This window comes from Equus caballus, chromosome 1 (assembly GCF_041296265.1).
Source record: "Equus caballus isolate H_3958 breed thoroughbred chromosome 1, TB-T2T, whole genome shotgun sequence".
NCBI classification, from domain to species: Eukaryota; Metazoa; Chordata; class Mammalia; order Perissodactyla; family Equidae; genus Equus; species Equus caballus.
In genome coordinates, this window is record NC_091684.1 from 100,216,803 (window position 1) to 100,288,891 (window position 72,089).

At 44.9% G+C, this 72,089-nt stretch overlaps 1 long non-coding RNA gene across 2 annotated transcripts; it reads right to left on the reverse strand.

Annotated features, from left to right (window-relative positions):
* Positions 1–26,109: 26,109 nt before the first annotated feature.
* LOC111775021 (uncharacterized) lies at positions 26,110–59,257 on the reverse strand. Of its 2 annotated transcripts, none has more exons than XR_011438227.1 (8): positions 59,150–59,257; positions 51,199–51,393; positions 50,963–51,030; positions 42,259–42,393; positions 40,703–40,886; positions 39,400–39,566; positions 32,590–32,689; positions 26,110–28,066 (listed from the first exon to the last, which is right to left on the reverse strand). It is a non-coding gene; the product is annotated as an uncharacterized lncRNA (long non-coding RNA). The 2 variants fall into 2 exon arrangements; XR_002810455.2 differs by lacking the exon at positions 26,110–28,066 and adding an exon at positions 31,372–31,812.
* Between the last annotated feature and the right edge of the window lie 12,832 nt (positions 59,258–72,089).

The window sequence follows — 72,089 nt, forward strand, 5'->3', positions numbered from 1 at the left end:
CATCCACCAGATCAACCTATTTTGAACATTCCTTTGTGTTTATCCATTATTACGGTACACAAGAAAATGTCAGACATTCCAAATTACATTTCTAAAATTACACAGAGCACTCGTACTGCATTTGTTTTCTTCCGGCATTTTTCAGCGTGACTCAAAATCTCATGCTTCTCGTTAACATTTTTCTAGTTAATGTCATTGAAGATTTCCTTGGAAATAGTTTCCTAGAGCCCACAGATGTTTTACTCCCGGCCTTCAACCTCCAGGATTAATTTCAGACGTTAACCTTTCTTTGTAGAATGAGTAATGCGGTATCTGGCACAACACTCATGATAACTAGTAGATCAAATATTTCCTAAACAATAAATAAGAAATAATATTTTGAGGAAAGAGAGCTCGGTGCAATTAAATTGCAAACCTTATATATGCTCCTAGACCACATCCTAGGCCTTTTTTCCATCCTCTTTGTTACCAAACCTGAAGTGAGTTCGCTCACCCGTTGCGCAGCAAGCCAATCTCTGACACCGGGTGTGGTGGAAGAAAGTAGGAACCTTATTTTTGCACAGCGCTGAGCAAGGAGAGAGGGCAACTAACGCTCAAATCCCAATCTCCCCGAAAAGCTAAAAGGAAGGGTTTTTATTTGGGGCTTTAGGTAGGGGAGGGGGAGCATATGGCCTTGCTGGTCGGAGCTTTCCCACCAGCCTGTCTTTGGCCTTGAGACACTTGCAGAGAGGAGGGAGCTCGTGACCTTGCTGCTCAGCAGCTTTCCCACCAGCTCATATCTCTTTGTGGGGAGGAGATGGTCCAGGTGCTTGTCCTTGACGGTGTCTGTCTCCATGGAGGATAGCGGATTCTGGAGGCAGGAAGCCAGAGAGTAAGCAGGGAATGAGTGTTTTGGTTTTAACCCCATATGTGCTAGGTTTAATGTGGGGAAACTGATACCGGGGTCGGTATCAACTTCAACTATTCAGAGTCTCACATGCTGCTGAAAGTTAATACATGTCCATTGATGATTGATGACCCTGAGCACACTCGACTCAGAGCCTAACACCCTCAGATATTTACTGAGCGGCCAACAGCAGGCAAATTTTCATCTCATTGCTCAGCTGGGTCCCCTGCCTCTGGGCTCTCCCTGCTGCAGTCTGCCCCGTGTTCTAACACTAAATTAATCTTTCTGAAGCTCTGCTATGATCATGTCACTCTCTGGTTAAAGAATATGTAATGTAGACGCTGCCATCTGGACCACATCCAAGCTGTTTCACATCGTTGACAAAACCTTGCGTTTTGTGGCCCCATCTCCTGCCAGCCACCTCCCACCAGCCTCTCCTACCCTTGACCTCTACACCCTAGCCATACTCAGAGCCAGCCAGGTCTTTAAGTGCGTCAAATGGGTCATGCATTCTTGATCCCCTTTCCAGGCCTTTGCTCCAGCCGTTCATTCACTGCTTTGTCCCCACCCAACTCCATCCCACAGTCTCCTTTGCCTTGAAAATTTCTGTTCATCTTAAAAATTTGAGCTTTCATGTTCCTTACTCCTTGGGAAGCCGCCGCTAGACCAACTAGACTCGTTGAGGCTTCTCCGCTTTGTGCTTCCCTAGCAGCTTGAACTTCCCTGTCTGAAGCAGGCTGGATGACAACCCCTCAAAGAGATCAGGTCCTAATCTCTAGAACCTGCAAATCTTACCCTATAAGCGAAAAGGGTCTTTGCAGATGTGATTAGATTAAGGGCATGGAGGTGAGGAGATGATCCTGATGATCTAGGTGGGCCCCCAAAGAAATCACAAGCATCCTTATAAGAGGAAGGCAGAAGGAGCTCTATGCTGACAGAAGAGGAAAGACGCACAGAAGAGGTGGTGTGAACACGGAAGCTGGAAGAGGAAGGAACAGATTGTCCCCTAGGGCCTCTGGAGGGAGTCCCGTCCCGCAACAGCGAGACTGATGTCGGACTTCTGGCCTCCAGGACTGTAAGAGAACAAATTTGTTCTCTTACGCCACCAAATTCATGGTAATTTGTTGCAGCAGCCTCAGGCAGCTAATACACGCTCATATCAGTCAAGGGCCCATCAGACAGCAGATGGCACAGTCGAGCTGCCTCACGAGGAGAGTGAAATAGAGAGTGTGGCAGCCCAGAGCAAATGATAATAAGTTGCCCATACCAGTTTGAGAGGACAAGAGAAGGGAGCAGTTGCCAGAATTCAACAAACAGCTGAAGGGAAAGGCTCCCCTAGGAGAGGGACAGAGCCAACTCAAGTGACCAGTAGGGAGAAAACCAGAGGAATAAACATCCCAACCTCACCCTCTCTCCACCCTCTGACCTCCCTGCTTTGGGCTGAACTGAGAGGCTTGGGGCAAGAGAGTTTTCCATGTGTTCCACAAAAGTCAGAGCCCAGAGCAAAGTGGAAGGAGGTGGGGGAAAATGGAACACATCCAGCACAACATCAATTATCCTGTTCTATCGCAATTGTTCATTTAATTACCTGACTCCCTCACTCTGCTTTAGATGCCATAAGCACCACTACCCCATCTGTCCTCTCTGTTATGAATCCCAGTGCCTGACATGGCGTAGAACACAGATGAGGAACTTTATACAATATTTATTGAATAAAATGAACAATAAAACACCTCATGGGAGGATTAGAGACCCTTCACAACTGAGATCTAGTCTCCCATTTCCACTTCCATTTTCCTCCACGTGCCTTTATGAACCCTCTGCTGGAGGCTGGAATGAACCACAAAGTGGTAACGAAGTTACTCATCTCCACACCTCTGCTTATGCCACGTCCTCTTCCTGAGCCACCATCACCACATCTGCTGAACTCCATCATTGTTTGAAGACCGTGGAGGCTACCTCCTCCATGAGGTCTGTCCGCATCGCCCTGTCAAAGCGACCCTTTCCTTCTTGTCACTCTTCCAGCTCCTATTTGTATTTCCCTTGTGGCAGTAACGTTCTATTGTTGTGTTCTGTTGATGTGTGTACACACGTCATAACTCAACCTGAAGATCGCGATTTTCTTGAGAGCTGCCTCTCAGTCTCATAAAATGACATATCCTAAGCAGACTTTAGCCTGGGACTTTTAAAGATAAGTGCACAAAAAACATTGTTGAGTAAATAAATACGCTGTAACTTCTTTTGTTAATTAGCATATTTCATGGTCATTTTTTTTATCCTAGTCTCTCCTTGTTTTTACTATTGAAAGCTAAAAGAATTTTCTTTGAATGTCAACTTTATCTTCTTCCATAAGAGTAGTTTCTTTATTTAATAAAAGTCACACAGGAAAAGACTCGTGAACAAAGTTTAGATCCTCACTCTTGACTTAAGTCTTTGATAATTCCTAATAGTACTGTATGTTTTGCTATGAATCATCATTATGAAGAATTTGCCCCAGGGGCGGTGGGGGGTGGGAGTCGGGGTAGGAAGACATCTTTAGGAACCCCTCTGGCATTTCTGAACTGTGTCTTGAGACCGAAGAGACCAGTTTCGGCATTCCTCAGAACTCAAAGCAAGTTAAAACTGCATTTTAATATAACTCTTATAAAAAGGGAAAAATAGAAAGAAAAGAGCCATCAGGATTCAAAGGAGTGGCATGTACACTAACCAACTTTGATGACATTTTAATAAAAGTCATATAGAGGAACAAATACCAGATGCAAGAAGGCTAAAATGACATATTCTTCTGCAAAGTTATATACCTCTTTAACATCAGAATAATCGTTTAAAACAATCCTTATCCACAATTACCAGGAATATTTAGCAACACCTATGAGAGTTTATGAAATTTATTGTTCTTTTTCACTATAGCATCTCCTAACAAGAGAATATAGAGCTGAGTGTATCTCCCTAGGTACCATTATAAAGGATGGTATGAATACCTAACATTGATTTTATTGCTGTCAGAAATAAACACATACTTTCATATGTAAAAGCTATGTAGTTACATAGTTCAGTAACTATATTTTGCAAATGACTACAGCACCACAACGACATCCCAGAAAAAGTCCAATGTGAGTGCCTTTTGAAATGTTTAAGCTCCTTAATATTTGAATGGCTTATAAATGTTTATCTGTGTTTTGGTTTTCTTCCAAAGTCTACCAAGCTTACAGGGTTGCAATGCATAAGTCAATACTTGCATATGGATGTGGGCAAACACAGCTTTACAGAAGACTCATTTAGATACAATGGGCAGAATAAAATGCATATTTTCTAAAGGAATAGATCTTCTTGGCTGTTCACTTAGGGCTCAAAAGCAAATGAATGTTCAATGTTTCACAGCTATTTAAACCACTGAGGGACTTAAAGCTAAATTCCTAAAGAAGAATAAAAAGCATTGGAAAATGAAGAACCCTGCGCATTACTCAGCACTGAAGCAGCTTTTCTACCCTTTCTGCATGGAGATATCACACACTTAGCTTTGCAACGTCCTCTATAGGAACTATTACAGAACTGGGACCCTTATACCCAGCAGCCAGGGCATCTTCTGGGTCCTAAGGCTACCTAGACAAGGCAGCGTTGATACTGGCTGGTGCTAAGTTAACTCATCAAATTAACTTTACAGAACAGCATAGTGAGACACCCCAAACTCATATCAAGGAGCATTTTTGCCTCAGATTTATATAAATTGTATAACCCCCTTCTCTTATTTTACAGTGGTTGCGGAAGAGATGTGTCTTCCATGTCTTGCAAACTATCCCGGATTTCTAAAGTAAAGGCTTCCATCTTCCTTTTTGATATTCAAAATTACTCAACATTTAAATAACAATTCATAACCTCAGTTACTATGCCCATGAATGATACCAGGGACTAAACGCAGTGCCCTAAAACAATTAACTTGACAAAAGGAATGAGCCAAAGGAACACTTACGTCTGAGATTCAAACTCTGGCATCTATTAAGACCACATCAAACTCCTAGCAATGAAGAAGAGAGGGAGAGATTTCCAAGGTTTCCTCTTTGCCCCTAAAATTTCCTCCATTTTGTGTTAATATTAAACTTTAGGATGTGTCAACAGGCACCAGGAGTAAACGCTAGAGCAGAAGGAGATTCCACGCTCAGGAGCTAATCAGCCTACTAATGGAAAAAACGCACGAAGATTAAGACTTACAAATCTTTGTTCAGTGGAGAGATGCAATTCCAGGTGAGTGATCAGGCATGCTTCGTGGAGATGGCAATGGAATCGGACCTGGGAAGATGAGTAGTATTTGGGCTTATGGACATGGGGAAAGATTGCCTTCCAGAGAGAATGCGTAACATGATAATAAAAATGTTGATGATGATGATAACGTGGTTATTACATTTCAGTCAACAAACCCTGGTATGAAATAATTATTTTCTATAAATCACCTTCTGACTCCAAGACCCTTTGCTAGGCTAGTAGGAAACACATCCCCACTCTTGAACCCTCAGTCTTCCCACTCCAGTGTTGTGCCAAGGTTCTGAGGCCCTAAAACTTCTAAGACATCAAGGAAGCCTCTTTCTTTAGTCATTGGTCACCGGCCCCCACTGACTCCTGCTTACACCCTGTTGTCTCAGCCCCCATGGTCTCTTTGAGGCAGCCACTCTGCTATTTCCTTCTAAGCTTTAGACCTAGGAGTCCTAGTGAGGCTGGAATGAGCCTCCCTAGCATGGCATTGATCCCCGCCTTCAGGTCGTACCACCCCTCCAGGCATTACCAGAGCAGGCTCCTGCTGCCAGTAAGAGCCCAGACTCTCTCTCTTCCACCTGAGAATGCCTCTTAGTCTGCAGGCAGTCTTTCTTTTTCTCTGCATTTCCCTCAGAGACGTTCCCGAGCTCCTCACACGCTGTTCCCTTCAAAGGTCATAGTTTATTTAAAACAAAATTCAGGAAGCTTTGACTAAGATATCCCTCCACTTCACCCAGAAGTCCTTGAGCCTGATAGGGGAAGAAGAGTGAAAGAGAAAGTGTGATAAAACGTAACGTCCCAGTAAAGTAGCTGCCCTCTTACCTGGTATTTATTAAGCATTTAACCACTCTCTACTAGGCACCTTCTCCCAGTCAAACCTTTTGACACTTATGAGGAAGATGCTGTTATCTCCACTTTACAAATGTGTGCTGTTAAGTAACTTGCCCAAGAAGTCCTAGTTAGTAAATGACAGAACTAGGAATAATCTGACTTCAGAGCTTGCACATACCACCACTACACTTTACTGCCACCCAGGAATATGGATGAGGACGAAAACAGAGTCATCTCAAGAGGTATAAACAGCAGAAAATGATGCTAGGAAAAAGGCTGAAGTCAAATTGTGAACGTGCTACAGGGTCTTGGTTTGCAGACGACATGATCGTGTATATAGAAAATCTAAAAGAATCAACAAGAAAACTCATGGAACTAATAAGCAGTTATAGCAAGATTGCAGGATACATGATTAATATACAAAAGTCAATCATTTTCCTATATGCCAGCAATGAACAAGTGGAATTTGAAATTGAAAACATAATACCATTTACATCAGCACCCCAAAAGTGAAATACTTAGGTGCAAGTCTAACAAAATATGTACAAGATTTATATGATGAAAAGCACAAAATTCTGTTGAAAGAAATTAATGAACTAAATAAGTGAGACATGTTCCATGTTCACAAATAGGAAGACTCAATATTATCAAGATGTCAGTCTTCCCAACTTGGTCTATAGGTTCAATGCAATCCCAATGAAAATCTCAGCAAGTTGTTTTATGTAAATCAACAAACTGATTCTAAGGTTTATACAAAGAGGCAAAAGACCCAGAATAGCCAACACAATATTGACAGAGAAGGATAAAATCAGAGAACCGACACTACCCAACTTCAAGACTTATCCTAAAGCTACAGTAATCTAAAGAGTATGGTATACTGAAATAATATACAAATGGATCAATGGAAAAGAATAGAGAGGCCAGAAATAGACCCACGTAAATATAGTCATTTGGTCTTTGACAAAGGAGCAAAGACAATACAATGGAGCAAAGATAGTCTTTTTAACAAATGGTGCTGGAACAACTGGACATCCACATGCAAAAAAAAAAATTTTAAGAAGAATCTAGACACAGACTTTATATCCTTCACAAAAATTAACTCAAAATGGATTATAGACCTAAATGTAAGATGCAAAACTATAAATTCCTAGAAGATAGCATAGGAGAAAACCTAGATGACCTTGGGTAGCATGATGACTTTTTAGATACAACACCAAAGGCATGATCCATGAAAGAACTAATAAGGTAGACTTCATTAAAATTAAAAAATGTCTGTTCTGTGAAAGATGCAGTCAAGAGAATGAGAAGACAGCCATAGACTGGAAGAAAATGTTTGCAAAAGATCCATTTGATAAAGGACTGTTATCCAAAATATACAAAGAACTCTTAAAACTCAACAAACAACCATATTAAAAAAATGGGCCAAAGATCTTAAAAGACACCTCACCAAAGAAGATGTATAAATAGAAAGTAGGCATATGAAAAGACGCGCCACATCATATGTCCTCAGGGAAATGCAAATTAAAACAATGAGATACCACTATGTGCCTATTAAAATGGCCAAAATCCAGAATACTGACACCACCAAATGCTGGTGAGGATGTGGAGTAACAGGAGCTCTCATTCATTGCTGGTAAGAATACAAAATGGTACAACCACTTTGGAAGAAAATTTGGCAATTTCTTACAAAATTAGACACACTCTCACCATATGATCCAGCAATCACACTCCTTGGTATTTACACAAAGGAGTTGAAAACTTATGTCCTCACAAAAATCTGCAAGCAAATGTTTATAGCAGCTTTATTCATAATTGCCAAAGCTTGGAAGCAACCAAGATGTCCTGCAGTAGGCGAGCGGCTGAATAAACTGTGATACATCCAGACAACGGAATATTATTTAGCACTAAAAAGAAAGGAGATATCAATCCAAGAAAAAACATGGAGGAACATTAAATGCTCATTACTAAAGAATTCAATCTGAAAAAGCTATATACTGTATGATTCCAACTATACGACATTCTGGAAAAGGCAGAACTATGGAGACAGTGAAAAGATCAGTGGTTGCCAAGGGCTGTGGGGAGTGAGAGGTGAATACAGTGAACACAGAGGATTTTTAGGATGCTGAAACTGTTCTGTATGATATTATAATGATGGATACATGTCATTATACATTTGTCCAACCCCAGAGGATGCACAACGCTGTATTAGTCAGAGTTCTCCAAAGAGACAAAACCAAGAAGATATACAGATACATAAAAGGAGATTTATTACAGGAATTGGCTCACATGATGATGGAGGCTGAGAGTGGATCTTCTTTACTTGGTCTACTGAATCAAATGCTAATCTCTTCTGGAAACACCCTCACAGACACACCTAGAAATGTTTTACCACCTATCTGGGCATCCCTTAGCCCGGTCAAGATGACACGTAAAATTAACCATCACAAACATCAAGAGGGAACCCTAATGTCAACTATGGACGTTGGGTGATAATGATGTGTCAATGTAGCTTGATCAGTTGCAACAAATGGACCACTCTGGTGGGCAGTGTTTATAGGGTGGGTGGCTGTGCATGGAGCAGGCAGGGGTACATGGGAATTCTCTGTACTTTCTGCTCAATTTGACTGTGACACTAAAACTGTTCCAAAAAATAAAATCTATTTAAAAGTGTAAAAAATCCTAGAAAGGCTACTTATAGGTAGTATTTTATTCGTAAGCAGTGGTGAGCCACAGAAGATTTCTATAAACAGAGGAATGATACAACTCTGCTTCTGTCGACAAAAATAATCCAAAACCAATCTAGAAATGAAAATTCGGGTGAGTTTATTCTGAGCTAAAATGTGAGGACCATGGCCCGGGGCCTTTCTTCCTAAAGGAAGAAAGGGCACCAAAGAAGTGGGGTGCACAGAGTGGTTATATACCCCCAAACAGGATGTTTCACATATGATTGAAATGTCCCTTTTACAATAGTCACGAGACTGCTTTGTCGGCACAGCGATTGATGGACACAGCAGGTAGTAGGTCTACTGTCTCAGTGGACACAGCAGGGTGGCCGGTCTGTTGTCTCCAGCTGGGTGGTCACAGGTGAGCTGGGTGGTCAAAGGTGAGCACAGCAATCAGTTCCTAGCCTAAGGGAAGATACTTATCCCTAAGGAAATGCCAACGTGGGGGGAAGTTGCATCTTTATCTTAAGGCCATTTGTTCTTGCCATAGTAAATGTTTAAAGTAGATATGCAATGCATGCTCAATGGCCACGGTCACGCCCTTTTGGAAAAAACAAAGTCAGGCCGAATTAGGTTTACACCAAATGACTTCCTCATATACTCCAATATATACTATTGCTTGCCATTTCTATTTGTTACTTCCAAAGGTAAACCTGGGGGCAATTCACAATAAGGACGTGAGATGGAGAGAAGGAAAGAGAGTCCCATGTGATTGCTCACTGGGTGGTCTCTGTAGAAGATGGCAAGGGGCTTCACAAGACCATCATCTTGGGAATGGAGGAAATGGAAAAGAGATCAATGATGTCACGGTGATGGGACCCACATGGCTTGGCATATGGTTAGATGCAGCATTTGTTAGATGCCATCAATGGAGACGAGAGGAAAAGTAAAAAGCAGCAAAAAGTCCTAGGGGACTAGAAGAATGATGATGCCATTGAAAGAAGTAGGGAACATAGAAGGAAGTAAAAGTAAGAAGGATTTAGATATTTCCACAATTTAGCACACATTCTAGGAAGGGCCTCCAGAGTATAATTCCAGATTGACACATCTAAATCACCTCCCCACAGTACACAGATGAGCTTTGAAGATGTTTGAACAACTGCCTAACAAGCAACAAATCTTTCCACTTGTTCTGTAGCTAGGATTCCCGGAAATAGTAAGTGATGCTCTGGAGTAAACAGCCCCTCTGCCTTGGAAGGAGAAAATTAGTTAAATCACTCATATACAGCTAACCTAAGAAGACATGCTCAGAGAGAAAGCTACGCTGTCACAGAGAAGGATTGGGTTTCAAATCAAACCACCTGGGTTTTGTGTGCCACTTCTGCCACTTAATGAACTTGAACTTGGAATCAGTTATTCTCCACTCTTATCTCCAGTTTCCTATATAAATGTGAATACTAATATGTACCTCATAGGGTTATAACGAGAATGAATGGAGTAATCTATGTGAAGGGGTTTTGCAAAGCGCCGGGCAAAAGTGAAGGATTTAAAGTTATTTCTACTCAGCAGGTGAGAATCCCATAATCGATTGTAGATTCTGGATAGAAAAGACTTCATCAAAAGGCAGGAAACAAGTTCTATACTCGCCAAGGTAATTTCAAGTTACTGAGCTCCTTACGTGTGTATATGAAGCATTGCCAGAGGTCCCCTTCAGATACAAACGGTAAAAAGTACCATTTCTGACTGAGTCAAAATGGTCTAGGATCAGATGTGGCCCTAATATGCATATCCATCTTAGGAATTCCAACGTATTTGTGATAAGCCCAAGGACGTTCATTTACATAAGAGCCCCTAACTCTTCTGGAAGAAAATGTAAAGAATACACTTAAGGATATGGGGTCCAAATTCCAATTAGCACCCAAAACCAATAGTGAAGATGGCTGCAACCACAATGCCTGGGAAGTTGCCATGGTTCTTTCTCAGCAAAGGGAGTTGTGGATAAGCATGGTCTGTCTCCTGAACAACCTGTTCTGGCTGGCAAGGGCATTTCCTGGTAATTGAAAGAGTAATAACAAGGTGGCGTGTAGCCATGGGGACCAGATAAAAAGTGGCCCCGGGATTAGGGCTGCCCGCAGCCCAGGCGTGGAGTGCTACCCTCTGCTCTGAGCTCGTTTCCCCAGGACCACACCACCGCCTCTCCCCTCGGTCCTCCTGTCCGATTCGTCCTGTTGGCTCATGCACAGATTTAGATTTCAGTACCATCACTCAATACTGTCCAATTTGGGGATAAGACTGAGGCACAGCCAACCACCCCGAAACATAAAGACTGAAAACAACATCGGTTCATTACTTCTCACAAGTCTACGAATCAGGGAGCAGTTCTGCTGATCTGCACTGGGCTTAGACGATCTCATTTGGGGCCAGCGGTCCTTTGGGATTCAGCTGGCGGGTTGCTGGTGCCTGGCTGGTCCAAGATAGTCTTGACTGGGACATCTTGGCTCTCCTACGTGTCTCACATCCCTCTAGGAGGCTAGTCTGGGCATTTCCTCATGACCCTGGCAGGATCCAGAGAAGAAAGAGCAAAGTTCATGTACTTACTAAGCCTCCACTTATGTCAACTTTGCCACCATTTGATTCTCACTCATAGACCCTGCTCTCCAGAGGCAGGTCCTGACTTCCTCCCTCACCAGCCCAGGCCCTAGAACAGTGTTTAATTTTTACTTAGAAAATGAGGATGATGATTCATATATTTTTTTCCATAACTTATTTTTAGCTTTGATCAATAGATGATAAATGTATTTGCTATTAGAGAATATTCCTCTATTGCAGGGATCAAATCCTGCCTGTTGCATGTTTTCGTACAGCCTGTAAGCTAAGAATGTTTTTTACATTTTTAAATAGTCGGGAGAAAAAATCAAAAGAAGATGATTTCATGACACAAGAAAAATGGTATGAAATTCCAACTGCAGGGTCCATAACTACAGTTTTATTGGTACATAGCCACACTCGTTCGTTTACATATTGTCTACGGCTGCTTTCCTACTACAAAAGCAAAGTCAAATTAGAGACCGTATGGCCCCAAAGCCTAAAATATTTACTATCTGGCCCTTTGCAGAAAAAGTTTAATAATCCTTGCACCATGATGTGACTTCCAAAGGCTGAACAGTGATCATTTTTTCTGGCTGTACTGCCAAGATCTAAGGGAAAAATGTTGAATATGGAGGTCGTGCACAATTTTTAGTATTACAGATAACACCTTTGAAAAAGAAATACTGTGTACGTTTCTGGATTATACTTTAGATCAATTCTTAGAAATGGGATTGTTGAGGCAAAAGATAAGCACATTTTTAAGGCTTTGAAATGTATTGCCAATTTATGGTACCTTTAAGATAGGTGAAATATCATTTAGAACATGATTTTATGTCCAGTTTTTAAGTTATTTTTATTGGAAATGGATACAGAACTTGCTCAAAGAACATTCTGATGTCTGATTGAGATAATCATTTGACTTTTCCTTTCCTCTAAAGATATAATCAGTTTTGTGAATGTTCCCTGGCTCGCACTGGTGGTCCAAGGACTATTACCAGCCTCTTAGGCAGGAGAAATTGAAGAAGGCTATCAGATCCCACTGCATCCCTTAATGTATGCACACAAAATTATAGAGTGCTCTGGTATTTGGTTTTTCAGGTTTTTTCCTGAGAAATATTTGCCCTGAGCAATTAAAATGATACACTATAAAATATTCACTTAATGCAAAAGAAAACAGTAAAGGAGGAGCAGAACAAAAAAGACATGAGACATATAGAAATCAAAAAGTAAAATGGCAGATGTCAATTCAACCATACCAATAATAACATTAAATGTAAAATATTATACAATCCAAAGACAAAATTGTTAGATTGGCTAAAAGAAAATCATGATCTAAACATATGCTGTCTATAGGAGACACACTTTCAATTCAAAGATACAAATAGATTGAAAGTAAAAGCATGGAAAAGGATATATCACTAAAAGAGAAACTACAAGAAAACTGGAGTAGCTATACAGATATTACACACAACTGACTTTAAAACAAACAATGTGGGCTGGCCCCGTGGCTGAGTGGTTAAAGTCATGCGCTCCACTTTAACAGCCCAGCATTTCTCTGGTTCAGATCCTGGGCATGGACATGGCACCACTCATCAAGCCACACTGAGGCGGCATCCCACATAGCACAACCAGAAGGACCTACAACTAGAATGTACAACTATGTACTGGGGGACTGGGGAGAAGAAGAAGAAAAAAAAAGAAAATTGGCAACAGATATTAGCTCAGGTACCAATCTTTAAAAAAAAAATGTTACTATAGATAAAGAGGGATGGTTCATAATGATAGAAGAGTCAACCATTAGGAAAGACATACCAATTATAAATATATATGCACATAATAACAGAACATCAAAATACATGAAGTAAAAACTGACAGAAATGAAGGGAGAAATAGAAAATTTAACAATAATGTTTGCAGCCTTCAATACCCCGCTTTCAATAAAGGATAGAATTAGACAGAAGATCAACAAGAAAATAGGAGACTTAGTAAGACTATAAACCAACTAGACCCAAAGGGCATCTATAGACCGGTCTACCCAACAACAATGGAATGTACGTTCTTCTCAAGGGCACATGGAACATTCTGCATGATAGACCACAGCTGTACCATAAAACAAAACTCAGTAAATTGAAAGGTTAACAAAAAGTATGTTATCCAACCACATTGGAATGACATTAGAAATCAATAGCGAGACAAAATCTGGGAAACTCACAGATATGTGTGTATTAAACAACACATTCCTGAACAACCAATGGGTCAAAGAAGAAATCAAATGTATGAAAACGAAGACAGAACACACCAAAACTTAGGAGATGCTGAAAGTAATTCTTAGAAGAAAATTTATAGTTGTAAATGCCTGTATTAAGAAAGAAGGATGAAAATGACTGAAAATGACTCAAGAAGAAATAGACAAAATGAATAGAATTTTGGCAAGTAAAGATAAAGACTCAGTAATCAAAAAACACCCACAAAGCAAAGCTCAAGTCCAAATGGCTTTACTAGCAAATTCTACCAAATATTTAAAGAAGAATTAATATGAACTCTCCACAAACTCTTCCAAAAAATAGAGGAGGAGAGAACACTTTCTAACTCATTTTATGAGGCTAGTATTAACCTGATACTAAAACCAGACAAAGATATCAAAATAAAAGAAAACTACAGACCAATATCTCTTAGGAATTTAGATGTAAAAAGCCTCAACAAAACACCAACAAATCAGATCCAGCAGCCTATTGAAATTATTATGTAATATGACCATGTGGGATTCATCCAAGAAACGCAAGATTGGTTCAACATCTGAAAAATCAATTAATTTAACACATGATTTCAATAGAACAAAAATTTAAAATTACATGATTATTTCAATAGATGCAGAAGAAGCCTTTGACAATATCTGATACCTTTTACAATAAAAATACTCAAAAAACTAGAAATAGAAGGAAACTTCCTCAACCTGATAAAGGGCATCTACAAAAAGCCCACAGCTAATATCAAACTTAATAGTGAAAGACTGGACGTTTTCCTCCTAAGGTCAGGAATAAGACAAGACTGCCTGCTCTCAGCACTTCCATTCAATATTGTACTAGAGGTTCTAGCCAAGCCAATTAGGCAAGAAAAATAAAAGGCATCTAGTTTGGAAAGGAAGAGGTAAAACTCTCTATTCACAGATGACATTATCTGATGGTATAAATAGAAAATTCTAAGAAACCCATTAAAAATTATTGGAACTAATAAACATGTTTAGCAAGGTTGCAGGATATAAGCTCAATATTTAAAAAAATAATTGTTTTTATATATTTATGAATTAACAATCTGAAAATGAAATTAAGAAAAATATTCCATTCACAATAGCATCAAAAAGAATAAAATACTTAGGAATAAATTTAACAAAAGTAGTTCAAAACTTATACTCTGAAGACTGTAAAACATTGTTGATATTAAAGATCTAAGTAAATGGAAAAATATCACATTCATGAAACAAATCTTTACTATTAAGATGATAATAATCCCCAAACTGATCTACAGGTTCCTCATAATCCCTATCAGAATCCTAACTGATGGCTTTCTAGAAATCAACAGCCTGATTCAAAAACTTGTATGGAATTGAAGTGACCCAAAATAGCCAAACAATTCTGAAAAAGGAAACTAGGACTCATACCTCCTGATTTCAAAACCTACTGGAAAAGAATGGTAATTGAGACATTGTGCTATTGACAGGAAGATAGATATATACATCCAAGGACTAGAACTGTGAGCCAAAAAATTAACCCATACATCTATAATCAACTGATTTTTAACAAGAATGCCAAGAGCGTTCAATGGGGAATGAATACAGCCATGTACCACATAACTGTGTTGGTCAACGATGGACCACATATACAATGGTGGTCCCATAAGATTAGCACCATACAGCCTAGATGTGTAGTAGGCTATACCATCCAGGTTTGTGTGAGTGCTGTAGGGGAGGAAGGAATTTTCTTCTACCCTTCTAGATTATTCTGGCTGGTCTAAGAATTAAGTTGACATGAGACAGATTAACACGAGAAAAACAAGCAAAATTTTAATAACATGTATACATGGAAGAAATCCAGGAAAACCAAGTAACTCGCCAAAATGGCCAAAGCCTTGACCTTGAATGCCATTCTCAGTTAAAAACAAAAGAAAATGTTGGGAGTGGGGAGAGTCAGGGATTTCAAATGGAAGGAAGGAAATTCACAGGTAGGTGGAAAGGAGAAAATGCTTGGAAAACAAGTGTTTGGCAATGAAGAAAGAGAAGAACACAGAGGGCAGCCCAAAATATAAGCTTTTCTAGGTTCCTCCCTGTCTACCACCTACATCATGTTATGCTAAGGTGATTGTTCACTTCCTGAGATTTTATTCCCCTTCAGTACAGCCTATTATGTTCCCATAACAACAAAATCGCCTAATGATGCATTTCTCAGCATGTGCCTCCGTCATTAAGCAACGCATGACTATAGCCTTTTCAGTAAAGAGTGCTAAGACAACTGGATATCCACATGCAAAAACATAAGATATGCTCTTACTTCACACCAGAATCAACTCAAAATGGATCAAAGACCTATATAAGAGCTAAAACTATAAAACTCTTAGAAGAAAACACAGGGGTATATCTTTCTGACCTTGGATTTGACAATAGATTCTTCAATATAAGATCCAAAGCATGAACAACGAAAGAAAATGAATAAACTAGACTTCATCAAAATTAAAAAGTTTTTTGCTTCAAGGACCCCTTCAAGAAAGTGAAAATTTAACCTACAGAATGGGAGGAAATATTTATAAATCATATATCTGATAAGGTACTTGTATCTAGAATACATAAAAACTTTTACAACTCAATAATAAAGACAAAAAACAAAAATAATGGGCAAAGGATCTGCATAGACATTTTTCCAATGAAGATATACAAATGGCCAATAAGCACATGAAAAAATGCTCATATCATCAGTCATCAAGGAAATACAAATCAAAACCAAAACCACAATGAAATGCCATTTCCCATCCACTTGGATAGCTAGAACTAAAATGTCATATAATGAGTGTTTGTCAGGATGTAGAGAAATGGGAGCCCTCGTACGTTGCTGGCAGGAATGTAAAATGATGAAGCCACTCTGGAAAACAGTCTAGCAGTTCCCCAAACATAGCGTTATCATACGACCCAGCAATTCTGCTCCCAGGTATTTAATCAATAGAAATGAGAACACGTGTACACACAGAAACGTGTACATAAAAATTTATAGCATTCGTAATATGAATGTTGTTTATAACAGTCAAAAGATGGAAACAACCCAAATACTGAACAACTGATGAATGGAGAAACAAAGTGTGATGTCCCCAGACAATGGAATATTATTCAGCCATAAATAGGAATGAAATACCTATGCACACAACAACTTGGATGGGGCTTGAAAACATTATGCCGAATGGAAGAAGCCAGTCACAAAAGTCAAGAGATTATATGATCCCATTCATATGAAAATCTAGTATATAGAGGCAGAAAGTAGATTATTTGTAGTTTAGGGCTGGGGTAATAAGAGAGTGACAGTTAAAGGGTGTGGAGTTTCTTTTTCAGGTGACAAAAATATTCTAAAATGGACTGTGGTGATGGTTTCACACATCTGTGACTACACTAAAAACCATTCAATTGTAAACCTTAAATGTGTAACTCATATGGAATATGTATCTTGTAGGGGACAAAGAGAATTCCTCTACCCACTCTAGGTCCTTCTGGCAAGGCTGCAGAGTAAATTGACATGAGACAGAAGAACAGGAGAAAATCAAACAAGTTTAGCTACATGTATACATGGGAGAAACCCAGGAATACTGCGCAACTCAACAAAATGGCCCAGCTGCCAGCTTAAACATTATCTTCAGCTAAAGGCAAAAGAGGACATTTTGGGTAGTGGTTTGGGACTTCAGAGGGAAGGAAGACAACTCACCTGGAGATGGAAATGCAAATGTTTGTTAAGTTTTGCTGGGCCAAAAACGGGCTTGTTGGTGCCTTTCTATCACACCTATTTTGCATCATGCTATAGCTATCTCAGGTATCAGTTCCTTCCTGGAACAGGCCTTCAAGGTTAAATTCTTTTAGGCAGTTTGGGGGGAGGTCAAATGTTCTTCCTGAGTCTGCTGAGCCTTTATTGTCTTCAGCTCGAAATAATCCGCATACAGGAGTGGTGCCTCTTGGGGCAGCCTGCCCTGAGCCCCATCCATCTCAATAAAGCTATTCCAAATAAATGGAAACATATCCCGACACTAGAAGAGACCATCCTAGTTCTAAATTCTTCAAAAGAAAGGTTTTTTCTTTATGTACTATTAAACGCTGAGTCATCATCTCATTCATCATCCCAAAGCATGGATGCCCACAGCCTCTAGCTGGACTTGTAAAGCTTGGCTATGACTTTGTGCTAGATTCACAATGTCCCACCCCGCTGTGGTCTATTCAGGAACTGCCACCTTTTGACAGGGGCCGCGGTAACTGTGGCCCTCCAGTTAACAGCACAGAACATTCCTGGGCCCCAGTTTACCCCTCTGTGCACCTGGCACATTCGCCCTCGCTCCAACAAGTTCTCCAGCTTGTCGCGAAGATCAAAGATCACGAAAAGCACTTTGAAAAGATGAAGGCATAACGGAAAGAGAGGAGACTGCTCCCTAGCGTTTCTCTCAAAAAACTGTTAGCAACTGGCCCCCTGGGGAGAGCAAATTGAGCACAAAGTAAAAGAAAAACTCCGACTAGTGTTTTCATCCAAATTCAAAAGGTGTTTCGCATTAATTAAGCTCAGAAGTTGATAAACTAGTACATTAGCTGACTATTGCCTTCAGTTCTATAAAGTGGGAAATCAAGTCACAGGCTTTGTCAGAGAACCGAATGTTTTCCAAGGGACGTATCTCGTGGATACAGGACAGAGAAGTAGTGAGAAATATTAAACTCTATTTTTCTTTTTTCCTAGACTAATACCAAAAAGCTTTTAAAATGAAAAATAATAAATAACGTTGGTCACACTTTGAGCATACTTAGAATTGTTTTTAAAGCATTTTCTTTGCCGTTGATGGATTTCAGGTGGCAATGCCTTAAGTTGAGAAGGCCAGTCAAAAAGAAAAGGCCAAAGAGAAGGAAAGCAGCATGCAGTCAGTTGAAAGTAACCGCTTTACAAAGGGAATTCTAAAGGAGGGCTGGTAGCCTCCCCTTCAGAGACCCTCCCTTGAAGAACCTGGCCATTGATGCTGTTACATAAATCCACAACACAGAGGGCTCCAAGTTCTCAACGGTGATTCTCGGTATCAAAAATAGCTATTTCAATTGCCAAGTCCTTTCACAAACATTATCCCTTTTGATCATCATGACACGAGAGAAGCAAGGTATATCCCACTCATGAATTACAGAACCAGGAGTGGTACCCAGCATTCCAGCTCTTCCGTGCTGGCATAGGCCCTGCGCAGAGAGCTGAGGGCCCCTGACACACTAGAACTGGAGTGACTAGTGAGCCCAAAGAACTTAAGGGTGGGTTGGAAGCATTTAACTGTCCTTCCAAATTGTTTTTTTTTCTTTTGTTATGTTAAGGAGATGCAATCACCAACCTCCCTGAATCAGATCAAGCCTTACACAAGCGCTATGCCTGTGACCTCTGCCTTATTTTTAATGCTAAGGTCTCTCCAGGAGGAGCTGGGCCTCATTAGGGTAACCTGTAGTGTATGTGGAAGCTCGTTTTCCAAATGAGGCTCTGCAAGTGAATACCCACCTCTCCCTTTTGAATATTCATTCGTCATCCCAAATAAATGTCCCTGCTTCCCGTTGTTTGGATTGGACGCCATGACTCTGGAAATGATTCCTCCTGGTCTCCTATTGGCCGCAAGTACACTTTACTTTGTGAGAAAACTACTTCTGGTGGAGAGTCTGATTTAACTCGCCAGGAGGGAACCCACTTTGGTGCTGTAACAGATCCACAAAAGAATTCTCATCACACAGTGACTCCATCCAAACCCCTGTGCTGAGAGGTTTGACCAACTGAGCTTGGCTTCCACAAGGCCCCATCCCTGGGATGCCTGAGCCTCCTGTGAGCTCCTGTCTGAAAAAGCTCAAGGCTGTCCAAAGAATTTACATTTGTTCTAGCCGACACCTGACCCGAGGGTCCCCACCAACCCCCTTTCTTAGAGCATTTACTAAAAAAAATATAAAAGCTTACAATTGTAAATCCTTTCTCGATCCCTTTCAGATATATATATATATTTATCTCCTGCAACTCAGAAGTGTTTTTCTCAAGGACCTGAAGGCATTTCTTCGACATGTAATCCTCTGGAACGACTTAGCCTTCCCAGCCTCTGAAGCCCAGCCTCTGTGGGAGGATAGCATCCTGAATTAGGGAATTGCCAGCCAGCAGACCCTGCTGCCCCAGTCAGACATCCACCAACCCTCTTTCCTGCTGTTTGTAATCGTTTACTTCCCCACCGGAGCCCCACACACTCCCCCATCCTACCCCCCAACTCTGCCTTAAAACGCCTGGTCACCTCTGCACAAACTCTTTCCCTTGCTGTCAGTAGTTACTGAATGCAATCTGTTTTCACCACTTCAGCTAGCGTCCTGCTTTGTTTATCTTTGACGACAAGTGCACACCTGCCCCCAGGCAAACGTGGTCCATTCCCGCCAGGTCTCCTCCTCATTCTGTCTCAGACCTGCCAGGAGTCCCCACTTCTGCCCTCGCCCCTCAGTCTTCAAGGCTTCCCACACACAGCAGTGGAATCACCTCCTTTGCATCCCTCGGCCTCAGCTCTGTCCCCAGGCATCCGCTCTGGATCCTCCTCCCACAGCACAGGTTGCATCCTATCCTCCTCTCTTCAGAAACACCTGCCGTGTTGACAAGCGAGTTAGCATTCGGTGCCCTGCACTGGCTGGTCCAGGCCTCAGTTTCATTTCTATCCCTGAGCTAACATGCCCAGGGAACGCAGGGGCAGGAAGAGTGCATCCCACACACTGCTCTGCAGGGCCCCAGGCGAAGGCGGCCTCACAGAGGGACAGCATCAAAGAGTCGTGAAAACCACACGTGGGGCCGTCCATGGGAAGCCTCAGTCGGTCCAGCCATTGTCTGAAAGCATTCCACAACAAAGAAACGTTATCTCCAGGAAGGGCCCAGAATCTCAGGAAATCCTGGTTCACACAGGCAAAAACTTGTCCTTCCTCATCCTTACTCTCTTCTTTGGGCTTGTACAAAACAGAAGAAAGGAGGCCAGCCCAGTGGCATAGTGGTTGGGTTCACACACTCCACTTTGACGGCCCAGGGTTTGTCAGTTAGGATCCTGGGCATGGACCTACACATCAGTCATCAGCCATACTGTGGCAGCATCCCACATATAAAGTGGAGGAAGATGGGCACCTATGCTAGCTCAAGGCTAATCTTATTCAGCAAAAAGAAAAAAAGAAAAGAATAAAAACCAAAATTAATGATACCGACAACCAGTCTCTGCCAAGCACCGTCTCTGAGCCAAGCATGTTACTAAACGCCCACCTGCATTTTCTCATTCGATCTTTGTTATGCCATAACTATGAGGTTGGTACTGTTATTATTCCCATTTAACAGCTGAAGAAGTTGAGGCTTCACCGGCATCTGCCTCTTTTCCTAAAGCACATTTCTCGTAAGTAGCAAAGCTGGGACATGAATCCAGGTCCCCGTGTCCTCAGAGTGTGAGTTCTTAACCACTGGACAGCAGGTTGACAAGCATCCACACATTTTCAAATAGCCATCATTCAATCTTATGGTCTTCAAGCCATTTCTCATAACAGGGACTGTGATCTGTCTGTCGTCCTAGGCATTATTCTCTGAACTTGGACCAGCGCATCTACAATGAAATGAAACAGCCCCTCAGAGAGGACCTGGGCTGGCAGACGCTTCTTTCATTCACTTCACGTCATGTTCTCACCAGGTTTTTATTCTTCTTTCTTCATTTAAAAGACTTGCCCGCCACCCCCTCAACTCATCAACATAGACTTTAAATAGATTAAAAATTTAAGTATTTTCCTTGAAAAATATCAATGAAAAAAGTAGAAGAAAACAGAATGACATTTTTCAAAGCTTGTAAGGAAACATCATTTTCTAAATCCAGCAATAATGCAAGAAAGGACGAAGGAAAATATTAAAGGATTTGACTACAAAAAATTAAAAATTTCTGTACATAAAAAGCAACCAAAATATAAAGACTTACATCAGACTGAAAAATGTTTGCAGAAAACAGGACAAGGGTAAATGCACCTATTAACAGAGCGTGTGCCAATTGATAGGAAAAACATTAAGATAAATGGCTGTTGACAGGAGATTTACAAAAGAAGAAATACTACCTGTAAACTAATGTGTTGGGCAAAAGTTCAACCTCATAGGAAAAAGAGAAATGTAAATAATAACAAGTTACCAGTTTTCCACCTAACAATTAGCAACAGATTTAAAAAGATGTCCAATGCTCTCGGAGGATGTGACAAAATCAGGACTCTCCTACTTTTCCTGGAGGCGGGATAAATTGATAGAGACACTGGAAAGAAATTTGGCAATAAATTCCACAGCTTTTTTTTTCAGTCTTATAGTTAGGCCAATAATCTCACTTCTGTAATAATTCAAAATGCAAAAAGAGCTAAAAGGTATAAGATAATTATAGAAGCTCTGATTAGAAGTATCCAAAGATTGCAATAATAGAAATAAGTCCACGTGTTTTGTGCCATGTACATTACACGCACTTCATAAATTGCTATTTTCTGATGTAAAATATGAAGTGCATACTTTCTAACAACATTAAAATATATGTACAACATGTTGTGGGAAAGCAAGATTAATAAGTATACGCTCTGCATATTCAATCAGATGCTATGCACAAACATTGATCTGAAAAAACAGGAGGGGCTAGAGAGGCGTGATAAGGATTGCTGAGTCAATCTTTAAGGTTTATGAGTGACGGATTTTCTCTTATTTTTCCAACATACATGCACAATTTTATAACCTTTACCAATATTTCTCTTAAAAGTTGGTGTATATATACGCATGTTTATTTTATTTAAAACACTTTTTCTTATTAATATTGTTTGTAAAAACTTTAGAAATAAAAATGAGCACAAAAAGAAATAAACACCTTGAAATCTTACACCTAGGTAATTCTAATTATTGTTGACATCTTCTAGTACCTTTCAATAATAGTAGTGATAATAATTGACTTTCATGTATCACTTACTGTGCCAGGCACTGTTCTAAACTCTTGGTGTATATTAATTCATTGCTGCCTCACAAAAACCTTATGAAGTAAATTCTATCACTGTCCCATCTTACAGACAAGAAAACTGAAGCATAAATACGTCAAGTAATTGGTCGAAGTTTACACATCTCGATACTAGTGGAGCTAAGATCTAATATGCACCATTTCAAATATTTTTAAAGGAATCATTCTAAACATAGATTTTAATTTGCTTTTTAAAATTTAACAGTATTTTTTAAATTTTTCCATGTCGTTATTTATCCTTCCACATTCCAGTTAATGATGGCAGAGTGGATTAAAAAAATATGACCCAACTATATGCTGTCTACAAGAAACTCACTCAGATATAATGAGATGGGCATGTTGAAAGTAAGAGAGTTGGAAAAATACATTATGCAAACATCAATCAAAAGAAAGCAAATGTGGCTATATTAATATCAGATAAGGTAAACTTCAGAACAAAGAAAAGGGATAGAGGAAAAGAGAAACATTACATATGATAAAAGGTCAACCCATCCATAAGGCATAGACTGCTTAATGGGCATCTACCCTACATCAACGCAAACGTGGAAGAAAAACTGATAGCACTGAAAGGGGAATGGACAAGTCCAGAATTACACTTGGGGACTTTAACAATCCTTTCATAACTATTGATGGAACAACCAGACAGAGGACCGGCAAGGATGGAGAAGAATTAAACACCACCATCAACTCACAGAATCTAACTGTCATTGGTGGAACACACCATCATAAAACAGAGGAATTCACATTCTTCTCAAATGCTCACAAAGCATACACCAAGATGGACCGTATCCTGGGCCACAGAACAAGCGTAAAATAAATTTAGAAGAAAGGAAATCACACAAAATGTGTTCTCCAACCACAGGGGAATCAAACAGGAAGTCAGTAACTGATCGATAACAGGACAATCTCCAAACACTTGGAAACTAAATAACACACTTCCAAATAATCCATGGGTCAAAGGGAAATTTAAAAAATGCATTGAAGCGAATGAAAATGAAAGAACAGCATACAAAAATTTGCGTGACAAAGCTACAGCAGTGCTAAGAGAGAAGAATCCCCGCACTAAATGCCCATATTTTAAAAAAAGAAGAAAAAGCTCAAATCAATAATCTAAACTCCCTCCTTAAGAACAAATAAACCCAAAGCAAGCCAATGGAAGAAATTAATAAAGAGTAGAAATCAATGAAACTGAGGGGAAAAAGAGAAAATGAATGAAACAAAAAGTAAGTTACTTTGTAGTTTTCAGCCCACAAGTCCCACGTGTGCTTCGATAGATTTATTCAGACGGGCAGAGATGCATGAGGCTGGGCCTCTGCCTGCGAGACCTCACAGCCCACTGGGGAGACACGCAAGTTAGGAAATAATCACATCATCTCATCAAGGAGGAGCTCAGCGCCTGGCCTGGAAACTATCCCAAGGGCTTCTTGTTCCTTTTCTATGTGTTCTACTCATGTTTCAACGCTGAATCTGATGAATGTTTGCATCAGTAAATATTGTGAAAGACAATTTATTTTAGTAAAAGAATGAAAGCAACAAAACAGCAGCGCACAGCACTCAAACGGGAACGAAAACGTATTGCGGCCAAAGCTTTAAGAAAAGAAGTTGAGAAGTTCTGAAAATAAGCTCCGTATTTCTGAAGTGCAGCACTGGGGACAGAGCGCCTCTTCCTTCATTCCCCGAGATGCTCCAGACTCCCTGATACCCAGGAGAAGGGGCTGAGGCGGCTTCTAGTCTATTGGGCAGGGCAGGTGGTGGCCCAGGACAGTGGCTAGGGTCCATGACCCCCACCCAGCGTCACACTCGTTCACTGTCCTACACTGCCCCAAGCCCTCGCTGGGGGAAATTTGGACCCAGAGTCCATGTCACACCACACAGAGCCACCACTCAGCCCTGCCATAAGCGTGGGGCTCAGATTCACCCAACACACAAAAGCTCTCACTGCCAGCCACTGTCAGTCACAAGTTTCCTTGGTCCCCCAGGCTGCTATGACAAAACATCACAGGCTGGTGGCTTATAAACAACAGAGATTCATTCCTTGCAGGTCTGGAAACTGGGACGTCCAAGATTAAGGTACCAACAGATTCCATGTCTGGTGAGAACCCACCACTGAGACAGTCATCTTTGTGCTGCAAGCTCAGTGGTGGAAGGGGACCAGGCAGCTTTCTCGCCAGCATCCATAAGTGCACTGACCCCATTCTTGAGGGCACCACCCCCATGACCGACTCACTTCTCAAAAGCCCCACCTCCAAATACTATCACCTTGCGGGTTAGGTTTCAACAGATGAATTTTGGGGGAGACACAAACATTCAAACCATAGTGTGAGCATATGAGACCGATGTCCCCCCAAGAGCAATTTGCCCCAGTTTTATAGCTTTACTATGTGGCCTCGCCCTTGAAGAAGTTACACCGTGTTGTCTCCATTCTGCAAACGGACAAACTGAGACTCAGACGGAAAAACAGTAGCTCCCACAGTTTGATCTGTATCTACTAAGCCACAACTGAGATTTTCATGGTCAAAAGCATGATAAATTAGTCAATTATCAAACGACTCAGATACTAACACACTGAGGTTTCTTTAAGAAATAATAAGGAAAACTGTATGTGTCTATGCAGTTATTTATATTTCTTTTGAGGTTTAGGATATTTGCAAAATGAAGAAATATCCAGCTTTAACTTGATGTTGTTATGCCAATGAGGACATATTCTCTCCTTCGGGCACTGTTTCAAGATGGACTGGACGTATTGTATTATGACTCCTTCAAGGAATGCTCTAGAAAGGCGTGGCTACTCACTATGGCATTGGAACACTCACACATCGGTGGTAAATTTACAGAAATAGAGAAGGGAGTGTCCACAGCCTTCCTTCAGTCATTTTTTTCCTCCTACTTCTGTCAAAATATCACAAAACTCAACTGGAAGAGAAAACTGGCCTATATCAACCTTTACTTGTCCTTTAAAAACCTTTATTTTTTTCTATCTGAAATAAGAGCGTGGTGAAATTTTTCTTCTTACAAATTAACCCGTACTTTGGTGGTTGCAGAACCTAGATCAAAATTGTGTCCAAACCATAGAGCCAGGAGAGACCCCCGACTCCTGCACCCCGTACCTCCGAAGGATTTAAGAGGAAACCTGGGAAGTTACTGCTCCAAATACTTCATCAGAGAGTGGACAGTTCATCAATTTTCTTTCTCCTTTTTTCTTATACCTTTCAATTCCAAGATCAATGAATCTATAGTGTTCAATGTTTTGTTTGTTTGTTTTTTTGGTGAGGAAGATTGGCCCTGAGCTAACATAGGTGCCAATCTTCCTCTATTTTGTATGTGGGATGCTGCCACAGCATGGCTTGATGAGCGGTGTGTAGGTCCACATCCAGGATCTGAACCCACAAACCCCAGGCCACCAAAGTGGAATGCATGGACTTAACCACTGTGCAACTGGGCTGGCCCCATTTAATGTTTTTCTTAAATAAAACTTAAAGAATCAGTGTCATATAGAAAGATTTGGAGCCATGATCCCTGGATTTTAGTGTAGGTCAGTTATTGATAAACTAACCTTGGGAACTATCTTTTATTTTTTTAAGGAAGATTAGTTCTGAGCTAACAACTGCTACCAATCTTCGTCTATTTTGTATGTGGGATGCCACCACGGCATGGCTGACAAGTGGTGTAGGTCTGCACCTGGGATCCAAACCCACAAAGCCAGACCACCAAAGTGCAGCCTGTGGAACCTTAACCGTTTGGCGACAGGGCCGGCCCCTACTTGGGAACTATCTCAACCCTTAGAACCTGCCCTGTCTGACTGTCAAAAGTGAACACGGAAAAAGAAGCAGGGATCTCTGGGGGAGAGTTGGGGCTGCGTAAATAGGAGTTTTATTGTAGACGTTTACGACTTTTACAGCAATATCTGTTTGATGTGCTTTAAGACACATAAGCGTAGTTAGACAAGCCAGTGAAGAAAAGGCTAAGAAAAGGGGAAAGTAACAAATAACAGTACAGGGGCACAAGATGCAAGAGCTGCTGTAATCCATGTGGGAAGAAAGACTTTCAGATGAGGACACACACACAAACACACACACACACACACACAGAGCTCCGTACTTGTGAAAAGATAAACTTCTCCCCAAAAATGAAGCAGACAATTTTGTTTTGATTTTTGCATCAAAACCCCTTTGTCTCTGACTCTGCAGCCAGGGACCTAATGGTGCCAGAGAACTCAGACAAGAGGACAAACAGGAGTGGCCATAAATTCATGATTGCCTCCCTCAGATGGGCCCGTGGCACTCCAGGCTGTCTGACTACACACTCTGGTCCAGCGTCTCTTCTAGGAACATCTCAGAGCTTCCCCACCCTCCTCCAACCTTCACCATCGTTATGGCTAATTTTATGGCAACTTGGCTAGGCGACGTAAACAACTATTTAGTCAAAGACATTTGGATGCTGCTGCAAAGGTATCCTTCAGATGAGGTTAATATTTAAATCAGCAGACTTTGAGTAAAGCAGATTACCCTCCACAATGTGAATGGGCCTCATCTAACCAGGTGAAGGCCTTAAAAGAAAAGACAGAGGTCCCCAGAGAAACAAGGCTGACTGCCTTCAGACTTAAGCTGCAACATCTGCTCTGCCCCAGGTCTCCAGTACACCAGCTTACCCTGCAGACTTTAGACTTCTCTTTCTCTCTCAATTTCTCCAATGTAGACACAGATGCTGTGAAATACAATAATTCACAGTTTCTTCTTACCTGATCTCCCCGTGGCATTTAATACAACTGACCACTCTCTTCTTCCTTAAAACACTCATGTCGGGCCATCCAAAATGCCCTACGGTCCAGATTTTCCTCCTGCCTCTCTGGACCCTCCTCTCATAGAGCCTCACAGTTCTTCCCTTCCCGCTCTGATCTCGGAGCGGTCCTTCTCAGTGCTGGAACTCTGCTGGGCTCATTCTTGGCTCCTCTTCGCAGAGTCTACTCTCGCCCCAAGTGACTTCATCCCTGAGCACGGTTTCAGTTGCCACCCAGGTACTGCTGACGCCAGCCCAGATTTCTCTGAGGTCCAGATGCACGTAGTCATCTGCTCCCCTGACAGCTCCACCTGGATTGTCCAACGTCGTAATTTTATTACGTAATTCTCTCCCTGGAGAGAAGGAAGCTAGCATTCGACAGAGGCAGCTGGGCAATATTTTGCTTCACCTTTATGCAGAGGGTTACTTTGCCTTGCTTATCCTTGCGATCTGAAGATCAGTGGGGTCCTTCTCTAACTGGGGCAATGCCTCCCTGGAAAGTTAGCCATCCCTATGGCCTCCAGCTTGCAGAGAACCCCAGCTGAGCCAAATGTGCAAGAGAATCTCAGCTGAGCTCGCGGTGAGTGTGTGCAAGTCCATGCATATTCGCCTTAGGACTTTCTAGTAGAATTGAAAGTTGCCTCCAAGGGTGCCACCTGCCACGCTCACCTCTAGACCCTCTGCTCTGGTCTCTCTCTAGTACCGGAAAGTTACTTCCAGAAGTCCCACCTGTCAATTCTCAGGCTGACTTTATTTTGACGCAGCATCACACAAGTCAGTCAGACTCCACTCTGTGTGGCCTTGCCTACAACATATCACACAAAAATTCATCAACGTTCTGGAAAAAGGGCAGCACCGTTTGGTGGTTTCTTGTATTATATTACTCATTCAATGGAATTCAAGATTCAGGGAAAATTCATTCATGGGAGTCATATGGCATCTTAAACTAGTGCTTTCTAAAGATTCTCCTCACTCTGAATTCTCTGAGCCCGTAATTCTTCCAAATCTTTCAATCCCAGTTACCTTTAAGGGTTCCCCCATTTTACTTAACTCAAGCACTTACCCATAATCTGGAGCAATGGGGCCTGAGACCACAGTGGCCACAAAGCATCTACAGCAAATATTATGAGAAAAAAAGGACAGGAGTGACCTTTAGCTTTAGAATCTTTGCATAGTAGGCAAAGCTCAGCAGTCCGATGGCCGTCACTTCGTGTTCTGCCTTCTGCTCCAATCTACCAGCCTAGGGCTGGGGTATCTGCTGTCTGCATCGCCTCCTTGCCTTCTGCTCTTAACTTTTCAAGGCATCTACAGCTTTCAAGGAGCAAAGACCATGTAAAATGGTGAGCTCACTAGTACCCGAAGAGACAGGAAGTGATCTGGTCGGGGCTGACGAGGAATCCTGATGGGGAGAGGGAGCAGCAGTGAGGAACATCTGTTGAGCTTCACATAGAGAGTCCTGGTAACTGATCACGTGCCCCGTCGTGCATAGCAAGCCTTTATCTCACGCTCTGGGACAACCTTGCTTTCTCAGGCAGCCCAGGAAGATGACCAAGATTTCCCAAGTGTGATGTTAGTTTGCTGCTCCCTCTCACAATATTTAAACTTCCATATATCAAAAGTCATCATACACAATATATAACAACAAACAAATGAGGAAGAAGTATGCGCAAAGTCTATTGTAAGAAAAGATGTCCTTAATAGTTTAAAAAAAAACCTTACAATTCACTAAGAAAAGGCAAATAATAAAATAGAAAATAAGAAGTTGATGTAGATGGTCCACAAAAGAGAATAAATTCCCCAAATTAAAATGCGAATATGTGAAAAACTGTTTGACTTTTCTAATAGCCATAAAAATGGAGACTATTGGATAAAATGCTGTGTGTGGCTATCAAGATATTAAATACAAAAGCAAGTGAATGAACACCCAGGTCGGCAAGCGTACAGCTTAGAGAGTGCTTTCTTACACTGCTTTTGGCAGTTAAACTTGTCACCTATAAGAGTCTCATTTTCTTTGTCTGTCAGCTTTCGTTAGGTTATATGGTGGTGACAAACAACCCCTAATGCTCTGTGGCTTATAACAATAAGTGTTGTTTATCACTCATGCTACATTTTGGCCATGGGCTGGCTGTGGCATTGCTCCATGTGTCTTCTTCACTCTGGGTTCCGGGCTGCTAACAGGGACATGCTGTTCTCTGGCATAGAGAAAAAAGCACAGAGCTGGAAACAGCAATGGCTCTCAGAGTTTCTGCTAGGAAGTAGCACACGCCACTCCTACTCCTGTTCCATTGGCTGATGCAGGTCACGTGTCCAAGCCTGCTATAAACGGGGTGGAGGAGCACAAGGAAAGGGCTCTGAAAGAGTGGACCAATAGGAGGACAGCAAATACTATGAACAAATCATATAATCTTTCGAACTCTGCTCTCTTCATCACAGATATTCACTTTTCTTCCTTTTGCATGAAAAATACACTCCTGCACGCCCCAAGGAAAAATATCTCCCAAAGCCTGTCTAAAAATGGCTTCAGACCCAAAGTCAGAGATGTCTTTTGATAGTTTTTGCACCTGGTCTATATGTAACTCCTTTTGATACGGACACCTATGAACTAAAGGGACAAGTTCTCTACTCCACCACACCCCCTGCTCACACACACACACACGCCTGTACACCCAGTATACAATGGGTCAAGAAGGACAGGATAACCAAACCAACACTCACATGTGGAAAGGAAATGGGGGATAGGAAGCACTCCTCAGTTACTGGTCCATAAAATTCTGAAATCCTGCCGGAAAGATGTTTAAAAAACCCTTTAAGCTGAGATTGGGAATCCATTGTTTTTCACGGCCGTGCCCTCTTGAAAACCCTCCCTTTTGAATTGTCCTTCTTGTCCACCTCTGAAGATGGCAGTGGACAATATGCCCTTCTTATGGGATGGATGGCTATTTCTTCTTATAAAAGATTAGGTGCCCTGAGGTCCTTTTAAGTCTTCAACAGACTCAACCTGCTTGATCCACGCTGGGTCTCTTTTGACAGTAGGACTCTCTCAAAAACATAGTTTTCTATATCTTTAATTTTAATCAGCAACACATATAAGTGACCCCTACAATTCTTTTTGAGACGTGTCAAAGCATGCCTCATTTATATTGTATAGGTGATAAATGAAAACCAAGCACATCTTCCAAGCACGCACATCCTGGAATTTCTAGACTCTGTATTCTCTTTCAATTCTGCTTGCATATTGGCCAATTTTTTCCTGAGCTAACCTCATTCTTTTAGTACATTTCCAATAGCAACCAACTCACACTACAACATTCTATTTTCCCACTTTCTCATAAAGGCACAAGTCCATTAGATTCATTATCTGCTTTTCAAGCTGTCATAGGCAACAGTTTTATCCAATGTCTTGGCAATGCCACATATTTTAGCTTTTGTTGTTGTTATGGAGCACCCTTTCCTGGGAGCAATTCTTATATTGGTCAACATTTTGCTCAGTTTTGCTGCCATAACAAACACCCCAATCCTGGTGACTTACAGCCACAAGGGTTCATTTCTCATTCAAGTTCATGTTGGCGGCAGATCAGCTGTGGCTCTGCTCCTCATATCTTCTTCGTCCTGGGATCCAGGCTGAAGGAGCAGCCCCTCCCTGAGACCTGCCATTCTCTTAGCAGATGGAAAAGAGCAATGGCAGAAACAGCAATGACTTTTAAGGGTTTTGCTAGGAAGGGCACACATCATCTAAGCTCAAGTTCCACTGGTCAGAGCAAGTCGTATGACCGAACCTACCTTCAGTGAACGAACCTGTAAGCTCTTCCCATGGGAAAGGTACTGGGGGCCCCTACAGCGATGGGCTTGGGGGGAGCAATAAATATTTGGAATAAGTAGTACAGTGTTCCACATCTCCTTCACAAAGGTGTGGGAATCTAATTAGTAAGAGGGCCTTATACAGTTCCTGGAACAGCAGAGTTACTCAACAAACAACCACTGATTTCCCTTTTCATTTCCCTCCCACTCCCTCTTCCTTCATAAGTTGAGATTTTAGCATTCTCTGATTTTGCTGATAGCATCTGCAACCAGCGAATGAGAACAACGCAATGAAAAACGGTAACAAAAATAATCATCAGAGCATTTTTTAATTTCCAAAGTGGAGGACATGTAGGAAATGCTGATCCTGGTTATGACCTAATTTGCCTGTCATGATCTTGTAGAATTTACAGAATAGCCTTCTTTCTTGCAACATTTTGAAAAATTTAATAAATACGTAATATGTGTCTGCTTTAAAGTTAGCACAATAATGTAGGAATCCAAGTGTCATTAGGGTTTTCTTTGGTCGTCATTGCTAACAATCGGATACGCTGTCCTCACTTCAAAGACGATCTGTGCTGGCAAAAACTTCATGAATTTCAAGACTGATTGCCTGATTGTGGCCCAGCCCATATTCGCTTTACCTCCTGAATTGTGTCCTTTGAGTCACTGCTTATACGTGAATCTCCATCGTGAGATGACCACATAACTGGATTTCTGTGCCTGTTTTTCTCTGTAAACACGTTGGTAGAACTGCCAATAAAAACAGCCAGCAAAGAAACTGCTGAAGTGCCGTATTTCCCAAGGCAACAGTACTCACCTATTATCCAAAATTTTTCTGCTACTGAGCTTGAACAGTCTCTTTTTGGAGAGACAAGACATTATGGATCCCGTTTCCTCTCTCTTCCTTCTACCACGCTATTCAGCTGGAGGATGTCGTCATGTGTAGTCCGAGTAGGCAGGCTTTATTTCATTTACTCTCTCCAGTTCCTAAATAGTTCTTTAACAAGGATAAGCTTCCCTTCATCATTAGTCATCTCCCTTCTTCCAAATTGCAAGCAAAATCAGACTCAAGTTTCAACCATGATGAATGTTTATCTAACCACCTGCCACGGTGACCCTTCGAACAAACACAGCTGACCCAATGATGAAGCTCACCACAGCTGGACCAGAAGCTGGAGGAGCAGCTGGGGACAAAGGTTGAGGACATTGCCAACACCTGGGCACCCTAGAACAGTGTCTGATAAAAGAGCTGGAGGCCCACACACTGATTTGAAACTCCACATGTAATGAGAGCCCTCAGAATTCGCCCAGGGAAACTTTGCCCTCATGTCTCTGAGCCAGGGTTGTGCCCAAGCCAGCTTGCACCAGCTTGAGAAAACCGGTTGTTAAATTTTTGACAATTTGGCAAACCAGGTGTTAAATAGTTGGTAGCTTGAAATTGGCCATAGTGGAAGTATTACAACAGAAATTGATCAGTGCTACAAACCAGAGCTTTTATTTTCAGAGAGCCAGGGGTTAAACACTTACCAGCACACACACTCTATGCCTTTGATTGCTGCTCCTGAGCTGAAATCCTGTGGAAATGAGAGTTTCACATCTCCTTCCCCTGGACATTTGCATCCAGATTCTGTTCACAAAACAGCAGAGAATATTAAGAAAGAGCAGTCACGCACTCCATGACGACGTTTCCATCAATGACAAACCACGTATATGACGGTGGTCCCATAAGATTAGCACCATACAGCCTAGGTGTGTAGCAGGCTTTATCATCTAGGTTTGTATAAGTTCACTCTATGATGTTAGCACAACCACAAATTCACCTAACAATGCCTTTCTCAGAACGTAGCCCCATTGTTGAGCAACACATGGACGTATGACCATCACGAGCCTGCCACTGGCCGTCAACAACAAAGTCTGCTCATGGTCTGTTTCACATATGAAAGGATGCTCAGGATGATCCTCCACTGATGTCCGCAGTCAGGCCACCATCTGAGGCCAGCAACTACTGGTTCTTGTTCCAGCTCTTTCCTGTTGTCTACACTGAGCAAGAGGGTTTTGGAGGAGAATGAGAAAAAGAAGGGCATGAAAAAGACAGGCCTGAGCCTTACTTGCCTGTGGTGTGGCTGGTCATGTAAGACAAGGGGAGTTGGTGAACCCTCCACAACATGGCTTCATCTCTTTTTGAAATGACGTCACAATAAGACAAAGGCCTCCCGTGTGGGAACGAGGCCAGAAAGCCCCATCTGGCTCCACCTCTGACACTGACTCTCAGTGGGACCAGGAAAAGTCACCAGCTGCCTCACGGGGGACCACGGTGTCCCAGTGATTTTCAAACAGTCGCTGGTTGAAACAGTGGAAGGAAGGAAAAGAGAGTGAGAGAGAGAAGGTGGGAAAAAGGAAGGAAGGAAAGAAAGAAGAAAGCAAAAAAGAAAGAGAAGGAAGTTAAAAAAAGAAGAAAGCAAAAAAAATTGAAAGTGCAGGCTAAAATACCAGGTTTTCTCACCCACAGGAATTGAAAAAATGTTCATTTTTCCAAAGCCTCCATAAACTCAGTAAATGGCTTTAAAATAAGTAAATGTCACAAATGTGAACTCAATAAAGTAACTGTGTACTAATAAAATCTCTCTTTTATATGTTTATGTATCGTGCACTTGCATGTAACAAATTTATTTGGGGAAAACAATTCCAGTGTGAAGATTAAGTCTGAAAACTACTCACCCAGATGAACAGTTTATTCAGTAGATATCTGGTTGTGAGCTATGACGAGCTGTGATGCTAACTTTGTACATTTCTGAATAGATAGGGAGAGAACCCAGATCTTCCCCTCAAAGAGCTCAAAGACGGACTCCAAGTTGAGGGTTCACGCTTTAAACATCCCCTCCATTCTAAACAGAGCAACTATATTTAAATAGTTTTAGCTGGACTTTTTTTAAAAAAATTAAGACAAAGTCACTTTCAAAGATAAAAAAATTTCTCAGTGAACCAAAAACTAAAGACAAACCAAATGCTAGGAAGGCACTGAGGCCATGACATTACTGATTCCAGATCAATTCTTCAAGCACCTGGGAGTTCAACTACAGGGACTAATGGAGACCCCAACCCCAGCCATGACAGAGGGAAAGAGCCATCCTGCCACATAACAGGGCTGAGACCGACCCCCTCATGTGAAAGGTTAAAAACCAGTTGTGACCACTGCCTGGGGCTGCAACTTGCAACAGCAACAGCAGTTCTGGGAGGGAGACGAGAAGGCTCTTCTCGTAGGACCAACTCCTACAGATGCAATAAATTCCAGATTGCCCAGAGTTCAGTTGGACCAGTGAATTAACTGGACAGTGGTGAATGGGAAGCTCTCTGAGGATTTTACCCAGAGAAAGATAAGAATAAGAAGTATGAAGAAGAAAGTAAGATATGGAGACTAGATTGAAAGACTCCAATATATGTGTAATAAGATTTCCCAAAGTAAAAAACAGAGGGAATGGAAGAGCAGCAATATACAAAGAGACAATGGCCAAGAATTATCTAGCATTAAAAAAGATAAGAGTTTTTTAGATCAAAGCCGTACAAGAAGAATAGAAATAAATCCACAGCTAGATAAGCTATGGTGATGATGCAAATGTCAAGAATACAGAGGAAACGTAAAAGCTATAAGGAAAGACAAGAAAATTGCTCTCAAATTCTCATGAACAAGTACAGAAGCCAGAAGACAAGGAGATGGCATCCCTCTGTGCTGAAGGGACATAATTGTCAACTGGAACAATATATTTACAAACTTTCACTCATGAGTTAGAGCAAAATAAACACATTTCAGACTTACAAAACAGAAAGCTTACCACTCACAGACCCTTATTGAAAGAATCATCAAATAATCTATTTCGAAACCAATGAAACAAAGATCTGGTTCTTTAAAAAGATAAACAAAATTGACAAATATTTAGCTAGATTCACCAAGAGAAAAAGAGAGAAGTCTCAAATAAATAAAATCAGAAATGAAAGAGGAGAAATTACAATGGACACCTCGGAAATATGAAAGATTATAAGAGAATACTATGAAAAGCTATATGCCAATAAATTAGATAATCTAGAAAAATGGATAAATCTTAGAATCACACAACCTTCCAAAACTGAATCAAGAAGACACAGAGAATTTGAATAGGCCAATCACCAGCAAGGAGATTGAAACAACAATCAAAGATTTCCCCCCAAAAAAAGTCCAGGACCAGACAGCTTCCCTGGTGAATTCTAACAAAGATTCAAAGAAGACTTAATACTTATCCTTCTCAAACTCCTCTGAAAAATTGAAGAGGAGGGGAGGCTTCCTAACTCATTCTACGAAGCCAACATTATCCTGATACCAAAACCAGAATAGAAAAACACAAAAAAGGAAATTACAGGCCAATATCACTGATGAACATTGATGCAAAAATCCTCAACGAAATACTAGCAAATCAAATACAACAATACATTAAAAAGATCATATATCATGATCAAGTGGTATTTATTCCAGGGATGCAGGGATGGTTCAACATCCTCAAATCAATCAATGTGATACACCACATTAACAAAATGAAGAATAAAAATCACATGATCAGCTCAATAGATGCAGAGAAAGCATCTAACAAGATACAGCATCCATTTATGATAAAAACTCTCAATGAAATGGGTATAGAAGGAAAGTACCTCAATACAATAAAGGCCATATATGACAAAGCCACAGCTAATATCATTCTCAATGGAGAAAAACTGAAAGCTATCCCTCTAAGAATAGGAACCAGACAAGGATGCCCACTTGCACTACTCTTATTTAACATAGTATTGGAAGTCCTAGCCAGAGCAATCAGACAAGAAAAAGAAATAAAAGGGATCCAAATTGGAAAGGAAGAAGTGAAACTGTCACTTTTTGCAGATAACATGATATTATATATAGAAAACCCTAAAGAATCCACCAAAAAACTTTTAGAAATAATAAATGAATACTATAAAGTTGCAGGATACAAAATCAATATACAAAAATATAGTTGTGTTTCTATACACTATCAACGAAGTAGCAGAAAGAGAAATTAAGAATACAATCCCATTTACAATCACAACAAAAAGAATAAAATAACTAGGAATAAATTTAACCAAAGAGGTGAAAGATCTGTACACTGAAACTATGAAACATTGTTGAAAGAAATTGAAGACACAAAGAAGTGGAAAGATATTCCACGCTCTCGGATTGGAGGAATTAACATAGTCAAAATGTCCATGCTTCCTAAAGCAATCTACAGATTCAGTGCAATTCCCATCAAAGTTCTAATGACATTTTTCACAAAAATAGAACAAAGAATCCTAAAATTTGTATGGGAAAATAAAAGATCCTGAATAGCCAAAGGAATCCTGAGAAAAAAGAACAAAGCTGGAGGTATCACACTCCCTGATTTCAAAATATACTACAAACCTATAGTAACCAAAACAGCATGGTATTGGCATAAAAACAGACACACAGATCAATGGAACAGAATTGAGAGCCCAGAAATAAACCCAGACATCTACGGACAGCTAATTTTCGACAAGGGAGCCAAGAGCATACGATGGAGAAAGGAGAGTCTCTTCAATAAACAGTGTTGGGAAAACTGGAGAGTCACATGAAAAATAATGAAAGTAGACCATTATCTTACACCATACAGAAAAATTAACTCAAAATTGATTAAAGACTTGAATTTAAGACCTGAAATCATGAAACTTCTAGAAGAAAACATAGGCAGGACACTCTGACATCAATCTTAGCAGTATATTTTCAAGTACCATGTCTGACTGGGCAAGGGAAACAGAAGAAAAAATGAACAAATGGGACTACAACAAACTAAAAAGCTTCTGCACAACAAAGGAAACCATCAACAAAACGAAAAGACAACCTAACAATTGGGAGAAGATATTTGCAAACCATATATCTAATAAGGAGTGAATATCCAAGATATATAAAGAACTCATACATCTCAACAACAAAAAAACTAACAACCCAATTAAAAAATGGGCAAAAGATCTGAACAGACATTTCTCCAAACATATACAGATGGCCAACAGGCACATGAAAAGAAGTTCAACATCATTAACTCTTAGAGAAATGCAAATCAGAACTACAAAGAGCTATCACCTCATGCCCATCAGAAGGGCTATTATTAATGAGACAGGAAACAAGTGTTGGAGAGGATGTGGAGAGAAGGGAACCCTCGTACACTGCTGAGGGGAACCCTCCCACCAGTTTACTCAAACTGGTGCAGCCACTATGGAAAACAGTATGGAGATTTCTCAAAAAATTAAGAATAGAAATACCATATGGTCCAGCTATTCTACTGCTGGTTATTTATCCAAAGAACACAAAAACACAAATTTGTAAAGATATTTGCACCCCTATGTTCATTGCAGCATTATTCAGAATAGCCAAGACTTGGAAGCAACCTAGGTGCCCATCAAGGGATGAATGGATAAAGAAGATGTGGTATTTATACACAATGGAATACTACTCAGCAATAAGAAATGATGAAATCTGACCATTTGTGACAACATGGGTGGACCCTGAGGGTATTATGCTAAATGAAATAAGTTAGTTGGAGAAAGTCAAATACCATATGATCTTATTCATAAATAGAAGATAAAAACAACAACAAACAATCACATAGAGACAGAGATTGGATTGGTGGTTACCAACGGGGAAAGGGGTGGTTAGGCACACGTGTATGATGATGGATTGTAATTAGTTTCGGGTGGTGAACACAATGTAATCTACACAGACATTGAAATATAATGATGCACACCTGAAATATATGCAAATTTTATAAACCAATGTTACTGCAATAAAAAAAGGCATATCAAAAGTGGGGGAGAAAAGAATAATAAATTCTAGAAAGTACTTCTCTAAAATATTAAAGTTGTGCACCACTTTGTTTTTATTTGTTAGCAATTAAAAAGAATTTTAGTATGCTACAAAAAAGGATTAAATTTTAAAAACAATAATCTATTTCAACAATAAAAAATAAGTGAACACAGATGGAAGTTAGTGATGCAAAAAGCAATAGTGAGTAAAGAAAGTGGCCAAATACTGTCTGTAAACATAACAATAAAACTCAGATTTTTGTATTAAAAATATTGAACCAAAGCGTTGGATCATAGTCACAAGAAGCAGAACTGAAGAACAGTACGTAATAAAGTAAACTAAAGCTTTTTTCTACCTTTCTTATGTTTGAAAGAGACTAGAAAGATACCAAATTACATAAACACATAATTAATATATATCTTCAAGTTTAAGAGTAACCATTACAAGAAATACAACCAATTTAGCTTGCCAAACAGGAGGGAGAATAAGAGGGAATTAAGAAAATTTTATCAATTCAGAAGGCAGAAAAGAAGATAAAAATAAATCCAAGAAGAGTATGATAAGCAAAAACCCACAAAATTTGATGTAGAAGAAGGATAAACAGTTCAATAATCATACAAAAATGCATTAAATTTATCTAGAAAAAAAGATTTTGCTGATTGCATCCCCCTGGCATTATCAACGTGTTCTTTTGTCTCTTGTGCTTCCTGAAAATTGGTATTTAGATCTAGAGGCTTCATCAGAGTCAGAGTTACAATGAAGTTCTAGGAAAACAGAACTTTCCAGTGGACCTGCAAGCAAGGTGGTCTCTAAAGCTTGCGCTGGAAGACTGACATCAGGAACGTCACGAAGTCTTTATTTATTCATTCTTCCACACTCCTCCTTTGTGCGCGCGTGCACACACGCGCGCGCGCGCACACACACACACACACAAGCAAGACTATTTCGAAGGTGGTGGTGTTTGCGTCCACGAGGACATATAGACATGTCTGGTTGTCCCTCTTGTTGTGATGTTATCAGCCATTTAAGCATTGTCTGGCTCCATTGCCTGGATTCATTAATGCTTTAGGGACTTCAAAGTGGTCTAACTTCATCATGCTTTGCTCGTCAGCTGAAATTCGTCTATACAGAGAAGCTACTCCTCCCCAACCCATCACCAGAGGAAGAAATCCTAAAATAAAAGCAGGATGAATGTTTGCTATTTCCCCTTCCTTTCCTAGATTTTAAAACAATAAGGTGATTCCCCAGCATCCTCCAAAGTTATTGATGAGTTTTCTCTAGTTATTATTGTTATGAACACATGCATTGGAACTTATTGGATGTGTCCATCAATCAATTGCCATCATTATTCTTTTGGATGACAAACTTGTCCCATCTGTAGCCAGTAGGAGCTTATTCAGATGGTCTCCTAAGTCCTTTGACACATCCCTCGTCATATTCAGTAGGTTCTTTGCTATCTAGCATAACGAGTTGTTGAGGCTCACCTTGAACTTTTCTTCCCCAGAGCTGGAATCTGCCAATTCTCCAGGAAGCTCTGGTTCCTCTCCGTGGTCAATGGTTTTAGAGGTCACAGTCTTAACTCTAGGTATGCCCACCGCTTTCTGGGCTGGTCATGACTTCTGGGCCTCTCAGTCAACAGACAGGAAGACATCTGAAGGTAAAATACAGTTCACAATGACAATTCAGATTCAGAGTTACAGAGTTGTTACTTAACCTCATCCATCTTTATATCTGTGTCTCCTTTCAATCAGATGCCAAAAGTCTTGGTATTCAATGTCAACAACACAATCACTCATTTGATTTATTCCAAGACATACACATAGTTACAGAACAATCGTATCAACACTACTACCACCAATATGATTATTGAATACAATTTATTTTGCCATTCTTTTTGTCCTTAGAGAACATTCCTTTAGAGATGCAAAAGTACTGTGTTTTAGTGTCACTTGGAATAGTTCCTTTCTGCATGGTGTACTAACAACTGGATCCACAGGTTAATTTGCTTTCAGTTCTCTGAAAATCTCTTCCAAATTCAATTAGCTTTCTTACCATCTCATCTGTTGACTTTGCATCTCATTCTCTTCACTCCTTTTCTTTGCCTATTCTTGTTTCATGAAGGCCGTGTTTTCTAAAATGCACGTTAGGCAAATGTTCTTATGTATCTGATTATAAATAAATTTTGCTTCAGGATTCTTTGAAAGGCCTCACTTTGCCTGTTGCTTGTTTTGTTTTCTTTTTCTGCTATTTCATCCTCAAACGTGATTCTTTCTGGTTGGGCCTGGGATTTCTTAATAGAGTGGATGGCTTGCCTTGCCTGCCCCTTCTCCAGTGCAGATGCTGGATTAGGCATAATAATTGATAATAATGTACTTATTGAGGCCTTACTATGTCCCAAGAAGTATGAACTAAGAACCAAGTACCACGTACTGAGAACTGAATCTCCCTTACAGCCCTATGACAGAGATAATGCTCTCTCTATTCCAGAAATGAGAGATCCAAGATGTGAAATACTTTACCGAAAATAACACACCCAGCAAGTGCCAGAGCCAAGAAGAATCACTCGTCAGAGTTAAAGCCAGAAGAAAGACTGGTGTTCACCTCCCTGACTTCAACTTCTAGCATCTAATATATCTCCTGCTCTGATTTTAGGCCTGACTTTAAGACAAAGAATGTAATTCCTAGCAAAGGTGAGAGTAAGTTGGGGGTCCTCCTTCGACCAAATGCAGTTCACAAAAACCTGTAAACTGCCACCCACTCCCGGCATTCCCTGTTCCCAGGGTTCACCTTTCTCCATCCTTTTCCACAACAGCCCCCAGGATGCAATGCACAATGGTGAGGTTGTATATGCAAATTATAGACTCTGGAAAGAGCAGAATAGATCCAATGAAAGCAGGAGATGGTGGGCAAGCTTCTGCCCCTCGGAAAGAGTCCTGGCTGTTCCTTGGTTGGAGCAGAGTCTTTCTCTGACCTATGGGCAGACAATAGGAAGAGAAGTGGTTGTTCTTCCTACTTATTCCCCAGCAACTGGCACCGTCCCTTTCAGAGGAGACAGTGGATAGAACCCGTGCCACCAAAGAAGCTGAGAATTATGGGTAGAAGGCTAATTATCAAACAAGGTTATAAACTACTTGCACTGATAAGAAAAAGAGGCCAGGAGACAGTAAGTACCTGATGAATCCTTCATCAGAATTGCGGTTAGGAAAATTTCCCCCAAAATGTTGTGACCAGTGACTGCTCCTATTTTCAGAACTGTTTTTGCGTAATTTCATTAACATTCATATGGCAACTGGGAGAAAATCTGGCAAGAGCTGATAACCTGAGGCCATTAAAGAAGTCCTGTATATGTTAAATAATTCAACCTTCACAACGAATCAATGGGGCAAATGTTCATTTTCCAAGTTGTCAAGTAAGGAACCTTCGACTAGAAAATTTGGCCAATGTCACACGGCTATTAAGCGGCAGAGGCTGAATTCCAAAGGACTTGCTACTACTCCATCCCATAAAGAAGCATCCCTTCATCTAGGAGGAAAGCTCTCCAGGGACTATGCAGCCCTGATCTCCAGGAGAGAAGCATTCCTGAGCTCCCGGGTACATGGCCTCATGTGTTCTTAGTCAGCTACTGGGTCTCCAGCCTGCTTTGGAACGAGGCACTTTACTTCACAAAGACCTTGCAGGCCTGGTTGTGGGGATGTCCTTAGTGTCACCTGTATTTCTCCATCTGCTTGGGCCCTTCAGCACCAGGCACTAAGTGCAAAGCAAAATCTTCCCATATCCTTTGTCAGTCTACTGCCCGCCACACCAAGCAGAGACCAGAAATCTCAGCTGCTTCTTTGCCTACTGAGATTTCACTGTGAGAAAGCAAAGCACCCGCTTTGCTACAGAAAGACAAAAGCAGTAAACCTTGGCTGCTCTGGTCTTGGGTTAGCTTCCCCTTGGGGAGATCTCAGGTTTCCTCTTCTGAAAAACAACTTGTTCTCTGGTGGGTAAGGTCCTTCCCGAGGGAGAATTCTCTGCCTGGGGTCATGGAAGGGGGCAATTTCAGGAGGAAGGCTGTTTTTATGTTAACCCTCTGCAAAGCGAGGCTCCCTCTTGGCTCCCACCCAGCTGGCTTTTGTAGTTTCTAGGGACCACAGCAAAACCAAGTTAGGTTCCCATTCTCCCCCTAAAGGGACATCAGCAAACACAGGGACAGGGGTTCCAAGGAGCGAAGATAAATGCGGGAATGTGCATTTGTTCTCCATACAGGAATTTGGAGACCCTAGTGGGCATGCTCCCAGGTCAAAACAATAACTGTGCAACTAGGAAATGTTAGTGGGGCCTTGACTTTCTGTTTCACCTACCTTGATCCTGGATTAGACTCCATCCAGCTCAGGCGCGGTGTTAACAGTGACTGCTCTTCCTGGCCTGCTCAGCCAGCACAATCGATGCCTGGTGAAAGAGCTCTCAGTCCTCAGGGAATGCAAAATCCTCGTCACCTTGGGTGGAAAGTCCAAGGCCCAAGGTCACCATGTGCCAGTGGCCATGCTAAGACTCCAGCAGAGAACTCCTGGTTCCTTGGCCTCTCCCCTTCCCAGAGTGCATATTTGCCCTCCACTTGACTCCTATCCTCCTTAATTCCTCAGTAGAAACGTCTCACAGCCTTTACTTCTTTTTAATCAGGTCAAATAAAAATGTTTTTAATTAACTGCTTTGGTTTTTATGCCTCACACGCAGCTGCTTTCTGCAATCTGGCAGGTCCCATCTGTCTGCGTTTTAGCAGGCTGCCTCTGCATTCATTGCTCCTTTCCCATCCTTTCACCGAGCAGCCCCTGGGCTCCCCCATTATCCTGGATGCTGGAGAGACAAGACACATAGGGACCCTCAATCCAGAAGGGGAGGGAACACATCTACCGAGAACTCAATATGGCCTGATAAGAATGATGTCCATGGGACGTACAAAAATAGGTGGGAGTGACAAGTCACGAATCAAGAAAGACTTCACAGAGGCGCTGGCTTTGTGCCTTACAGAATGCATCAACCAAATGGAGAAGTGATTGTTTCGTAAAAGGCGAAGAACAACAAAAACCTTCCCAATGCTAACTAAAGGAAGAAAGGAATAAATAAAATACTATACCTGGGTAATGAAAAAAACATTGGAGTTAACAAACTTCCTCTTGAGGAGGTCTGCAAACTCCACCAGGACTGAATAAAACACATCCATATGTTAGTGCTAATTCTCAAAATCTGACCAAGTTAAGACAGTCTCCAAAAAAGGGATTTCTTAAGGAAGTGTGAATGACGATTCCACTTCATCTTCAAGGCACCCTGTGGGGAGGAACTTTTGCACAGTGAGCAAGAAGCAAAGGAGAGGAAGGAGGATGAGATATGAGCCGAGGATGAGCTTGCAGAATGCCAATTTCTGCTCAGGCACCCCAAGCTGATAAAGGCGTGAAAGCAGCCCAGGAGTCCTCCTGTGGAAGGAAGCCATTTCCGGGGTGTCTCCAACAGCTTAGCTTAGCAGGCACGAGCCCCACATTCAACCCAACTCCCTGAACAATCTTGCCTCCACCGCCCGTCTCTTCTAGGTAAGACGGCAACACTCCTCTGGTATCCGCCTCCCGCTGAAGGCTGCAGAGAACCTCAGCTGGACAAGAGGAGGAGAAGAGGAAAAGGGAAAGAGACAGAGGAGGAGGAGAAAACGTGTCATCTCCATTAGTTTCCTAACACCACTGTAAAAATTTACAGCAACTTTAGTGGCTTAAAACAGCATACATTTATTATCTCATGGTTTCTGTGGGTCAGACATCCAGCACAGCATGACTGGGTTCTCTGCTCAGAAGCTCATGAGACCAAAGTCAAGGTATTGGTTGGCCAGCCTGGGGTCTTGTCTGGAGGGTCATGGGGAGAACCCACTTCTAGGCTCATTCAGGTTATTGGCAGTTTCTTGTGGTTGTAGGACTGAGGTCCCATTTCCTTGGCACATGAGGCCAACATGCTTGTTGAGTGTTTCTTATGTTTTGAATCTCTGACTTCCCCTTCTCCCTCTGCTTTTAAGGACTCATGCAATTACAATCAGTTCACCCAGATGATCCAGGATAATCTTCTTATCTTAAAGTCACTGATTACTAACCTTAATTCTATCTGCAAAGTCCCTTTTTCCCTGTAAGGTAACATATTCATAGATGTGGCATCTCATCATATTTACAGCCCTAGGAATTAGATCATAGACTCCTCTTGGGGGCCATGAGTCTGCCGACTACACATCTGTCTCCCCTTGAGTGTCCATCACCTTGCTATCTCATCTTATTTTTAAAAATCTGTGCCAAGAAACTTCAGTATAATACATGGTCTCGACCTTCAAGGAACATCCACCTTAGTTGGGAAATTCAAAACAAGACGCAACAAATAATCACACCAATTGTTACAACTTCAGTATCTACGACCCTTTATAGTTCATACTCATCTACCCATGTTTCCTAAATGCCATGTGTCAGTCCACCTTCCTGCTTTCTTTGTCCTTTTCCATAACCCTCAAAAAGCCAGGTTTCATAATTCTGTCCAGATATCTCTTCCATACAATCCTCATTAAAGTCCTCCCAGGTTGGACCAATTGAAACAAATGTGTCCCTCTTGCATGCTGTACTGTCACTATATTTGTCAAGTGCTGGCACTTATCACACTCACCCTGGGCTGTGGCTTGTTGTTGGAGCTCCCGTCTCCCCCACAGTGATGCACAGGAAGCCCTCACGGCCCTAACCCATTCCCTGAGCTTGGCAGTGAGTTACTCTAATGAAGCTGACACTGGATGAGGGCCATGAGTTATCTGTGAGTCACCATCAAACGTCTGAATCCTCTCAAGTCAAAGCAGAAAGAATACGATGTTCAAATTTGACCAAGACTTGCCTCAATATGATAATCTATACCTTTATCAATAGTATTGATATAGCTGAAGAAAAAATATGAGCAGAAGCAGGATCTACATGGTCCTTGGAAAAGAGAGGGCAAAAGCCACAAGTCAGAGAAGGGTCCAGGAGACTCTAGGTTGGGATGGTTCTGCAGCGTTATTCCACCCTGAATAAGACTTTCCCCAGGAATCCTTATGCTCCTTGCCTGAGCCCAGGGCTGAAATGGTCTGAGGAAGAATTCAGCCTCCCAGACGTTATGTTGAGGGAAAAGTAAATGTAGCATTGTAGATAAACGCATCAATAGTCTAGGTCACACAACTGTCTCCTGTGAGGTTTGTTTATGTGAATAAATCCTTGAAAGCCTAGAAAACGCTAGCAGCCCTGACAAAGTCAAATTTGAAGGCCTTCGTGCCACAGAGCTGCACCTGTTGGGTGGTGGTTCCACCCACCTCCCTGTCAGCACTGGGTCTTCCAAAACTGTGACTTGCACATCCCCCATCACCAAAAGCCTGCTGGGGAAGGGCTCAGAGCTGGTGCTTGGGGACACTTAAGATTGCCCCAAATCTCTCTGCAATCCTCTCGAGAGATAGAACTTGCACCCCTCCCCTGGAGTCTGGTCTGGGCCTGTTACTGCTTTGACCACTAGAAGGTGGGGGAAGCGACGTCCTGAGACTTGCGAGTCCAGGCATTGAGAAAGCCTGACCAGTTCCAACTCCTCCACGTGGAGCCCCAAGGCTGACCCTGTAAAAAGTCCAGGGTAGAGAGAGAGGCCATACGGAGAGAACCCCGAGGATGACAAGCCACATGGAGATAGAGGCCACATGGAGGCAGAGATGGGGCCGAGGGTCCAGCCCCATCTGACGGCAAGTTCATGAGAAATCTCAAGACATACAGTAGAGGAACCAGCCAGTTGAGACCCAGTCAACCCATGGAATTGTGGGATATCATTAAATGGTGGTTGTTCAAGCCGCTAAGTTTGGGGGCAGATTTTTAGGCAGCAACAGATCATCAAAACACCATCCAAGGCAGTTTCCTCTCATCTTTCCTTCAAAGGAGCCCAATAACTGTTTACTGGATTAGCTGAGTTCGAAACTTTACTCTCCAGCTCCCAGTGGATTCTCTCCTTCTGTTTGAGCCCATTTAACAGGTAAGACAAGGAGACTCGCACTGGCTAAGCAACTTGCCCAACGCTGCATAGCTAGTTAGAGGGAATTGAACTAAACACAACTCAGTCGCTGACTGCCTGGGCTGTTCCCTCTTCACAAGCCCAGCCCTGACACCTGTGCCCAGCCTCGTGGTCTGGTCTTTACGTGCAGTCAGTGTAGTGCTCAGAAAGATTCTCAGCACACACGCCAAAACGCCTCTCATCAATGCACGGACAGCTTCTTCTATCTGTGGTCCCCGTAGCGTCTAAAACAGCACTGAGCACACAGCGGGAGCCTAACACCGCCTGCTGCTGAAAACACAGGGCCATTGATTACAATAAAAATGGAGCCGATGGAAAACATTCAGAAATGGGCCCCGTACTACGACTGGTCTCTCGCGAGTTTGTCCTGGTCACTCTTTCTGCAGAGGCCCGATGTGTGGAGGACTGTTCCAATGCATTTCCTAGATAAAGGTTATTGAGTCTCTCATGGATGAAGTGAGTTGCTGCAAAAATTTATTCAGCCTCCAGAGTCTCCTGGAGGAGGAGCCCCCATCACAGGCGCAGACTGTCCTTCCCGCACCGATTTGGCCCTGGAGCGAGAGCCTGGAGTGGGGGCTGTGGTCCTCAGCTATTCAATTAAACTGACGGTCAGTTATTTTTTCTTGAAAAAAGCACAGTGCGGCCAATCCATACGGAAGGGCTTCCGTGATGTGTATCCCCAAGTAGGACGGGAGATGAACGCTCCAATCGCCTTCTGACACGAACTTCATTTGGGGTCTGGAGTAAATCAAGGCTAAAGTGTACATATTTATTGAGCACTTGCTGTGGGTGAAGCACTCCGCTTGCTAAGTGCTGGAGGAAATGATCTTAACAAAAACTTGTAACATATTTTACACTTATCGGATTAGAAAACACTTTTTCCTATCAGCTCATTGAATCTCATAACATTCTTGAGAAACAGAGACACTGATCGTTGCTTTGCAGAAAACTAGGGTCCTAAGAGACTGCAAGACATATGTATGGTTACTCACCTAGTACTCAGTGGGGCCAAGACTTCAAGAGGATATGGTGACTGCATGTTTATCACACTTTCCAGGAGGCGATGAATTGGCAAAAGAACAACATTTATGTACATTGTTACGCACGATATTTGTAGATAATCAAGGAAGAAAAAGACCCCATAGTCAGAGGGGGTCTGCTTAGGCTTCTGGGATTCTGGGGGGCTGGAAGGCTGGCTTCCCCACTGAGTGTGTCTGCGAGCAGCCAGCTGAAGGCCGGGCGGCAGGACCTCCTCGTGGATACAGAGGCCTCCCTCCTGTCTGCAGAGAGGGTTGGAAAGTCCTCCAGGCTTTCACATGCCCTGGGCGCTGAATCCTACACATGGGCTGGGAGATGCTGTGACTGTCCCCTTCTCATAGAGGAAAACCCAAGGCACGAGAGCTGCAGCAGGTCATCAGAGCTGCACAGGTGGAGCCACCGGCTGTCACTCCAGGATTCCACCTCCCAATCCATGAGGCTACTGGCTGCATTTTCTTTCAAAGGGCCTAGGGACCTAGTGATGCAACCATGTTGAAAACATCCTCTCCATGATGCCTCCCCCAGGACACACTGCCTCCGACACCCAGGCAACATGTCTAGTGGGAAGGGCAATGGCTGTAGAGTCAGGGGACCTGGATTCAAATCCTGTGTGGCCGTTTGAAAACACAGCCATGAATTCTTTGGCACTCATTCCATGGAGCCGTGGGGTCCGTGTGAAATGGGACTGATTTGTGGCTGCTTCCGCCATAGAGCAGGGAGGCAGTGATGCGAGGAGACTTGCCAGGTCAGGAGAAGCCTTGTACCTCCTGCTTTGGTCTTTAGGAATGCTTGGTCTCTGATGGTCCCTCTTGGGGTGCTTCCTCCAGAAACCAGGAACTGTGTTGGGATGAGCCCAAGCCACATGTAGAGGTCATGTGTAGGTGCTCTTGGCAATAGTCCCAGGAGCCCAGCCTTCCAGAACACCTGCAGTCATTGGAGCCCCTGGTGGAGCAGAGATGCCCCCGTGCTCTGCCCCAGGTCCCGACCCACAGAATCTGTGAGCCTAAGAAACGACTATCATTTTCTACCACTAAGTTTGGTGATTGTCTGTCACCAGCAAAAGAAAACCAGAACGTCTCCCCTCTAGATACTGACTGTGTGACTTTGGGCAATACAATTATCTTTTGAAAAGAGCACTTTCTGTGCAATAGTGATTTAAAACTAAAATCCTGCTTTGCGTGATGTCATCAGGACTAAATGAGACAGAGAGCGTGGATCGCCTGGCACAGAGCACAGTACAGGGTCAGCCCCTCCAAGTGTGAGTTTCCACATTGGTGAGAGAGGGCCTTGAGTCTGTCCTGACAAAGGCACTGCATCTTCCATCTTGGCAGGTACCCCTCACCCCCCATCCTCCCAGGGCTTCGACTACACAGGCTGGACCTTCCACACCCACCTCCTCTCAGCCTCCTGGCAGCTGAGTGCCCGGTGGGACGACAGGAGCCATGGTAAAGCAGAGGTTTTGCATGCGTGACACTCCCCGCTTTGACTTGACACCTGTGGGGAGGGGGCTCCATGCAGCGGCCTTTTCCAGAGCCCTGCAGGGACTCAGCACAGGGTGGACACCCACATTCATTATAACCACCAGGTGGGGGGCTTTGGGGCCTCCTCAGCCAACACTTCTCTCCACATTGAACTCTGCACGAGCCTCATGATCAAAGTTTGGGCACATCAAGCTCTCACGCACAGAGAGAGGCACGGGGCCAAGGAAATAATCGTCCAAGTGGGTCTCATCTTTTGTGAGGACCAGCATGAGGACAGTCCTTTCAAGACACGAGGAGGCCCCAAGCATCCTAGGAGGTGATAATTAGCTTCCTGCCCCCACAGGTTCGGGCCTGTGAGAGGAGAAGAGGGAAGTCAGCTCCGTCTCCTATGTGGCCAGATGGGACCCCGCCAGGCACACTCCAAGAACGCGGCTCACAACTCTTCAATGCAACACTGATGTGCCCCACGCATGAGTCTCTTACTCTCAAAAAAAAATTTAAACTTTTTTAAATCACACTTATAACTAAATCAGAGAAACTTTTTTCCAAAACCAAAAAAAAAAAGCAAGATTAGTCAATACAGCCATCTCATAAATACACAGCCTCCACTGGAATGCCATCTGTATCTGTGTGCTATTATTCCCATTCCAGAATCTGAGAGGATGGAGGACCCCGGAGAGACAGGATCTTACACTGAAATCATCAAAATTAGAGCAGAAAGATCATCAGAGCTTGTCTGGTCCATTTCAAACTGTTCCGATCAGAGATGAGGATGCTGATGCCCCGACCTGCAAGAGACAACTAAACCCTCAGCTCCACAGAGACAAGATTTCAAGAAGCTTCTTTCCATTGTCATACTCCTGACCGCATGGGGCTTTGGAATGATTGTAGAAGCTGCAGCTAAATAGCTGAAAACCTAGAGCTTTGTAAAGAGATTCACTCAACAACATATTTTCTTGAGTGGCTGCTGAGTTACAAGCATTGGGAGAACAGTCCTCGACCGGGCAAGCGAGATCTTTCCTTTGTGAATATGAACAACGAAAACAGCCACAACCACAACAAAGATGAGTTCAGATCATCAGTGCTCTGATGACCGTAGAAAGGATGACGTTATAGATGGTACCTCAGGCCAGGTAGGGTTATGGATGTGACAGTTAAGGATCAAGGAAGCTTTACTTGAAGAGAGGACATTTGAACAAATCTGAAGAACGAAACAGACCCAAACACGTGACCAACTCTGCAGCCAGAGGGAACAGCAAGGACCAAGGGCCTGAGGCAGGGACGAATTCATGAGCAAAGGCAGAGTGGTTTGAGGCGAGGATGCCACTGGAGGATTTTAAGCGTCATGGTCTCATTTATAGAACGCCAGCTGTGGGGTGGAAAGTGGACAGAAAGAAGCAAGACTGGGAGACACAGAGAAACCAGTTCAGAAAACCACACAGTAGTTCCAGAGAGTAGTTCCCGTAGAGGCAGAGGTGGCTTGGACCAGAGTTGTATCCTTGGAGATGGAGACACAGACGTGCTCTCCTGGATCCTGACCACCAGCACCACACCCCGAGGGAAGTCCAAGGCTGTCTACACATCCTCCAGGGGGGATGAAACGAGGCTGTGCTTCTAGCATCCCCAGGGGTCGCTCCGTGTCAGCATGAAGGATCCCCACTCTCCACGGAGGCAGAGGGACAATCCCCCCTTCACCCTACAAAGCAGAGAAGGCAGCACCCCCAGCACCCAGGGAGCAGCAGCCAGAACTGGCCAGTTGGTGGACAGAGAGCGCCTGCCTTCAGAGGCAGGCCGAGGAGCAAGGGAGCAGCTATGAGGCCTCCTGGAGCGTGCGAACAGGAAGGACCTGACTTAAATGAAGTTGCACTGGACCTGACGGAACACTGCTCAGTGGGCCACCCCTGTCTGATGGTTTTCTCCCTGCCTGGGCAAGCAGGAATTGAAAGCTAGCTTCAGACTCCCTCCTTGGCTTTCCTTGTCAATTACACACACAGATGTAAAGGAAATGACAGCTGCTTTTCCTCTCAGGGCAGGACGAGCCCTAGAACTGGGAGAGACAAGAATAAGACTGTCGTCTGGAGATTAAACCACCACAAACACTGTGATGGGCCATCCACAGGACCGAACCAAGAGACTTTGACCAGAGAATACAGGAGCCACCGAACTCTACCCAAGGTGCCCTGGGTACCACCTCAGAGAGAAGCGACTGTGATTGTAGCTTAATGAGCAGAAACCTAACCATTTTTCTTGTTCCCTCTTTCACAAAGGGCTGTGAACAGCAGGGAATGAAAACCCAGAGCATTAAGGTTAAAAAGGCAGAAATAGAGACTGCCCAGGCAGGCTCCAGAGAGAGGGTGTCCTGACCCACAAGCACAACCTGCCTGGCACTGAGTCATATCCATGCTGACGTGGAGATGGGGACCTGTGGCTCGCTCAGCCAGACACCATGTCTCACCTTGGGATAATTCCAGACTTCCCGAGAAAATGATAAGACAGCTTCCCCACACTGTTCCAGTGTCCCACCTAGAAAAACAGAAACATGTCGTGTGAACAGTGGTGGAAAGAAAAAGGAAACCTGTAACCAAGGAGTGATTCAGGGTTCCATGGTTAGCCGATAGCAGGGGAGGAGAATCGCTCTTTTGTGAGGAGCTCCATGCGTATCTGCTGCCCCTCGAGTGTCCCAGGGCTCACCTCAGGAGGGTTATCTGTACGCAGAGCTCTGTTGTCGACCTCGAGTGTTACTGGGAGCATCAATGATGTAGGGACGCATCCATGTCTCCTGCAGCAATGGAGGAAAGTGACAGCATTTCCAGAGCTGCGTTCTGGCTAATTCATCACTCAGCATGACCCAGTGACAGCTCCAGCTGTGTGGAATCTCCTGCAAACCTACCCAAAATGGAGGTTTTTAAATGTCGCGTTAATCATATGGAAAATTTCTGAAAAGGGCTGAGAGAAATGGCTAGTGTAGACAAGCAGGTATTTTGTGAAGCTGGTGGACGAAAGGCATGAGTAGAATGTCGCTTCACTGGGATCTGTGGAAATCCAGAAATTCAGAGCAAAGAAACTTTTCATCTAAAGTGTGGAATAAGACTCCTTCATTCTTGAGGACGTCTTCCAAGACCAAGGACCTGCTGTAACCCTCTCCTCTTTGCTCCTCCTGGCCCATCTCTATTCTAGACTGTGAGCTCTTTGAGAGAAGGTTTTCGTTTTATTTGTTGTCTCCAGCTTCTAGAGCAGTGCCTGGCATATGGTAAGTGTTGAATAAACATTTGTTAAATTGAGGTCGATTCTCGTAATGAACCCACCCTAACTAGGCCCACAGGAACATCCAGGTCCCTTCCTGACAGACTCTGGTGCTTCCAGGAGGAGCACGGACCTCTTTGAAGGTGTGGAGAGACACCAGTTAGGAAACCCTGATGCTACAGCAGAGGACAGTGTCGCTGGAGGAGCCCAGCTCCAAGCCAGGTGCCATGGAGGAAACAGCAGCAAAAAGACTCTGACTGTAATCAGAGACCTACCATGTACTACCTACATGGCTCAGCTGAGTTGTTTCATGACAGGCCGCCTCCGTGTCTCCATTTCTCAAAGTGGGACATAAAAATCCCACTCCTTCCATTAAAAAAAAATCCACTAAAGACAATACCATATAGGCTTCCAAGCCCTCAGCAGAAGATAAGGAAGGACAGGTTTTGCTCCCAACTCTACTCTCAGGCCACTCTCTTCTCCTGGGTAAAGGAAAAATTTCCCACTACTCTACCCTTCCATGAATCTGTGGGCATGGGAGACGTACCTATTTTTGAGTTATGTCTTCTGTATTTTTTTAAAAGTTGTTTTACAGGCATTGGAGAAAGCCTTTCCATTTAGCACCTTAAAAAAAACAACTGGGTTTGCAAAATTTTCCGATAAAATGTTTATAATTAGATGCACTTGTGAACACAATATGATTACAGCACTGAGGCAAGATGATTCCGCCACTATTTCAATAATGGTTGGAAATAATTAAGCACCTCCTGTAACACTGGAAAATACAGTTTTCTATCCCAAAATGCAAGTGCTTTAATGGACTAAAACAGATTGTTGGCCCTTGGAGTCTGCTACACGTTAAATTCTTATTATTCTGATTATCACACCGTGATTATAACGTATTCCATTTAGCACCATAGACTGTATTCGCTAAGTAGTTCCAGATAATTTATTACTTATCCACGCAGTGGTTCCCATACAGCATCTGAGCAAAAGTTAAGGACAAAATGTAAGCCTTTAGAGTCTAAATAGACTTAATTTTCAATACTCAAAGCTGAGCCTTATTCTGCCTGAACAGAGCTGGCGTGCTTTAATTCCTTTTGTCACAACCTCCCTGGATAATAATTCCTTAATTGCTTCTTAGATGGAAATATTAATCATGCGGCAGCCTTTAATAGGACCAAAATTATGGTGTTTCTTATGCCCAAAGGTTAATGGGGAAAGAGATTATTCTCCTCCCCTCTCCTCTCCCTCCTGATACACAGCTTGTGTGGCACCCATCAGTTTCCCTCTGAATATATTTAAGCTAATGTGTCATCCATCTTTAGGAATTCTGAGGTCCCTGAGGAGGGGAATCATGTCTGATTCAGTTCTGGATTTGCCACAGAATTTAGATCCAATTATTGAAACAGCCTGACTGCATACAAACACGACTGAGTTAAGTAAATTTGGGAAACTGTCTTGACAACTATGCCACTGCTTCTAGTTGACGGTGTGATGGTTGGTCAACTGGCTGGTTGGTGGAGGTTGGTTTGGGGGAGAGGGTGGGGCTTAGGAAAGTAAATCTCTCACTAATGAATAGTAATTAAGCCTCAACCACGTGATAGATCCTGTGCTCCACACTGCAGACGCAGAATGAAGGATATGTTTCTTGCCCTCCAGCAACTCAAATGATGTTGGGGAAGCCAGACTTATAAAAAGGCAAATTAACAAAACAAACTATTAAACACTACAATAGATGTAGGAACAGTGTGTTTGTCTTACAGACACTGTCCAGAGTGGCTCTCTTGGTTTGACAGCGTGTGGAGAGTTATCACTCGTGGTCCCAGTGTAATGGTGGAAGAAAGCCATTTGTGACCTTATCCAGTCTCAAGATGCTTAAGACTTCTGTGTTCACAGAGGAGAAGAGAGAATCCATTTGCATGACTGAGCAGTCAACTGGCCTCCCAACCTCGTTGTGAAATTAAGATGGGTGCCACAGGCACAGATCTTTTAGACTGAACTACGCCCAGCATTCTTGGTTAAACATGGAAAGTGGCAATTTGATCTATTATTAAGTTTAAGTTGGAGAAACAAGAGATGTGACAGGATTTTTGCACTGTATGTTGCAGAGAATTCGTCAAAACACAGTTTGGGAGAAGCTGATCTAGAGAATTATCTAAATGAGACAATCGACACTGGTTGCAAGGCAGGGGATAAGTGCTACATCACAAAAGTAAGAGGTCCAGGTAAGGAAACGGGCAGCTAGAAAGAAAACCAGAGACAGCCAGGAGAGAGGAAACGTGTGGAGGGTGTGGTGTGTGTGTGCTTGCGTGTTAGGATTCAACACTCGACAGATATAGGAAGGGAAGAACTTGTCAAAAATTTGTGTTGGTTTTGAATTTGGGAAAAAATTACCTTTGAGTTCCTCCTTAAACCACATACTAAATGTATCTCTAAATGAATTACAGAACTACATATTAAGACACTAAATTCCAATTACAGAAAAATTAGACTATAAAACTAAATATCAAGTATGTAAATTTAGAAGTGATAGAAGAAATCACAAAGAATAGATCATCAGATTTAACTACAATTAAGGTTTCTGCAAAGTGAAAGAAACCAACATAAAAAGGCAGATGAGAAAAGAAACGCTTCTGCAAACCTTTCTGTAGAAAAAACAGAGGTAACTATTTTATTCTGTGAAGAACAAAGGAACATCAATTTAAAAAATGAAAACAATTAAACAGTAGATGAATAATGAAAATGTTCTCAATAGAATAAAAGGTATTATCATTATTCTATTTATTATTATTAAATAATATTTAACAATGATTACAGCCTGGAATTATGCTAAGTGTTGAACATACATTACTCTGAGCCCTTCTTGTAAAAACCACTTGATAATGGATTTAATTCCCAAGAAATGATCAAAATTAAAAATCAGATATGAAAAGTTATTGTAAAAGATTAGTGGCAATTATTTAATCTATTTAAACATAGAACTAAAACTAAGCAATTATGGACTTTAAAGACCAGAATGCAAATGTTATAAGCTTTAACCAAGTAAAAGGACTACGATAAACAAAAATAAAGACATGAAGGAAATAGAGATGGAAAAAAGTGAAAAAGCACAAATTTTTTTATCCCTCCTAGCAAGGAGATCGTTGATAGGGTATGCAATCAAAAAATGTAATTTAATAAGCTGACTCCCACCTGTTAATATTTTATAGGCTGTTTCTTGGGTTTGGAAGGATCTTCTGGGAAGGAAACCATGGCATGGGATAAAGAAACATCTCTCTGAGGGGCCGGCCCGGTGGTGCAACAGTTAAGTTCGCACGTTCCACTTCTCAGCGGCCCGGGGTTCACCGGTTCGGATCCTGGGTGCGGACATGGCACCACTTGGCAAAAAGCCTTGCTATGGTAGGCATCCCACGTATAAAGTAGAGGAACATGGGCACGGATGTTAGCTCAGGGCCAGGCTTCCTCAGCAAAAAAGAGGAGGACTGGCACAGTTAGCTCAGGGCTAATCTTCCTCAAAAAGAAAAAGAAAAAGAAACACTTCTCTGAAATTCAGCTCTTCCTTCAGTTCCTTCTGTTACATTCAAGGAAAATTCATTTTAATGCTTTTAATTTAAAGATGGCAGTTTAAGAACAGGCCTCCATTCTCTCCACACCTAAGAGTCACAGTGCAGCCGGGAAGGACGGGCCCCTCAGAGGCGGCAAGACACCAGAACGGCCCCTTTCTGAAGAGGGGTCTTGAAACAAAGAGACCAATTTTATACAAAACCGGAATTTTGAATTACTGAAGTGGCTAAAATAACCCAGTTGTTGGAGAATAAAAGTAGGAGGTGAAGGATACGAGCAGGAAAGCAAAGCATCGAGAGAAGGGAGAAAGGATATTCCTCTTAGAACATAAAAGAGAGAAAGCAGCAGAGAAGGGAGCAGCACACCAGACCCGCCCGATTAAAACAGGGGGCTAGGAGAACAAAAATGCACTCCATCAAGTCTGCAGAAAGAAAGCTTGGGAAACAAGAGGTAAGAGTAAAATAAAATAAATGGCAAACTTTAAATAAAATGAAAGAGATAAAATCAAGGCTAACACATATTATCCAAAATTTTCAGATCAATAAACAGACTGTTAGACTGTGTTAAAAACAACATTGTATTCTATGCTGTTCACAGGAAACACATCTACAGTAGAGTGACAAACACGGAAAATGAGGGAGACACGAGGATATCAGCAAATGAAAATAAGCAAGCAAGCAGACCAACAAAAAGCAGCAGCAATAATCTCAATATCAGACAAATCTCAACTTACAGTCAAAAACATTGAACAGGGTAGACAGCGTGATGATAAAAGTTATAATCCAAGATGGCATTATAATAATCACACACACTTTGCACCAAGTAACATAGCAACCAAATCAAATCTCCTGAAAACACAATAAAACTTGAATCAAATACAATTTGAATTTAAAATATGAATACACTTCTAAGATTTTACACGCAAAGCTGGAGAAAAATAACAAAGAATGAGGATTTGATTAAAGATATCAGAGGTTTTGATTACTTGATAATTGACTCCTTTCTTATATCCAAGGAAATTTTACAATATTGATTACATTTTCAGCAAAGAAAAAGCTTTGTCAAATTCAAAAATCTACAAGCTACAGTCTGACCATGATGCAATCATATTAAAAATCAACAATTGCAGTATCATAAAAGATAGAGTTCTTGAAAATTAAGAAAATTCTCTTGGGCTAAATTAAAAATGAAATCAAAACCAAAATAGCAAGTTATTTAGAAAAGGATGCAGAGAAGAACAGAACTCAATCCAGCTGATGTGGTAATGTAACATCTGGAGACAGTATTGTTTGATCGTGACTCAGAATGCCTGGAGCTTTGTGACTCTGCAAAAGCTTCGTAACCTCTCTGTGCCTCAGTGTTCTCACCATAGCAAAATGTTGACAGTAACAGCACTGTCCCATAGGGATGTGGTGAGGATTAAATAACAAGGCACACCAAACACCCAGGAGTCTAGCACATAATAAGTGAATGATTTGTATCTAGTTGTCTTCATTTCTCTCTCCAATTACCTTCTTCCTTCATTCCTCTTCTTTCTCATTTTTAAACTCTTTACAATGTGTTTCTATTACTTTTGTAATAAAAAAAATACATAAAAACGTCGAATGGAGCTATTTCATTGCTAATCACATTATTAATTAAATTCAAAGGAAAAAGACGTCAACTGAACAAGAAATACACTCATTCCTTAGGTCAGCATAATCTAATATTCATCCTCCTGTCTGCTGGTGGGGGTGTGTCGGGTGGGGAGAGGGTGTGAGTCAATTCAGAATGGTTTGATTTGTGGCCATTCCAAACAGACACAAAGGCCTGGCTTCTGTGAAGGCTGCCAGCGGGGTCCTGCCATAATTTCTACAAGGAGAGCTCAGTCTTCTGTGCCTCGGGGACAGATGTGACGGAGAGGAAGCAAAAACAGCCTGTGAGACTTCCAGCCTTTATTTCCAAAAGCGTCATTTCAAAAGGAGGAAGAGAAGATATTGGCAGAGATGTTCTCCAAGCCGCTGGGACCACTCCCAGACTCGAGACAGATCTCAAAGGATGGACAGTGAGAAGAGAGAGACAGCACGGTCTGTGGGTCCTGAGACAGGAAGCATCTTCAGCAACTGAAAAGACCCTAAAAAGAACTGGTTGTGGGGCAGGGGCCAGAGTGGGCAGCCCCCGAGAGGATCCCATGCCCCAGGGAGCACACGGGTACAAAGCAGAGTGAGGACCCAGGAGGCCATGCCAATCGGAAAGGTCAGTGTCCAGATGGCCCTGACCCCTAAGGAGAGATCACGCGAGGACGAGGTGGGCACCCACTACCAGACACCACTCCTGTGGAAGCCCTGGGATTTCAACACAATCTTGGGCGTCAGAAACCCCAGGAAAAAGTGATACTGAAGTTTCCAGTTACCCAACAGAACGAAGGTGCAAGATGAAATTTACTTTGGAGAATAAAGTAATGCTCTCTCGCAAACCTGAGATTGCACAGCAAGGCTTAGACTTGCCACAGTGCTCTTGCCTACCCTCAGAGCAGACCCCACGGACCCACGGCCCACCTCGTCCCGACGTGAATTCTCTGGAGGCCACGATCAGCACTCTCTTAACAGTGATGATGGCTGGGCGTGGATTTCTCGCTAGCGCGTTTTGCAGACCTTTCTAGGAGACGAATCTTGAAGATCTACGCTCAGTTGTGTTGCTCTGTGCTCTGAAGACCACCTCTGAGACCCTTCCATTCTCCCCCACTTCCCTTCTCCCACCTTACAGATGAAGAATCTGAGGCTGGAGAACAGAAATGAGGCCCCAAAGGCTACACAGCGGGTTCAAGTGGAGCTGTGGCAACCCGGGGGGGGATGGGGAATGAACGTCTTCTCTCCTCTTAAGCCCAGGCAGGATACTTTTCCTCACAACCCCAGGGAATTGCTCAGCCCTCCTCACCCTCCCACGGGCTCCCGACACGGCCTTGGCTGCTGCATGGGGCACTGCCCCAAAGGCATGAGCCAAGGCCCTTCCTATGTTCAGGGCTGTACTGCAGGTCCCCAGAGACACAATCACAAACACTCTATCTCTTTCTCTCTCTCTCTAAATGCATCTCTCTCTCCAGTCTCTCCCTGCATATCTCTCTCTCACAGACCATCCTCCGCATCCTCTGGGCTGCCCTAGGGCTGGGAACATAGCATGTACACAATAAATATTTGTTGACACTGATTCCATCGCCACGTCCTTGTTACATTAACATGATAGCATGATAATTAGATTAACACTGGCATCTACCATTTGCTAGACAAAGCATTTCGTGCGCGTCGTCTCGAACACAACGACCTTCTACAGGCAGCTCGCAGACGTTGTACAGATGAGAAAACCAGGACCCAAGGTCGCACGGCTGGCAGAGTTTTGGACCCACCCTCTGGCTGCATCCGAGTCAAAAACCACACCACATAAAACAGCGACTGCCTTCCCCAGCTAGAAACGTCCACCGCCCCTTAAATTTGCTCAGTGGAGTTAGTTTTCGCATCTGCTCCTAGGATTAATTCCCAGGGCTTCCCTGTCATTTCTGGTTATTACAAAGTGCTGCAGTCATTTGAAGTCACAAAGCTCAGTCTCAACTCTGAAATTAGAAGGCTGTCTCCACGTAACCATCAACACTTACATCTCAATTTGAAAATCCAACTTAGCCTCTTCTGCTGGGGTTTCCTGCAGTCACAAAGCCTCTCTCTTCTTGCTCCCTTCTTCTCCCTCTTGCTTCCTGCTGTTTATTTAATTTCCTAATATTTTGACTATGGAAACTTCCAAGCACATGCAAATATCAAAGAATAGTGTAACAAATCACTCACTTTCAACAGTTACTACTCACCAGCTCACAGCCAATGCTGTTTCCGCTCTCCCTCGAGCCAGACCTGGCCATCGGAGGCTCCTCACCCCGCCTCCGTCCTTGGAATGTGCGTCGGCTGGCCTTCTCCACACTGGAAGCCGCCCCAAGGACACGGCCTGGAGAGAGCAGGGTGCTGTCGGGACCGTGGGCAGCACACGTGACTGCAACCGGGCAAGTCCTCTGTATAGACGTTGAGGTTCTCATGGCGGGGTGCAGATGTCTGCTGGTCCTGCGGCCACTCAAGACAAGCCTCCTAAGTCAGTCCCCTTGCTTATGAACCTGCCACCTGCCAATGTGGAGTGGCCTGCCCCGTCCTCCTTCTCTCTCTGCCCTCCACGTACGGGTTCCTGGTTGTGCACCAACAGAGGCTCTCAGGCAGCCGTCACCCTAATACATCCTGGGAGCACAGGCAGGTGTCACCCAGGCCAGCTCTCCTTCAGGGGGCCCGTCTGGGGTGAGCCTCACCCTCAACTTTGAGACTTCTCGGTGGTACTGTGGACAAGCTCTCACAGTAGATCCGTGGCAGCACCTCTTACAATGCCTAAAGGGAGGGACGGGACACCAATGCCCTTCCAAATAAATTATTTCTCCTTCTCAAGCCTTTCATGCCCTAAATCAGTGTCACTCAAAGTGTGGTCCCAGTGAACCAGACAAGGAGCTTGTGCTGGAGTGTAAGTCAACACAGAGCTTCCTTCATCAGAAAAAATCTTGCTATTAAAAAAAAATGTCAGCTGCACTAAAGCTTAGGCATGTAGTTGACTGACTTTCTGACTCAAGTTCCTTCTGTCACTGTAGGCCAGGCACAAAGAGCCAATGGACTGGCTTACACAGTCTTGGCCATTTACTTTGGAATTCATCAATGGTGGAAGCATGGAAACACAGCACTTGCTGTTCCTGCCAAAATTTTGTTCCTCAGCCAAAACTGAGACAGGAAGAATCCCATTACAGCACTGAGGTATGTAAGAAAAGATTCAAGACTTGGACGTGCACGGAGAAGTTACAAAGACCCAGATTCTGGGGATTTTTTATAGGCATGGTCCCTGGTCTTGAGCTCTGCTCCTCCGAGATGGTCACTCGCAAATCCCATAAGGCATCTGCTTCCACGTTATCAGTGAGAGGGACCACGCGGCCTCACACACTGTCCCTGGTTCTACCAGGGCAGAGCAAGGGGGCCTGGTTCCCAGCTTCGAGCGCGGCGTCTCCTAGTCTATCTATTACTTTAGACAGGAATAGACCAAAGGGTCTATTTGCTCTCCCACCACATCAACAGATGCCTGAGGATTCACAGCAGACATCCCATCCTTCTCGCTCCTTGAGGGGGTCACGTCCTGCCTTGGCACACAGAGTTTCCTAACGCGGCCCAGGCAAGACTCACATGGGCAGCCTGACGGCTCTCCAACGGGAGACCCTTCCAGGCCAGCTCAACTTCTGGACAGAAGCTCGCCCAGGAGCCGGCGACGCTGCGGCAGCTCAGCCATGAGGAGGCCCTGAGAGGAACGTCGAGGACAAGGTGCTGCTTTTGCTCACTTGCCCTGTGCGTACTTCATCCACATTTGTTCAGGGCGCCCTATGAGTGAAAGACCGTCAGACGCCAGACCAGCAGAGGCTTGTGCCCGGGGTGAGTGCCACAATCCTTCAGAGGATTCAAGGCGGACGGTCAGAATCTGCTGACCCAGCTCTGCCTGGACCACCCACTCGAGCTTCCTCTTACCCACTGTCCAGGTCGTCCGCTGTTGACCCCAATTCCAAAGAGGACCTGGAATTCTGCCTCTCAACCCCCCTTGCTGGGGTGCTGAGTCGCTCCACGGTGCAGACGCTGACAGTGCCTGTCCCCAGCTCGGCTCCCTGCCCTCTGCTCTGTCTGGCCCTCCCTCACTCTGGTTTCACCCTCACTGAGCCCGCAGAGGTGCCAAGGGTCCCCGAGCATCCTACTCAGGCGGGCAGCACAGGATTCAAGCCCTGGGCACACGGACAACAAGGCAGAGGCTGTGAGTTCCAAACACGCACCAGCTAGAGGGGAGACGGGCAAGAAAGCAACTTGAGGCAAACGTGGTTTCAGGGCTTCACGTCAGAACCTTGACTCTGAGATATGGAAGGGACTCTTGAAAATAAACAATAAAGCAACAAAAGGCGAGTTACCTCAGAGAAACCATTTCTTCCTTCTTTGCTTCCATCTCCTCACCTTGAATATTCAAACTGTAATCTTTTTCAGGGTGGAGGGTGATGGATTTGAGGACTCAGTGAGCTGACCTGTGAAAACATCTTGTGGAATGCAGAGTGTGACGCAATGAAAAGGACTAGAAATATCTGAATAAATCATATGTTCATATTATACAGTTCTCATTCTGTGTTAATGGTTATGCTACATCTAGAACATTATCCTTCAAACATTATATATAAAATCCATCGCAAGCCGGATCTAATTTCTCAGTAGGTCCCGCCAGCGATGCCTTCAGAGCATAACCAGAAACCCTCCCCTTCGCTCCGCTCTGCCCCAGCCTCCCTCCCCAGCCGCCGCACTCCTGCTCTCACAGCCGAGCATCAGCCTCTTCTCAGCAGGCGATTTTTTTTCAAATCGTGGTAAGATAGTACATGATCCTTTTAAATACAAGTCTCTCTGTTGCGTGAACCCCATTGATGCCCAAAAGGGGCTCCCATTGATGTCACCTGGGCCCTACCCCTCCTGGCTGCGGCTCCCGGCTCCCTGCCCTCTGTGCTGTTCGCTGAGCCACAGTGCCTCAGACGACAGCGCGCTCAGGCCTCAGAGTGTGTGAGCTGGAACCTGCTGCCGGGATCGCTTCCTCTGGATGTCAGAATTGCTCTCCTTCACCTCCTTCGGGGCTCTGCTCCAGCGCCAGCTTCTCGGAGAGGCGTTCTTGGAGCCCTGGTACAAAACTGCCCCGGCACCCAGCTCCATGTCCTATCTCCATGCCTGCCTTCGGTTGTCTCCACAACACGTCCACCATCACAGAGTCAGTTTACTGACAGCCCGCCTCCCCCGACTAGACGGCAGCAAGCTCCTGGGGGAACAGATTTTGCTTTGTCCACCTGGAGAGCGAGTGGCACACAGCAGTTTCCTAACACACATTTGTGCGAATGAGCGAGTGAATGCGTGAACCACAAATTGACCAATCGATCGATTCATCAACAACCACTCTACATGACTCACAGGACGTTACAAGGATCATGGGGGAAAATGGATATCATGCACCTCATCATCCGTGAGGCGACGCTGATTCAGGTTTTTAATGCAGCAGCGCTGGGGTCACCCGGGGGAGGCCAGCACACAGTCTCACAGAGCGTCAGAGAAAGCTCCGTCGAACTGGAACCTCCATTCCTTGCCTAGATGCAGGGACACTGCCTTCATCATTGTTGCGTTGTTGTTGTTGTTGTTGTTGTTGTTGTTGTTTTTTGCTGGGGTAGACTAGCCCTGAGCGAACTCCTGTGCCAATTTTCCTCTACTTTGTACGCGGGATGCCGCCACAGCACAGCTGACGAGTGGTGTACGTCCACACCCAGGAAACGAACCCATGAACCTGGGCCGCCAAAGCAGAGCGCACACACTTAACCAATGGGCCATGGGGCCAGCCCCTGGCCGTCATCATTTTTGTCCAGCATCCTGATGGATGGGCTTCAATGCCCCTTCTGGTCCCATCAGCTCTCCCCAGCAGCAGAAATTGGACCCCCATCTCTAAGCTCTATTTCTAGTCCTTGATGCCTCTTAGTGAAAGTTAAAGTGGTTGGAAGCTGAGAGACGCATTGCTGGTTTTTCCCTCCTTGGAGGGACCAGACTGCCCGATCCTATGGCCACAAAGGAGGCTAAACGACTTGGCAGGGGTCCCCCCACAGGGGTCTCCCGGATCCCCACCTCCCACCACCGCCACTGGCAAGACTCCTGTTCCACCCTCCTCCCCATGGACCTTCCAGATCTGGAAGCCACGGCAGCCGAGGTCCACAGGCCAGTGGTGGGGTCCATCCCCCTTATTTCTAAGCCTAATGCTGTTCCCGACGAGAAAATGAAAGCAAATAAAATCCGGGCCGCTGCTCTTGATCTGCAGGCGTTTCTGAACATCGCTACGGCAACCAAGGGGGGCTTGGCAGTCAACACCTCTCCTTCCTCCCCACGCCCGCCCCTCACTGTGTGGCCCAGGACCGGGACCACCAGGAGGACCGCCACACCGTGCCCCTCTCGAGGCACCTGCCCCGGGCTCTGCAGGACGGAGCTACCCAGGGCCGGAGCCAGGCAAGCGGCTCCATCCACGCGGCCCATTAACTGACCCCCAGCCTGGCTTGGACCTCAGAGGACACATAAGGGAGGCCAAGCAATAATCTGAGTGCCGTCTATGCTGTTGGAATCACACAAAGGAAAAGAGGAAAGTGACCTGCAACATTCTCAAGAAGAAGCTGCTTTACAACTCGGGTTTCCCCATGCCCCCTGAGGGGCCAGAGACGCCTCAGCAGCCCCAGCAGTGAAGTCAGGGAGATCTGACTGTGGGGGCGAGATCTGACTATGGGGGCCTGGCCCCTTCCCCTCCAGGCTCCTCAGGGCCCTGGCGTGCCTCGACTCCATCCGCCAGGGACCCCGCCTCCTGCTTAGCCCGGTGCCATCATTTCTGTCCCTCTTAAGGGTCCCAGGAAGAATCGGATTGTGACAACAGCAACCTATGGGCTTGGGGGAGGAAAGCGTTAAGTCCAGGTCACGGCAGCTCCGGGTCCCAGGGCGACCGAGCCGGGACCCCACTGTCACACCGCCCGCAGGCTGATGACAGCTCCAGTCATGAGGACAGCGCACACCGAGGCCTGCGCACCCAGGGACAAGCCGCGGAGCTCACAAACCCGCTGGCGTGTGAGCACGACATGGTTACCAGCAAAGCCCCTGGCTACTGCTGGAGCACACGGCTGACAGTGCCACGAGGGGATAACTTGACGGGAAGTGACTTCTGGGTCACAGGCTGCAAGTTCATAGCTGCTCTCCCTGCCCGAAGCAGGGTCATCTCCGAAACCCTGCACACGCATGCAGTGCGCAGAGAAGGTGTCAGTGACAGGCAGCCGCGTGCAGCCACGTGTCACTGTGGGTTCTCCATGGCTGCCAGCACTGGCCCACAACCAAGTTCCGACCAGCCTTTCGCCTCTCTCCTCAGGTCCCTCGGGTCTCAGGGTAAATCCTTCTCCCTGTGGGTTTTGTTCAAGATGCTCTCTTGTTTGTCTGCCTCCAATCTCCCCTCCCCTTTGAGGCTAAGACCTTTGGAAATAAAACCATGAAGACTTGCTGGCTATTTCTACTTTCAGTTGTCACTCACCCTTGGAGATCCGAGCCCGAGCCTGGATCCGAGTCAGCCTGGATCCGAATCAGCCTGGATGGACCAAGGGGAGAAGAGAAACTGGGTCATACATCAAAGCATTGTACCCATAGGAGACTCTTACACGAGTCAGGAGGCCTGGATGCTCCCTGGTACCCTGGCACTAATCCTTCTTGCGGCCTGGGCCAACCCTTTCCCTATCTGATCCCGGATCCACCAGCTCAGAGCCCACAGGAGCAGAGGACCCTCAGAGTTCACAGCTCCTTCCCGAATACATACGTGTCCTTAAGTCCAGAAACGACGCAGCTTGGGATGTGACGCAAATTCAGTGTGTGCTTGGTGATAAGAGTTAGTGCTCACCGGATAGGTCTGAGTATTCTAAGTATAAATAGTTACAACTGTTCCAAAAGCATTGCACGCATCGTCAGCTAATCCTCACAGCATCCCGCGAAGGAGGCACGATCATCGTTCTCATTTTAGAAAGAAGGAAGTGGAGACACAGAGAGGGCAAGTAACTGGTCCAACGTCACACAGTTTGCAACTGGTGGAGCCGGGACTCAGACGCAGGCAGTCTGAGGACAGGGCCCCTCGCTTTTCACCATCAAGCTTCACCACCAGGCCCCTATCTTGTCCCAGGCCCACCCAGCTGCCTGCCCCACCCCTGGCACCCTTGGTGGGCCACTGAAAGTCAGGCGGCTACAGGGACGGAGAAGCAGGGGCTAGGGCTGGCCCAGCGCTCACAGAGGCACAGATGTGCCGCTTTGTCACATTTTTAAAATACTTCCAAGCTGACAAGAAGTCACCCCCAGCCCCTCCCTGGGAAGCGCTCCCCTGAACCCCGACTGGAGATCCAGCAGTGAAGGGGTCACCCCGGCCTGGTGTGGGGCCTCCAGAGGGGACCACAGATCTGGCCGGCGGGGCCCAGAGAGGGTGCCACAGTGTCTTCCACCAGCCCTGCATCCGTCACTGCTCTTCCCACGCCAGATGTCGGGGTGACAGAGGGGGCCCCAGTGGCCTCCCCAGTGTCCGGCTGAGCCTCCTTCCTGCCCTGGCCACACGGCCTGACTCCGGGCCAGCTTTGGTCTCTGTTCCTGTTTCCCTGGCCCAGACTGGTGGGCCATTTTCCCGGGCGGCACAGCTTCTTCCAGCCCCATCCTGGAAGGTAAGGACATCACGGGGCATCAGACAGCGTCCCAAGTGCTTAACATTTGTTAAACTTAATCCTCACAGCAAACTCATGAGGTGAGAGTGGTTACCACCTGCGTTTTACAGAGGAGGACTCTGAGGCACAGAGAGGTTGAGAAACCTCCCCAGGCCACACAGCAAGTCGTGGAAGTGTCTGGATTCGAATCCAGCATCTTTACCTGCCACAACTGCCAAGCTAGGGAAGAGTACCAGGAGGGGTAAGCCCTAGAGTTCTCTCCAGCCCTTGAGACACAGGAATTTAAGTCCAAATGGGCATATTTGGGAAAATGCTTCCAAGTGATTGGTTTGCCCCAAGGATTCCCGCGTCTCCAGGACAGCTGCCGTGGGAGGAGCCGCGGTGCTCAGGGCGAACCTCCCTCCTCGGGTCCCTGGGGTTGCCCCCTGTCGCGGGGAGAGCTCGGGGCTGCGGGGAGACCAGGGTGTCTGATGGCCCCGAGCCGCGCCCCGCGCCGCCCGCCTGCAAGCCCGGGCAGCGTAGACGCCGTCCTCCTCCGAGAACCGGGCGCAGGCGCGCGTTCCAGGGGGACCTGCCGGAGGAAGGACCTGCGGCCTCCGGGATGCACGGCCTCCGGGATGCGCGGCCTCGTCCCCTCCCTCCCATAACCGGCCGGACGGCGCCACCTGCCGGACAACGGAGACCGTCCTCCGGCCGCAGCGCCGCGACCCTGTCCCTGTGGCCGCGTCCCCTGTCCCTCTCCGCCACCGCGGCCGGAGAGGGGCCCTCGCGGTGGGCAGCAGCCGCGCATCTGGATCCCGGGGCGCTCGGCAATGTCGCTCTCGCAGTCACCCGCACAGCCTTCCTTCTTTCTGCTTCCCGGGCTCGCCCCCTCCCAGGCCGTCCTCGGGGTCACCCCTTGGTTAGGGATCCTGAGTCCTTCCGCTCTCGAGCCTCGTCTCCTCCTCTTACTGGACCTTGTGGACAAGAGGATGCCTGTCTGGGGGCTCGGAGAGGTGGGCTGTGGGCCGGCGACATCCCAGGCCAGCCCCCAGGAGCCCTGTGCGGACACGTGGTGGCAGCCCGGTGACCACACACACTCTCAGGCCCTCAGCTTCCTGCTGGGGGATGTTTCGTCTCTTCCACAAAGGGTGGACGGAGGGACGGGGCCTTCTTGAGACAAGCTTCTGGGCAGTTCCTAACCTCACTGCCCTTGGGACTGGCAGGTGTGGGGCTCAGACACAAGCCCCAGTGAGTGATAAGTTCCTGCCTGGCAGCCTCTGTCTGAGCCCAGCCAGGGAGGCGGCACCTGCAACACCAAGCTCGACGCTGTTTCACTCAGTGAACGTTACTCTTTCCCTTTTCTCTTTCACTTCTTGGTCCCCCCAGACGAACAGTCCCCTTGCCCCCCCATACACTTTTATAGGCTGAGGCCCCAACCCCGGGGACCGCAGAAGGGCCTTGACGGTAATTAACCTAAAAGGAGGCAGTGAAGGTGGGTCGCACGCCAATCTGACTAGTGTCCTCATAAGAAAAGGAAATTTGGACCCATGCAGAGACACCAGGGTTGTGCAGGCAGAGACGAAAGACCACGGGGGACACAGCGAGAAGGTGGCCATCTGTGGGCCGAGAAGAGAGGCCTCAGGAGAAGCTACACCTGCGACACCAAGATCTGGGACTTCCAGCCTCCAGAACTGTGGGGAAATCAGTTTCTGCTGACGAAGCCCCCAGGCTGCGGTGTTTTGCCGTGACGGCCCCAGCAAACGAATACACCACCTCAGTACAGTGAAGACAGATGCTGTCCAGGGAGAGGGGCTCCATCCACACGGAGGGCAGACGGAGGCAGGACTTGCCCGGCACAAGGGCAGGGCCTGGCAGAGACCGGACATGCCTGGTTTCCCACCACCCTCCCAGGCCCAGTGTGGGGCCCTGAACTGAGTGGACACGCTGGGCGGTGGGGCAGGACCTGCCGAGGGCCGGAGGACGCCCGCCCGAACTCCTGCTTCTCTCCATCCTTGGGAGGGCACCCCAGCGCCCTGCAGAGGAAGGATGCATAAACCACAGCGCCAGCCGCGGTGTCACAGCAGGGCGGGCCGCCCTCCGTGGGGCTCTAGACAGAGGCTGAAGTTTACGGCCGTGTGAAATGTTCACAGCAGAAACATTTGTTTCTCAAACTGCTCTCGGTCACTGAAGAGAGTTTCCTCTAAGGCTGGAAAGTGCCCATCCGTCTGCTTGATGGCGACAGGCGAGGCAGAGAGAGCAGAGACCCGGGCAGCTGGACGATGGGGGTCAGGCTGGGGTGGGGCAGGGGGGGTCAGCCAGCCACACCACGACTGGAGGATGTCCCTCCACAGACGAAGCGGCTGTATTTTTAACCAGAATAAAGGGGGGAAAAATAAAAATTTTAAACAAATGGCTCTGATTTTTTCATTTATTTATATGAAAAGTTTTACAAACATCTATCAAATCACTCATAGTTAATTACACATTCAAAACATTTTATATTGAAAATAGTATAATTTCATGAAAACGTACCGGAATCATTCAAAAACTTCTATCATTTAAATCGAGTGCTGGGTCTCAGCTTGAGCCTAAGCTGGATCTGGATGCATTCGAAAGAGACTGGGGAACAGAAAGGCTGCAGGATTCCTGCTCAGCAGGGTAAATCTTGACCCAGGAACAGAGACACGGACCCGGGAAGAACTGTCATCCAGACATGGCAGGATCTGCCCCCAGACCAGTCCTAGGCACTAGCTGGTTCCTAAGGGGAACCTAAAGCGTTGTTTCCCTTAACAGCGCTGACGGTCAGCACCTGCTCTGGTCCGAGGCAGGTTAGACCAGACCCTCCGTGGGTTTGTCCTCCGTGTACATCCCTTCCCTCCCCTGCTACCCTGGGGCCCCCCAAGCTGCAACAGAGACTCCCAGATTCAGACACTGACCTTGGTAAAAGTCAGCTGCTCTCCAACGTGTTTTTGACAAAGTAAGAGCTTTGATTTTGCTCCCTGAATTTATTTAAGACTAACGCTGGAGTGAAGGCAGGGAGTGGCTGATGGTCACAGGGACCGTAGAGAAAAGTGAGGAGGAAGCAAAGGCCTTGTGGTGGGAAGGAGAAGAAAGACCAGCAAGCGAAGGATGGGGAGCCGACTGGAGGCCCAGACACGAGCTGTCCTCAAAGGTGACTCCCTCACCAGCCCATCCCACGGACAACAGCCCTGGACCCTTGTAAAGCCCTGCCAACAGATGGTGGGGCCTTGGATACTGTTGGTGGGCATGGGAGATGAGGATGGGGATGGAGTGGTCCTACGATCCAGGGCAATGGAGGGCCCAGCCAGTGTTACAACTGTATACCGCCAACAGCCAAGAGGAGACGGAAGCATCCATCCCATCTTGCCACGAGGTACTGAGTGCTGGCTGGCATCTTGAGGCCGCCAGAGCACTAAGCATGGTACCGGGCGGAAGTCTGCAGCCCCCAGTAGGACATGCCAGTTCATCGTGAGAGCTGGAGGGAGCAGGGAGGCAGAAAGTTCTGGCGGAAGCAGCCGGGCAGCAGAAAAATGGCCAGAAGCAAAGCAGTCTTTGAGCACCCTGGAATTCTGGGAGTGCCTAGATCAGGGAGAGAGGGCCCAGGCCCGGGTGAGCAGGTAGGATGGGGACCCTCAAATGCAGGTGGCTCCTGTTAGTGTAGCCCCATTCGTGCCCCCAACCACACTGTGAGGACCTAGGCACCCCAGGAACGGAGCTGACCCAAGACATGACTGAAAACGCAGCTCCCCATCTGGGGAGACCCGTCTACCAAGGGTATGACATATTTGACGGGGAAAAGAATGTCACAGGGACATCACACACCATGCAAATGGAAAAGTAACGTGCAAATTTTAATTCCGGGAAAAGGAAAAGTTGTACAAGACAGAAAATGTCATCGTAGGACCATGAAGTTGAGATAACTTGGATGGATGAAGAGACTAAAAGGAGGGTGGGGGGCAGGAAACAGGGATCCGATTTCACATCTACTGACATGAACTCAGGAGATAATTGCCTAAAACTGACAGGTTGGGAAACAGCAGTCTAACCTTGTAATTCAGAAAAATAAAGATAAATACGAGAAAGAGAAGCTAAAGAAGTGAGAGGGGTTTTGTCTAGGGAGTGGCCCTGGGTGGGATGGGAGAGAGGGGAGCAGGGGCCTGCTGTCCTGCCTCCTGCTCTCTCAGTGATCTTGGACGCGCGAACTCTGCACTCTGGGACTCAGTTTCCCTCTTTGGATCATGATGGTGCCATGTAAGTGTCTGTCCAGCCCTGCGGTGTAGGGCTCTAGGCATGAGAGTTTATGTGGATGGACACATGGTGGGTATTAGGCGTGAGAACCAATGTATTTTTCATGATCATAATACGCTGAGCATCACACAGAATCAGGCCATCCCAGCACCAGCACACATCTCAACATGGTGCTCAAACGCCCACAGGTGTGTGGTCATCCCAGGGCAGCCTCAGCCCTTCCCCGACTCGGCCAGAGAAAGCTCTGCCCACCTGCTCCCGGGCCACAGGAAGTGACATCACAGTCACTGCTGGAGCCGCGGAACACGCTGGGCGCATGCAGACGCTGCTCTTTGTCACAGATACAGCCAACCATCCCAGGGGGGGACATCTCTACCTCTGCCGTCCCAGCACCCTCTTCAACCTCCTCCACGCGAGACCCCGAGTTCCACCCCCACAAACAGGCCTCATTAGACCCCATCTTGTGAACAGGACACGCACATACGTGTTGAACGGACGAATTCCACATCAGTTAGCTGCCTGTTCGCTGAACGTCTTTCCTGGACTCCAGGATTGAAGGAATTAGGACAATGAAGAGCCACAAAGCAGGAGGAAACCATCATGCAGGCTCCACTCAAAGAGAACAAGGCTCAAAGAGAACACCAACTTCCTTGCATAGGCTTCCTCTAGAAACAAAACTATTGTGGGACAATGAGGGAAGTGCTCCCCATGCGGAGAACCTTTCTATAGGTCTCCCTGGAGATGTTCTGGGGCCTGGTACCCAGCGAGGCCGCCTGCAGCCACGTGGCCACTGGCCCTCTCCATCTTTCACAAGGCAGGAGGGATGGGAAGTGCTGGCAGGTGTTGGCATCCTGCAGATGCTGGTTATCTTCCAGACCAGCTTCTCAGGTATTCTCTCTTTCCATCCTGACAATGACCCTGTGAAGTGGGAACGGTTACGCTGGTTTACAAATGAGGACACGAAACCTCGCAAAGCTCCTTTTTCTTCCCTGAGGTCACCTGGCTAGTGAGGGTCGCAGATGGGGATTCAACCCAAAGACCAGGTCACAGAAAAGTGCATCCTTCTTCCTTCTGGACCGACTTGCACGAAAGTTACTTCACCCAGTTGTTGACCTGGCCGAGGAGGGACAGGCGCTGTCAGACCCCAGGAGGAATGTTAGGTGCCCTCTGGTGCCCATATCCCTGTGAAGACCCGGCCAGTTTCCAGGCTGGGGAGTGGACAGGGGGACACAGTGCTCTGTGGGTCAAGGGCACCGTGTGGAGAGAGGAACACGAGAGGGGGATTGGGGCAACCGTGTTCCTCCCACAAATGGGCAACTGAGTCACATCATAGGAACTCTGTTCCCTGCCAAACAGGTCTCTCTCTCTCTCTCTCTTTTTTCTGTTTCTGTGTATTTTAAATGCATTTAAATGAAGCGATTATTTAACGATTTTTGTGGGTTTCCTGGTATTTGTTTTGGGATTTGTTTTTGTTTTGTTTTGTTTTTTATTTTGTTTTTTGGTTGACAGTGTTGAATCATCGAAATATCGTAAAGCATTTTTCTGGCTCACTAATTGATACAGTCCTGCCTAATTGCCTGCTGCTTCGTTTCTTCTCTGTGAAAATGACACAGGTTTTCTGGGTTTTTGCTTCCAAAAAACAAACGGTGCTGCTTCACTACCCCGCCCCCAATCTGTGCCTCCCTTGGGATGGCGGCACACACCACAGATTCCGCAGATCACTGGTCCTGGCAGGGGTGGGAGGAGCTGGGCAGGATGGGGAAGGGAGGAGCCACAGGGGTGCCAAGAGAGACCCCACATTCCCGAGGCCCCCTCCCTAGCACCCCTGCCTGCAAACACCTGACAATCTACCAACAGCCTCAGCAGGTGTATGCCCTGAGTTACCAAGGATTTCTGAAGCTGGTGGAAGCTCGGAGGCCCTGTCTGTGGCCATGGAGACCCCATAGAGCCCCTGCCTGTAGCCCTATTTCTCCAGCAAGAGACTGCAGCCTTAACCAGCTGGCCTCGCCCATCCACAGAACTGTGCTCCACGGGCACCTGCAGCAGGTGAGGCCACGCCTGATGCTTGCACGTTCACCCTTCCCAGCGTCCTGCATTTCTGGCCCCTAACTTTGACCTCGTCTCTGGTCCCATCAGCTCACTTTGGATCACAGGACTGACCTTGTCTTCCAGCCGCACACAGGGAGCGGGGAGCAGGCTGGTCTCAGCC